We start from the raw sequence: 70,163 nt of genomic DNA on the forward strand, positions 1-70,163 counted from the left end.
TGTCTTTAAAGCTCAGTTGAAACTTCACTGGAATGGCTACCTGTCTACGCACGGCATCTCTGTGTACCGCTACCTCTAAACGCTGCATTGCGCAGGTGTTGCAAGCAAATTTAACTGTACGTTTATTGCAAATTAAATTGCCATTAAAAACACTCTGACTCATGTGATCCTCTCACCTGTTATATTACATCTAAAAGCGAATTAATTTGCACAGTTAAAGGCAGTAACAGTATGTCATTTATTGTGCATCCAAATAATCGAAAACAATAATTAGTGTCGGGGACGGGGGCACGAGGGGAATGAAGGGATGTGTACGCCACCTCCTCTTAATCTCATGCTGGGGTTTAGCTTTCTGGTTTTATCTTTTGAAACTCGACCTCTCTACACCACAGATCACACAATGTGATGTCGCCAGGGGCTTTACTACAGGGTGACACAGGGCTCGAGAAAGCGGGACTGTGTTGATTATTTGAAGATTGATTCCCGACTTTTGAGTTCTTAAAACCACACCGACTGGAAACCATCTGCAATCAAAGTGATATTCATTACACTGAGAAGGCTGGTGTGCTTGACTTGGTTTGACCAGAAGCTTCTGCTTTCAAAGTGAAATTAATATTCCCCTCATTGCTAGATCTGAAGAATATAATGAATACGCTTTGGATCAGCATTATTCATTTTTAACCCTGATTGGGAATTGTCGGTTTGCCGTGAATCCAGTGTTATACAAACCAGAGTGCTTTGCACTTGCATATTTAGGTATCAGTTTTGTACAAAACTAAACCTGGTCCTTTAAGACAGAGCCAGGCTGTGGAAAATCACCAAGCCGAGGGCTGTGTTGGGTCAGGTGGCTCTCGGAGAGCAGCGTGCCTGTAATCCAGTGCTGACCATCCCAGAGGTCAGTCTGCATTGCACTGGCGTGGTTCTCATCGCATTCCGTACATAGAAAGAGACAGCCCTGTGTATACAACATAGGTGTGCTGTGATTCAAACATAATCATAATCATCACATTATCACAGTCATGACAGAGTATCATACTGTAGTAGTTACTGACTGTGCCCCCAAACCCTCCTGTGTAAATTAGAATCAAGAGAAATCCTTTTAAAATGAACCTGCAAATTGACAAGCTGGCAGCTGAGAAACAGGTACAGACCTTGTGTGTTTTAAATCTAAAATAGTTTGATGAGCCTTATTGTACTCTTGTAAATATTTAGGCCAGGGTTTGCTGTGTCAGCATACTGACTAACGCTCTAGAGTAGCATACTGGTCTGCCCTAAAGCTTTGATCAGTATGCTGTACACTTTCATGATGCCCACACGTTTCAATAATAAAACAGCACCAGGGAAAAAATCTAGGGACTTTACAAGACTTTTCCCATACACAACACCTGCATCCAAACTGATTGGATTTTCTTGCTCATTTTCTTTTGTTTGCAGTGAGGTCCACCCACTCCCAATCTGATTGAAATGAGAAAACCAGAACGACTGATAGATAGTGCGTCAATTAAACTTGGCTTTTGGCACCTGTCTTCCTGTAACTGTGAATTAAAACACAAACACTCACTTTCACCACTTTCGACCTTCTCTCAAGACTAGGTGCCAGAAGATCTGAATTCACTCCCTGGGCTTGTAGCTAAGGAGATGCTGCCACCAGATGTGTAACCATAGTTCTTTACTCCTTCAAGTACAAAGCCGTTAGTTAAAAAGTGAAAAGCCACCTGACAGGCACCAATAAAGTACATATTTAAAGAATAAATGCATTTTTATCATTCTGCAGATCAGTTCCTGGATTCTTTAGTCTTCATCAGAGCGGTAATAAATGACCCGTCTTGTTGATGTGTCCTGATAGAGCTCCTCCAGTGGATGCGGTGACCATGGTCAATGAAACCCTCCCCATGTGGGATCCTCACTCCGAGGATCACCTCCTCAACATCAACGTGGGAGGCCTGAAGAGGAGCCTCTGTTCCAGCACCCTCAAGAAGTTCCCGGACACCAGGTTGGGCCGGCTGCTGTCCTGCGACTCTGAGGAGTCCATCCTGCAGATCTGCGATGACTACGACGTGAAGGAGCAGGAGTTCTACTTCGACCGGAACCCCGGGCTCTTTCCCTACGTGCTCCACTTCTACCAGACAGGGAAGCTTCACATCATGGAGGACCTGTGCGTCTTCTCCTTCTGCCAGGAGATCGAGTACTGGGGGATCAACGAGTTCTTCCTGGACAGCTGCTGCAGCTATCGCTACCAGGACCGCAAGCTGGAGAATCGGGACAAGAGCTGGGACGAGGAAAGCGACGTGAGCAGCATAGACACCTCTGTTGACGAGATCTCGGACCTGACGAAGGACATCCTGCTGTTCCGGGACATGCACTGCGGAGCTGTCCGCAAGTGCCTGTGGTTGACTTTGGAGAACCCCGGGTATTCCATCCCCAGCAAGCTGTTCAGCTTCATCTCCATCAGCGTGGTGCTCACCTCGATAGCCACCATGTGCATCAACAGCCTCCCCGAGTACCAGGTGTTTGACGAGGACGGGACCGTACTGGATGACCGCACACTTCAGATCCTAGAGTATTTCTGTGTCAGCTGGTTCAGCTTTGAGGTCTTGGCCCGCATGATCCTGGCACCAAACAGGAAGAAGTTCTTTCTGAATCCTCTTAACCAGATTGACCTGGTGTCCGTGCTTCCTATCTACTTCACCTTGCTCTTTGACCTGAGTGTGGGGGGCGACTCTGGGAAACTGGGAAACCTGGGGAAACTGGTCCAGGTGTTACGGCTCATGAGAATATTCAGGGTGTTAAAGCTGGCGAGGCACTCCACTGGACTGAGGTCGCTGGGAGCGACATTAAAGGTAATGCGAGCCAGGCTGTTGACTTTGTTCTTGCTGTTTTTTACTTTAACTGTCTCTGTAAAAACTTTGCTGGAGTTTGTATTAAACCTGTTTTCTTTTCAATGCCCCTAAGGTCTGTTGGCTTAATCACATTACATGCACCCACTCAAAGTGGAATCATTGGCAATGAGGTAGTGGCTGTTACATTGTCTCAGTGCACTTAAAATGAATGAAAATAAATGACAACCCCCCCCACCTGCTTTATACAGAATAGAAGTATTTCTAGACTACACAGACTGTGCTCATGACTGGGGCTACATACTCCTGGCATGAGGCTTTCTGACCGTTACTGGATCTCACTAGTTCTAAAGTTACACTGATTTTTCAGTCAGGAAGATTTTTTTTTTTTTAGTCAAGCAGACAATCATTATCATCTCCCAGCCTACGTCAGTGTAGTAAACCAATCCATAATGGGTAAAAACAACTCTTTATTATTAACAATGTAACAAGAGTGCATGCCAAGCCCAGCTGCAGGTATTAATCTACTGTATTAAACAATGTAACGAGAGTTCAAGCCAAGCCCAGCTGCAGGTATTAATCTACTGTATGAAACAATGTAACGAGAGTTCAAGCCAAGCCCAGCTGCAGGTATTAATCTACTGTATGAAACAATGTAACGAGAGTTCAAGCCAAGCCCAGCTGCAGGTATTAATCTACTGTATTAAACAATGTAACGAGAGTTCAAGCCAAGCCCAGCTGCAGGTATTAATCTACTGTATGAAACAATGTAACGAGAGTTCAAGCCAAGCCCAGCTGCAGGTATTAATCTACTGTATGAAACAATGTAACAAGAGTGCATGCCAAGCCCAGCTGCAGGTATTAATCTACTGTATTAAACAATGTAACGAGAGTTCAAGCCAAGCCCAGCTGCAGGTATTAATCTACTGTATGAAACAATGTAACGAGAGTTCAAGCCAAGCCCAGCTGCAGGTATTAATCTACTGTATTAAACAATGTAACGAGAGTTCAAGCCAAGCCCAGCTGCAGGTATTAATCTACTGTATTAAACAATGTAACGAGAGTTCAAGCCAAGCCCAGCTGCAGGTATTAATCTACTGTATGAAACAATGTAACGAGAGTTCAAGCCAAGCCCAGCTGCAGGTATTAATCTACTGTATGAAACAATGTAACGAGAGTTCAAGCCAAGCCCAGCTGCAGGTATTAATCTACTGTATGAAACAATGTAACGAGAGTTCAAGCCAAGCCCAGCTGCAGGTATTAATCTACTGTATTAAACAATGTAACGAGAGTTCAAGCCAAGCCCAGCTGCAGGTATTAATCTACTGTATTAAACAATGTAACGAGAGCGCAAGCCAAGCCCAGCTGCAGGTATTAATCTACTGTATTAAACAATGTAACGAGAGTTCAAGCCAAGCCCAGCTGCAGGTATTAATCTACTGTATTAAACAATGTAACGAGAGTTCAAGCCAAGCCCAGCTGCAGGTATTAATCTACTGTATTAAACAATGTAACGAGAGTTCAAGCCAAGCCCAGCTGCAGGTATTAATCTACTGTATGAAACAATGTAACGAGAGTTCAAGCCAAGCCCAGCTGCAGGTATTAATCTACTGTATGAAACAATGTAACGAGAGTGCATGCCAAGCCCAGCTGCAGGTATTAATCTACTGTATTAAACAATGTAACGAGAGTTCAAGCCAAGCCCAGCTGCAGGTATTAATCTACTGTATGAAACAATGTAACGAGAGTATATATTGCCTTTGCTTTGGCATCATGTCATCAGTTAAGGTCAGTCGGTGTGTGTGTGTGTGTGTGTGTGTGTTTGTGTGTGTGCATGTGAGTGAGTGTGTGTGAGAGTGTGCTGATGATGCTGGTGTTGTTTTTTTACAGCACAGTTACCGGGAGGTGGGGAGCTTGCTGCTGTACCTGGCAGTGGGCGTGTCGGTGTTCTCTGGCATGGCATACACTGCGGAGTATGAAGAGGAGGTGGGTCTGGATACCATCCCAGCATGCTGGTGGTGGGGCACGGTCAGCATGACCACGGTAGGCTACGGAGACGTGGTGCCGGTCACCATCGCCGGCAAGCTGGCCGCCTCGGGTTGTATCCTGGGGGGCATCCTGGTGGTGGCGCTGCCCATCACCATCATCTTCAACAAGTTCTCCCACTTCTACCGCAAGCAGAAGGCCCTGGAGGCCTCCGTGAGGAACGGGCACAGGAAGCCGCTGAAGCCGGGGGAGGGAGAGGTGGAGGAGATGGAGAGCCAGGAACTGGAGGAGGAGAAGGAGGTGGAGGAGGGGGTCGACTGGGGGAGGAGCAGGAAAGAGGCTGCCTCCCCTCCCCCCTAGCGGCAGCAGCAGCGGCTCCGTTCGCTACCCTCCCAGAGTCCAAAATTGCATTGCCCAGACCTCCCCGTGCATCAGCTCAGAATCCTCTGGTGAAAGCGAAGCGTGACTCTTATAGCTGGGACATGCAGCCCTACAGTATGTTCAGTAAATGCTTTCTCTGCTGCTTCCTTTCATTGTCGCTGAGAAGGACAGATTTTGCATTTTGTTTGAAATATTTTAAGGGCTTTTACGCACACACTACAGCTACTGGCACATACTTCTGTAATCTGCTGTCCGACCGCGTCGCCACTGTGGCAAAGCTGCTGCTCTGGAGCTTTGATTATCTTTGAATGTTGTTTCTGTTTCCCAGAACAGTGTGAGCTCTGTGTTATTTGAAAGGATTTTAAAGAAAGGGGTGAGTGGAAGGACCCCCCACCTGCTTCTCAGTTAAGAGCTGTGTCGAAGTGTAAATCAGATCTACAGTAACAGTCTTTCACTATTTCTTTCAATAACTGGTTCTGTTTGAACTGCACTACATTAGTTAATAAAGCAGGTGCAGATGTGCCAGAGAAGTGGGACAGAGACAGATAATTATCCTGCTGAAATAACGCCCAGCGGGCAATGAGAACAATGAAACACATTCACACCTGTGAAAACGCAGGGAGGGATTGTCTCTCCACAGCAGCGCTGCAGACGGCAGTCCTGCAATCTGGTATTCCTGTACTCATGTTACTCATCATGTTATATTATAAAACAGGAACAGAAGTTGCCGTGCCTCCTCATCCCCTGGTAGAGAAGCAGAGGATGCAGCTCTTTGCTGTGTTTTTGTTTCTGTGTGGAGGGCAAGGTTCCACCCAATGGCAGTACAGAGCACTCTCCAGGTTTACCTGTTGAACTCTTCAGTGATACGAATGCAGCGTTTCCATCAGTCATGCCAGGGGAGGAAGAAGAACCCAACTAGGAACTTTTCAAAAACAGCCTTTCGAGAAAAGCTTTTAAATAAACAACCCTTCAACTCTGAGGGTTCATTGAACTACATCTCATTGAAACAGAGCTCCGTTTTTAGAAGTGGCACTTACTGCTGCTTCATAGAACGTATTCCTTATATAATGCAGTAGGACTGTTCCTAGACGCAAATATATTTCTAGAGTGCTATTCATGAAGAGTTAGTGTACCAGTAAATGCTTTGCAGTCCAGCGGATTCCCGTTGTGAATACAGCCTGTAATGGTTAGGTGCCAGCGATCACAATAAAAGCTGGAAATCAGAGTTGTTGAAAAAGTGATGCTACTAGCACTTCTAATTAACAAAAATAACGCAAAGCAAATGATTTTTAAACAAATAATAAACAGTATGCAGCCACGCTTTGGACAGCAACCCACTGACAGCCCGAGCCTCTGCACACTGAACACACACACCTGCATCAGCTAAACACAGTGAATCTGTACAGCACTGAACACACACACCTGCATCAGTTAAACACAGTGAATCTGTACAGCACTGAACACACACACCTGCATCAGCTAAACACAGTGAATCTGTACAGCACTGAACACACACACCTGCATCAGCTAAACACAGTGAATCTGTACAGCACTGAACACACACACCTGCATCAGTTAAACAGAGTGAATCTGTACAGCACTGAACGCACACACCTGCATCAGTTAAACAGAGTGAATCTGTACAGCACTGAACGCACACACCTGCATCAGTTAAACAGAGTGAATCTGTACAGCACTGAACGCACACACCTGCATCAGCTAAACACAGTGAATCTGTACAGCACTGAACACACACACCTGCATCAGCTAAACACAGTGAATCTGTACAGCACTGAACACACACACCTGCATCAGCTAAACACAGTGAATCTGTACAGCACTGAACACACACACCTGCATCAGTTAAACACAGTGAATCTGTACAGCACTGAACACACACACGCATCAGTTAAACACAGTGAATCTGTACAGCACTGAACACACACACCTGCATCAGCTAAACACAGTGAATCTGTACAGCACTGAACACACACACCTGCATCAGCTAAACACAGTGAATCTGTACAGCACTGAACACACACACCTGCATCAGTTAAACACAGTAAATCTGTACAGCACTGAACACACACACCTGCATCAGTTAAACACAGTGAATCTGTACAGCACTGAACACACACACCTGCATCAGTTAAACACAGTGAATCTGTACAGCACTGAACACACACACCTGCATCAGCTAAACACAGTGAATCTGTACAGCACTGAACACACACACCTGCATCAGTTAAACACAGTGAATCTGTACAGCACTGAACACACACACACCTGCATCAGCTAAACACAGTGAATCTGTACAGCACTGAACACACACACCTGCATCAGTTAAACACAGTGAATCTGTACAGCACTGAACACACACACCTGCATCAGTTAAACACAGTGAATAATTGACTTGTCCACCAATCAAGGTCCACACTGTACTCCATTCCAGCCACATTTATTAAGTGGGATTTATGAATGCTTTGTAAAATGTTTTAAGTCTTCCAAGTACCCAAGATAAATGCACTTAATGTGTACAGAACATGCACAATAGCAGTGGCGGGTTTGTAATGTATTTCTTGCTTCATTTGTCTGTTGTCTCCTTTTTTCTGCTCTATGAAAATGTAACTCAAATGTTATTATTAATGAAGTCATTGTATGTTGTATCTTGCTCTTAACACACACACCTGCATCAATTAAACATATGTGAATCTGTATATACAACTGTAGGTCACCCTGGGTAAGGGCATCTTCTAAGAAATAAATAAAGTAATAATAATCAAGCAAGGGCGTGGAGGCAGCTGCTGACAGGACACGTCCCACAGGAACCACGTCTGCAGAGTTTACTGGTCTGTAATTGAAATCAGCACAGTGAGGGAGCCGGCTCCTATCCAGGAGGGTTTGGAGGGCCAAATTCACACTTCGTTTCTCTTTGCAGGAGCTGGCATTGGACAGCTCGTTTGAGGATCATTCCGATTAGCTAATGGAAGGGTTTGCTTGCACAGTAACGGGAGCGATGGGAGACCAGGCTGGATTTGAGAAGGATCATAATGAAAAGCCCTTCCCCATGAAGTTTATTTAGTAATGGAAGCCAGCAGGGTGCACATACATGGCGAGTCCTACTTTGGTGAAATGGAGACAAACACGTCAAACGTTTCTTCCGGGCTGCATTTCTAATAATTGATCAGGTGCTCGTTCTGACGAGGTTTCTCAATGCAGTGAATTCTACAATGCACCTGATCAGCTAAATACGAGCACCATACGTGGCACTTGCTTGGACTCTGCTAACTTGAGAAAGTCACTGTGGGAGCTAAACACAGTGAATCTGACAGTGGAGACAGAGGAGAGAGAAGACAGAGGAGAGACTGAGACAGAGACAGAGCATCAGAGAGAAGACAGAGAAGTACAGCAGAACAGACACACCTGCAGAGAGACAGAAGACAGAGAGAGACAGAGAGAGGAGAGAGCAGAGACAGACAGACTTGAGACAGACAGAGGATCAGAGAAGACAGAGAGAGAGGGAGAGAGAGCGAGACAGAGGAGAGACTGTCTCAGACTCAGAAGAAGGGAGAGAGCAGACTTCGTCAACCCAGCGAGAGAGAGGGATAGAGAGAGACAGACTGTCCTGAGAGAGAGACAGACCTTCGAGAGAACAGACACAGTCCTCTCGGAGAGAGACTGACAAACTCCTCCTCTCCTCTCCTGAGAGCACGTCCCCCCGCGCTCTGTCCTTAGTTACAGACAGAGAAAGAGCGGACTCCCAGGAGCGGCGAGACAGACACCGAGAAGATGACTCCTCTCCTTCGCTCTAGAGTGACTCAGGACTGACAGGTTCTCCAGAGTCCAGAGGATAGGGAGATACGAGAACAGACAGTCATGTCGTGAGCTCTTTTGACGAGGATAGTCTTCTCGTCTCCTGCTCTCTCTGTCTGTCGACCAGCGCTCTCTGTCAACTTCTCTCCAGAGGAGAGAGAAGACAGAGGAGAGAGGGACAGACAGGAGAGCGAGACAGACAGAGGAGAGGGAGAGAGAGACAGACAGACTGGAGCGAGAGACAGAGGAGAGAGAGAGACAGACTGGAGAGAGAGAGAGACAGAGGAGAGAGGAGAGAGAGACAGGAGGAGAGAGACAGACAGAGTAGAGAGGGAGAGACCTCAGAGGAGAGAGTCGAGCTCGGGACAGAGGAGAGCGAGACAGACAGAGGAAGGGAGAAGCTTTGGAAGCGTTCCTCGCTGAGTAAACTGGAGAAGAGAGACAGAGTAAGAGAGAAGACACTGCAGAGTAGAAGACAGAGGAGACAGAGGAGAGGGAGCAGAGCAGAGAGGACACAGAAGAGAGAGACAGAGAGAGGGAGAGAGAGACAGACAGGAGAGCGAGACAGACAGAGTAGAGAGGGAGAGACAGACAGGAGAGCAAGACAGACAGAGGAGAGAGACAGACAGAGAGTGAGACAGACTGGAGAGAGAGACAGAGGAGAGAGAAGACAGAGGGAGAGAGGGAGAGAGAGACAGACAGAGAGTGAGACAGACAGAGGAGAGGGAGAGAGAGACAGACAGACGGGAGCGAGAGACAGACAGGAGAGAGAAGACAGAGGAGAGAGGGAGAGAGAGACAGACAGGAGAGTGAGACAGACAGAGTAGAGAGGGAGAGACAGACAGGAGAGCAAGACAGACAGAGAGAGAGGGAGAGACAGACAGGAGAGCAGAGACAGACAGAGGAGAGAGAGAGAGAGACAGACAGACTAGAGCGAGAGACAGAGGAGATCTGTTTGACAGACTGCTCTGTGACAGACGACCCACCGGACAGCAGGATGAGACAGACTGGAGAGGAGAGGAGAGAGAGACAGACAGACAGACAGACAGACACACCGGTGGTATTAAAGGGTTATACAAAGACTCAAGTACGACACCAAGTGTTTTTTTTGTTATTATTATTATTTTATTATTCAGTGCTGTAAGAAAATACATTCTTAAAAAAAACACACAATCCACACGCAAGAACGCTAATTTGAGAAGAAAATACACATCATTTTAAACACAGTCCTGTAAGTATATACATTTCAATGACAAATACAGCGGTTACAATTAAAACAACCTGTATAAAAAAATGACCGTATCTTGAGCAGAACAATCGTACTGAATTGTTTTCTGAAAACCTTCAATGCGTTTGTGCTGCTGGCGTTTCCCCGAGAAGGTTCGATACAGGAATGAAGAGGAAACGCTGTGGAAGAGATACTTACTCCGATACACCCCCTACACTGCAATAATCTGTATTAAAAGGGGTCACATTGTCCACTTGATTAACAGTGACAAACACAAACACTGCTCCTGCCTTTCGCAGCCAATACCAGACAGAGCCCTGGCTAGAGGCAGTGAAAGGGAACACACAGGGCAGGAAATATTTATTACCGCCAGCGCCACACAATCAAAAGCCAGGTCATGTGCACACGGGCTCTACTGCTGCAACAAAGCGAGACTCTTGAGAACAGTTCAGGGAGACTTAAACAGGCAGGCTCTCCAGGGAGAGGTTTGCTATCGGATGCGTTTCCATTAAAAATTCATGCACCCGACTGCTTCAGCTAATAAAGGAATAATGAAACGATCCGCCAGTAATTTAAGAAGGCAACAAGGACACATCAAACATTATGTACCGCTTTGAGATTTTCCTTAACCTTGAAAACAAAAAAAAAAGATAGAGCATTGACTTTCTAACCAGCCTGGCGTGACTCCATTGCTTCTTTCAGGTATACTTGTAATTATTATTAACAAGGTTTATCCATAAATAACATTAACAATCTCGTGAATAACACAAACGTATGTATTTCAGTAGCGCTTCTAACTGGACCTGGTGTTGAAGCTTTTACGAAATACACTCAAGTATAAACGTTGAATTCAATGTTATGTCAAAGATCTGGGGGAAATAGTAAATTAGACTGTATAAAGGTTCAGACAGAACTGCTGTTATTAACTTGTCCCTCTGAAAAGGCTGCAGACTCTATTGCTATTTCACACATATACACAATCTAATGACACTGTATTTTACACAAATACAGCAGTAATGAAGAAGTAGAATATTTACAGCTAGCACCAGTAACACTGCAAGGGGGTTACAAAAGAAACAGAAAAGTAAGTCAACAAACGTAACAATCAGAGTGAATTAAGAACACTTCACTTTTTGAGAAGGTTAGGGGTTCCTAGCAAGATGAAACGGCAGACTGGCAGTGCTAGGAATCCAGACCTCAAGGAGCTCAACAATTCTGCAAGTCTGAAACAAAGTTTCAGTTTCAGTAAATCACAGAGCAGTGAACAGAGTCGTATGCAGAGCCACACCAGGTACCATGCAAAAAAAAGACACTTTAGAAAAGAAATGTTTCTATTTTAGAACTTGATAGAAAATGAAAAACCCTGAAGTGGTACCCTGAGCTGAATCACAGCCAGGAGCAGCTGCTCTGAAGAGAAGCCCCCTCCTTGAAGTGTCAGCGCGCCCTCCTAACGAAGGACAGCCGCTCCAGGCTGCCTTTATTCCCTTTTTCACATTCTGAGAAACATAGCCCACAGATAAGTGGGGGGCTGCTTCAAGTTTGGGGCTTCATGCTATTTCTCGGATGTAACGGCTGCACACAGTCCACAGTGAAGACCCCTTTGGAGGAAAACAAGAGATAAATCCCGAAAGATATTTTACAGAAGTCAGGGCAATTGAAAAGTAAGCTTTTGCACCACAAAACACCTAATCAGGGTTGTGCAAGGCAGTTTGACACATGTTGCATAGTTCAGAGTTCAGGCTGGAGCCGACAGTGGAGAAAGAGAGACTCAACGTGTAATCTGTAAATACAAACCCATAATACCGAATACAGCTCACGAAAACAAGCCTGTTTACGGTGAAAAACCACCACACACAAATACAGCAACCCTCCTAACGAACAGCACGATACAAAGAGCAGCTCAAGGTCTGACTCCATCACCTCTCTGGGGCTCTTGTATGCAAAGGTTCTGATACCTTTAATAATAAATCAGTAAATAAGAAGTGCTCCTTTGTTTCCAGATCTACTGTTCTGTGTGATCCCAACAACCCCTTTGGACAGTTTTAACAATCAACCAAGCACAGCAGTCCAGACCTACATTAGTCTTTGTTGCTTTTTCAATTACTGCCCTGTCCACTTAAAAAACCTTCCGAGGCAAAAGCACTTCAGAAACACAGGAACCCACAAATGAGATCCATCTCTCTGCAGCAGCCTCCCAGCGGATCACTATTATCTTATAAAGAATATATTTATAAACTGCCGGTTTAAACCTGCGTCAACTGCCGAAGAGAAAGACAGCTTAACCCCTTTGAAGCTGGACAGGACCACAGAAAAGTAAATGAAACGGCTTCAGTGCTAATCAAGCCACAGACTGATGAACAATCTACCAGTGTGTGCTTTTCTTACATTGCGTCTGGCTATCCCCAAACTTGCATCTATTGCAACACTTTAAAAATAACACCAATAACTGGAGATGCGAAGTTGGCAGAGATGCGAAGTTGGCAGGCTCAGTTTGAACACACACACACACACACACACACACACACACACACACACACACACACACACACACACACACACAGACAGACAGAGACACACACACACACACACACACACACAGACCCCAGAACACTAAATCTACCCCCAGCTCTGTTGTGAGCGACCCACTGTGGGTGTTAAAACAAACAGTTTAAAAGCTCCACTAATGCAAGTGCTTCCCCTGTGGTGCGAGTCCACGGATTACCATGCTATACTAGCAGCTGCATCGATGAAACACACATGAACAAAGAAACATGTATGAGGATTATTCCTGGGAGTAAGAAACAGCAGTTTCAAAATGTTTACAGAAAAAAACTAACACAAAAAGACACACATGTAGAATGCCCCAAAAAACTAAACGAAAAGGCAACCAGTAAGTTCACAGTCACTTTTTTGCATATTGTTTACAACCCGCTATCAAGAACGATCCATATTGCTCCCCCCCTCCCCCTCTCCCCCTTTAAAAGCAAAACACAAAGGTTAAGAACTGGTCCTATTCTTTGTGCTGCACTAGTTTTGAAGACTGGTCCAAATTCTTTACCACGCAGAACGACGTCTCTTACTAGAGAATCCTTGACTTAGGATACAAGAGAATCTTTCCACACTTGTTGAACAACTTGCTCCCCCCCGGTTTTATATTATATATGTGTGTGTGTGTGTGTGTGTGTGTGTGTGTGTGTGTGTGTATGTATGAAGGCTGTCCTCCTGAGCGAGTGCTCAGAAGTTCTTCTGCCTGCGTTTCTTGGCGTCGATGGCGTCGAGGATGGGCTGCCTCTTCGCCTGGTACTTCTGCCGGATCTCCTCGATTTCCTGCTCCATCATCGGGTCGAGGGAGGTCAGCCTGGTCTCCAGTTCCTCCACCGTCCAGCTTCTCATCTGCAAGCACAACACACTCACTGCCAGGGATCCCACTACGGGTTTGACCTGCTGACGTGTGGCTCAAACACGACAGACAATAAGACTCCTATTGCATAAGACAAGCTTGACTGGACCCAGTGTATGGGTAACAAGCTTAGGTGTGTCTTGGTAAACTCATAGTAAAACCAGGAATGGATCAAACTGCTGTTTAGCGGGAGTCTTATTCCCATCCCTGAAGACACCGGCCTCATTTGCCTGTACAGAATGTTTTTTTTAGATTTACAATTCAACACTCAAATCGGTTTGGTTTCCATATTTATTGTTATGTTCTTAAATTGATATTCAATGCAACTTCATGAACTAATTATGTAAAATAACAAAACACACACACTCACACTATATGAATAATGCACGACTTATCATTGTGAATTTACATACAAGTAAAGCTGTTTTCGTACACCAGCGATTCCCTGTTGGCGGTTTTTCTTTTATTAATCCAGGGGCTGCTGCTGCTTCTATGGTGAGCGAGACAAACAATCCCATTGCCACAGTGAAGGTTTCCAGGCACGCAGTGACAGATGCCTTATAATAATCACAAGCAGCAAAATAACAGGCTTTTCAACAGGGGAGCGGCTCCACCAACACTGCAGTCCTTACACACAAAAAGCAGTTCATTACAATCACTGAGCCTGCAACGACAAGCACTGTACCCAGGTACAGCCAGGTACCCCAGCCCTGTAAAACTGGACTGATACCCAGGTACCCCAGCCCTGTAAAACTGGACTGATACCCAGGTACCCCAGCCCTGTAAAACTGGACTGATACCCAGGCACTCCAGCCCTGTAAAACTGGACTGATACCCAGGCACTCCAGCCCTGTAAAACTGGACTGATACCCAGGCACTCTAGCCCTGTAAAACTGGACTGATACCCAGGCACTCTAGCCCTGTAAAACTGGACTGATACCCAGGTACCCCAGCCCTGTAAAACTGGACTGATACCCAGGTACCCCAGCCCTGTAAAACTGGACTGATACCCAGGCACTCCAGCCCTGTAAAACTGGACTGATACCCAGGCACTCCAGCCCTGTAAAACTGGACTGATACCCAGGCACTCCAGCCCTGTAAAACTGGACTGATACCCAGGCACTCCAGCCCTGTAAAACTGGACTGATACCCAGGTACTCACCTGACTTCTAATTTATATCCAGAATTTCCACTGTAGAATGTAGGGCTATATAAAGCTGGCATTGAAATCAGCGCAGCACAATGCACTGCAATATGTTAAAGCACCCTGTCTCCTCATTCGAAACCAAGAACATCAAAAACTCTGTGTGTGTGTCCTCCTCATCACTGAAACCAAGTGCTTCTCTCTCAACTCACTCAAAGTAAAAATGTATCTTCCTTCAGCGTTTGAGAAGTATACTCTTATCTGATTGCACACTATTGCCCTTCATTAAGGTCTATGCTTTCTGAACGCGGGATTATTCATCGCTGAAGACCCCCCCATCATGCAACCCTGATAAGAGTCACTCGAACGGCAGACTTGTGAAACAGTGAAGATGTACTCCGATGACTCAAGCTCACCAGAGTCTCCTGCAAGGTCGCGACGCACCCTCTCTCCCGCCCGTGAGGAAACACAAGCCAGGGGTTTGGATTTCAAATTCAAGGAGACGCTCCCCTCAAACCAGCTCACCTTGAAAAACAAGCTAAAAAGTCAGAATACAGCAGCTGTCAAATCTCTGGACAGATACAGGCTGAGGTAACGCAGAATATATCAACTGCCAATAAAGTATGACAGTCCATTCCAGCCCCTGCTCCTCTGAATCTCGATGAGAGACCACGACAAGCACATCAAATACAAATCCTTACTCATTCCTAACAGGCCTGCCATTATTCAATAACGTGAAACATGCACGGATCAAAATTAGCACTTTATAAATGATATTCGGACACAAAGATCCACTCAATGAATGCATCCATGCTAGGAGTCATGTGTTACCTGGAGGTACAGCGCAACGTTAACCCAGCTCCACCTGGGTCTGAGGGAATATCAATCCCTGAATGAGACGAATGAAAATGTTTAGATATTCAGGCTTTGATAGCACGTTCTGGTACTTGGACTATTTTACTGAAAGCTCAAAGAGAAGCTGTATACATCCACACTTCAAAAGCACAGTCTAAGAAACACAGACACACCGAGATGGGAGCGGAGAGACCATGTATCAGAACAACGCTGCTCCCGTTCAACAGCTTTGATAAACGCCACAATAACGAAACAAAAGATTAACACTTCTTTTTTTAATATAAAAGAACAGCGTGGATCCTGGTATCTGGTATTTCTTCAATCAGTTTTAAGGGCAGTGGTATTATGACATGTGGCAGTGTGCAGGTCAGGGTTTGTCAGCGTGATGCAAGTTAGACACGATCGTCCCTGGCAGTCAGCTTGGAAGTCATGTTTTATTTGTGCTTGTGTTACTGTCAGCTGTCTGGCCTGTCCCGAACACTACCTTTCAAAACCCTCTCTGGACAACGTTATTGCAGTTTGATTGCACAGCTTCTTTTTATTTTGTTATTATTTTATTTTTCACAATGCATTCCTCTCGGAGGCACCATTAACAAGGTATGTTTTTTTTTTAGTACTACTTTATCCCTATCTTCCTGTTCACTGCAGAGTGGACGTTTACATTACCTGCTAAATGAAGGGCGTTTCTGGGTTTCAAAGCAGGCAGAAGCACAGAGCGGACTGAAGCATCTGTACAGACAGAACCCATGCTCAAACCGAACACTCTGTCCAGGAGGCTGGACCCTCACGGGAAAGCACAAATACAAAGGCAATGGTGTGCAGGGTTACTGTTACTTGGGGGGCACACTGCCAGACGCAAACAAACCTCAGCTGATTCAAACTACATGTGAAACCTCTACTGCCAGACGCAAACAAACCTCAGCTGATTCAAACTACATGTGAAACCTCTACGGCCAGACGCAAACAAACCTCAGCTGATTCAAACTACATGTGAAACCTCTACTGCCAAAAATCAAAAATCAAAACGTCAACAGAAATACATCTGAATCCCAACTTGCAAATGACCTGCGCTTTCTGTACGTTACAGCATTATTAATCTGAATTCCAGCTTGTGAACAACCTGCCCTTCAACACAGACTGTTCTCACAGGCTAGGAAACAGAACAGCACTGAACACAGCAGACCTTTATAGATGCCTCACAACCTCACTTAATGTCGCATTTGGCAGCTTATTCCTCCTAGAACAATGCGATCAATAGCCGTGGGCATTACTGAACTACTTTGAAACCCAGTAGGGAGTGCTGCTTGCATTGATCGAATGCCTTAAGCACCAGCAGCGTACATTTTGCTAAGCGCAATGAAAGGCGTGAATGTGACGCAGCCCTACAATGTGCAGAAGGTGGTCCACCAGTGCTTTTCAACCGGATCCCAGGATCCAAGTCCAGCCTGCCAGTACTCCACAAGACTCAGAGTAATACATTGGGTCCTGCATGTTCTCACTGTATGCAACACGCGACTTACAAGCAAGCTACTAACAATCACACAGCCATCTGTTATCAAATGATTTTATTAGATATTTATTTTGCGTTCGAGTCCCCTGCATTTTCCAAGAAACAATGAGGTTTATTTCAAGAAATGTAGAGCATTGCTAAAGTTCGTGAACACGCCCTCCAACAAATGTGTGACAGGAAGTCTCTTGGTGCTCTGTTCCATTCCCAGCGCCACACTTTCACAGAAAAGACTGATGCATGCTAAACTCGAACCCAGCATGTCTGGAAAACACACTAGAGGAGCTTTTTATCTTCACTCTACAGACATTTGAAGAATAATCATTTTTAACTGGGACTGTGCTGCATTATTTGCATTCTAAGTCAACTGTAAATGAAATGTATAATTTAAACTTGAACAGTCTGGTATATGTGTATACGCACCTCTGATGTGAAAAAGTATTCATTTTGAATGTAATATTTTAAAATGGAAATGTACAGTTTTCATTCCCCTTGTGTGTACTTGTCTCGTTGAGACTGCTCTCAATATAAAATATGCATGTGGCTTTACAATGTATAAATATTCATGAGTGTGCTATACCTGTCTTGTCCCAGGAACTCAGTGGACAATGTTCAGGTTTCACTCAATATAATAAAGTCACTTACATTTTCAAAGTCTCCCTCTGGGGGTACTTTCCAGCCCCCTGAAGAGCTGTTGCTGCGATCGCTGTTGTTGCTGTGGCTGTTGGCTTGGATCTCTTTCTCCTTCTGCTCAAAGTACTCCAGGAAGGAGGGCTTGGCAGGCTGCATGGTCTCGTCTCTCCCTGCATTAAAGGAAATGAAAAATAATTCAGATTGACTTCTGTTGTTTAAAACCTAATACAAAAACCACAATGCAAATGCCCCTTTAACAAAGACAAGCCTGTTTTTATAATACCTGTACTCCAGCTACTGTTAATTCTGTATCCCCAGTGTTTACAAAACCAAATGGCAAATTGACTTGGTTTTGGAAAGGTTAGTATTTGGGGGCTTTCATTTGTTGATAACAGCAGAGCTGCACAGTTTCTGCAAACGTTTCTTGTTGAACGGTATTGAGGCTTGTTTTATTAAAAAGCTGCCACTTCTGGAAGTCTCTTGTCTGGTGCGTCGGCAGCAAGCGAGAGTTTCACGCACTAAAAGATCTCTGAATTCTCATGTACTCTTAATAGAAAGCACAACAATCTCACAAAAAAAAAGAAAAACAACGCTACAGACAGAGAGACGAGAAAAAAAACACTAAGAAATGTTCAAGTTGAAGACCTGCGGCAGGAATCAATACCCCATGTGGATGACCCTACAGAAATGTCACAGTCAACAGAATGCAACAGGAAAGAAAAAAAGAAAAACAGTAAATCAGAAACAAGTGTGAAAACAATAAATGTTCCAAACGGCAGAGAAAGACAGAGCTGCAGGCTTCTCAATGAAGCCTCAACATCTCCTTAGCATTTCAGTCCTGCAGCCATTGATGCCATTCACTGTAGCATGGCCCTGTGTATTCAGCAACCAGCAGGCCGAGCCCCTGCCACTCACTCACACTGGCCCTGTGTCACTGCAGCCCTTTCCCTGTCACAATATAATCTGGAGCAGGAACTGATCAAGAGGCTCCCCAGGGGAGAGGAGAGCATCGTTTACACACAGATCGAAAACCTGGACAAACTGAACAACACATTACAGAACTCACAGATCTGCTTAGAATTGGATAATCAGAGCCAGTGGATCAGCGGGCTAATTCAATAGCCTCTTGTGCCATTCCAGCTCTGCGGAGCTGGGTTTGAATCTGCTTCAACCAAGCCTACAGAAGACATTGCTGCACACCACAGAGAGCCCAGCAGCTTTCCACCAACCCAACTGATCCTGCCTCAGTTTTTTGCAGGTGCTTGTTGTACATCATAATGCTGTCAGAAAAACTGATCTTCAGTGTGGTCACCGGGCTGGAACCCTTTTCCATTACCTCCTGAAGATAAAGGCTTCCACTTTGAAATATTAGGAGCAATTTCCTTCAAAACAGCCTGCAGAAACCTTCAATTCCAGAGCACTTCAAGACAGTTTTACTGTCTCGACTATTTGCACCTTGCAGGGAAAGAGGCTGTCTAAATGAAATGCATGCGTTTTCGATTATCAGAAAACATTAAATCATTATAGACAAAAGCATACACATGCATATTTCTTAACTGTGATATTTTTATACACAGACATTAGAAAGGGCTGTTTTATCAAAGCATCAGTGAAACTAATCATTAAATATGCCAATTTGAAAAGCTTCATTAACATCTGTAATTAATGTTTAGCATCTGCACAGCATTCAATAAAGATTACCAACGCACAGCGATTACGTTATATTACTTTCACAGCTCTTACTGTCCCGCACAGAGTCACACAGCAACACTAATCTGCCTCTGGATGGAGCTGTTGACAGGATCTGCTACGGCAGTCTGGGTGCCTGGCCAGTCCCCTGGTTAAGACTTCACTAACACTAACCCTGGCAACACAGCACAGATTTGTTCTAAACTCACAGGAGAAGACATGGTATGAATTACAAGAGACACAGCCGCCTCAAGGTGAGCCGTGCAAGGAAACACCAAACATGAAATCTGCTTCATTGTACTTAACAGGATCAGGAAACACTTTCAAAAACGTGTGTCTCTTCATATATAGCAAGTCATCTATCTTTGAGAGCAATTGTCAAGAGAGCACACAGCACCACCTGCTGGCCAGTGCCTTCACTTAGGAGAGCCTGGATTTTTAGGGATTTGTTTAGAAAACAATATAATCGCTTAAAGGTCAGCAGCTGTCTTTTAAGAGTAAAAAATAAACACAAATGCAGGCATGTAAAACACTGCTTCAAACGAACACACGTGACATTCAAATGGAGAAAGCCTAGTGAAATAACTTTAGTGTAATTGGTTATGCTTTGCACACAAGAGTATAAAGCTGTGCAATCCAAGAAGACTTCCCCGAGGACAACTGTCTGTAGGGAGGTTTACACACACACGCGCGCACGCACGCACGCACGCACGCACGCACACACGCACGCACACACACACACACACAAAGCTCCTTCTGCATATTAACTCACCCGGACTCATGATAAGAGTTTGCAGAAGTTTTGTAACATTATCTTGTGTTTCTCATACTGCGCCTGCATGTTACAAAACAGACAGCTGCAGCGATGTGCTTTAAATGAAGTACATTCCTGAAAACACTGGTCTTCTTCACAGAACATTGCTACAAGGATTTCTTACAATCACTGCCACACCAAAAAAATACAAAACAAACAGTAAATGTACAGTAACCTGCAACTCATGGCTTCTTTCTTAACTCTAGAAGTCGCTGCCTGGTTCTGCTTTCTTAAAATCTGTGTCAGGGTACTTTGCGCTCTTTTTTGGTATTGCCAACAGCCAATAAGCAGCTCGGATTGAAGATTGCTTCGGTTATTTTAAACAAGCGGTCTGTAAGCATTGGGTTTATGAAGCTTGCTTTGTTTAATTCAAATGCATTTAAAATCTACAGCAACACGCTGCCAACACCTGAAAGCGTGTGCTCCATCATATAAACACATTGCACAAAAAAAAAAGAAAAAAGCTTTCTCGACTGGTGTATTGAAACGTCACTGCTGCATGCAGCTGACTGACACACGCACACAGCCCGCCTCTCTCAAAGAGGAACGCTCCTAAAGGCTGATTGCTAGAACGCTTTCTTTCTGTTTCCATCGCTGAAGCTGCCTTTGCTGCTAATGCCATTACTCTCATAGCCTACTTGTAATATTGATTTATTTAGCAGGGATGTTAATTGATCAGGGCGGTTATGTGATGATCGGATATGTGATCTTCCACTGTATTATAAATGATTTAACACACCTGCCTGGAACAATAAAAGGATCCGATTTTTAGAGGTATTCTACCAATAGCCTGTAGGATCGGTATGCTGTGATGAAATGCGATGTGCACAGGTCCTGCTAGTGTTAAATTATCTTACTCCCTCTGCTGGAGTCACGGCTCCCAGAGAAACAGCTGCGTTTAATTAGGTGTGGCTCTGAGGCCACCTTGTGGATATCTTCCATATCTTCAAGGTCTACAATAGAGGCAGTGCACCAATGATGGGATGAAGGAATTAAGGAACACACACATGTTCAGGGTTTACCCTGGGCAATGTTTAAACTCTTCAGGTTTAAGATCGGAGCCCTATTTTAACGGCACATGGATTCAATATATAAAAATGAAAGAGAAAGAAAGAAGAGAAATAAAGGAACGAGCGTGCACTGCTACGTACTCTTCATGGTGCCTGCCTCCCCCTCCTCCTCCCCCTCCTGCTCCTCAGCGTTGATCACCATGGTGCCCATGCGGGACTCCATGGTGCCGTCGTGCTGGATCATGGTGTTGGATCCCTCGTTCGGTGTGCCGGCCGCTCGCATCGTGTCCGAGTTCCCCGAGCTCCCCGAGCTCGCTCTCACCATGGTGCCTGAGTCCACCTCCTCTTCATCCTGTGAGGGGAGAGGTACCTCACTTACAGCCTGGGAATGTACACTGCACTGCTCTCATATACAGTGCACTCAGTCCCAGCCCTTGCTGCGTAACCACTGCAACCAGAGATGCAGCTGTAGCTGGCCTGTGTTAGAGTCGGCACACAACTAGCTTTTGAAAACTGCAGTGCTCTGAACTATTGCAAAACAATGTAAAATAAAGGACGACGTGAGCATAGCTGGTGTCTCCCAACACGGCCCGTCCTATTCTCCTGGACACAAGAAGAATTCCAGTACTCACAGAGTTCTCTTCATCGTCTTGGTCCTGCTCCCGGAGCTGAGCATCCTGTTTTATTTTGATCTCTATGGAATCATTGATCAGATCTCGGAGAATCGTGATGGGTTTGGCACTCTTTATAAAGGGGTGCTAGGAGGAAACACAAAGCAATCAGTGTGACTGGAACCATAAAGCTGCAGAAGCTTCTTGAAGTACTGTCTTACGCTTGGATTTGAATGCATTATATAACCTGTTAATGAATTGCTTGCAAAGGTAAACGCTGGTCAGTCGGTTCATTGAGAATACGCAATTCAAAAATACAACAGAAATGTAAAGCGCCCAGGGATGCTCAGGGTGAAGAGTGCTATATAAACGCAGACTGCATTGTAAGTGTGACCTGCAGCAGCTCTATTGTATTGTATTGTTTTGTATTGTATTCTCAGTGTGGCCTGCAGCAGCTTTATTGTATTGTGTTCTCAGTTTGACCTGCAGCAGCTCTATTGCATTGTATTGTATTGCACTGTGTTCTCAGTCTGACCTGCAGCAGCTGTGTGGCTGTGGCTCTGTTTTCAGGATTCTTCACAAGGCACTGCTTCACAAAATCATTCATGCTATCAGACCACGCTTCCGGATTCCTAAATGTAGGAGGAGGGTTTGTAGGAATCATGAAAATCGCCTGTTAAAACAAAGCATTGAACATGACCAACTGCAAACACACACACACAATGATAGCATGATACTGCCTACCCACACCCCCTTTTCATGACACAAACCAGTCCTGCTAACAGCCTGGCCGGGTGTGGGGGTCCCACACAATAAAATCCCACGTCTCTGAAGCAACCTCTTTGAGCAAGTCTGTACGCTGCATGTGGTTCAAGCACTGGCTCAGAGAGGGGCTAGCCAGTGAAAAATAGGAGTCACCGCTTCCCCTGCAGAGACAGAAATCACAAGTACTAAGATCCAGCACTGGTCCGGTCGGGCTACTTTGCACAAACCTGGCTCAGCATCTGTGACAGAACCACAAAACCTTTTAATGCGTTTAAAGAAACATATTTCTGATTAACGCCACCCTGAAAACTCGTGAAGGGACCTCCTCCTTTCTAATGAATAAACTTACTCTCATCGGATGAATATCTGCGTATGGAGGTTTCCCTTCTGCCATCTCTATGGTCGTTATTCCCAGAGACCAGATGTCCGCGACACAATTATATCCGATCTCCTGAATGACTTCTGGGGCCATCCAAAACGGAGTGCCAATCACAGTGTTGCGTTTAGCCATCGTATCCTAGGAAACAAACACAGCGTGTCACTGACTTGGAGCACGCAGCACAGCGCAAGTGCTCCACACCCTTTACAAGAAGGTTTTCACTCATGAAAAAGAGAAGGTTTTGTGCCAGCCAACGAAATCGACAGAAAACTGAATGCCTTCTTCGAGGCGTTGTTGGACGGGCAAGTTTTAGTAACATGTTAGAATAGACCTGCATGTCATGAGATCACTTTGATCTACCTACCGTTAGCTGACCTGCCACTCCGAAATCTGCCAGTTTAGCATGTCCCTCTGTGTTCAGCAGGATATTCCCAGCTTTGATATCTCTGTGGATTTTTCTCATAAAGTGCAGATATTCGAGTCCTTTGAGAGTCGACTGTAATATTGTGGCGATCTCCTCTTCGGTCAACTTGAGATAAAGAATGTCATGTTAATGTTCAAAGTACGAACACCAGGAAAAGTAACGGAAACCTAGAAGGACAGTGTCATCGACTGCGAATCACTTAATACCAGACTGCACCAGCTGTTAACAAACCCAGAACCACAAGCAGGACAAAGGAACTCACCGTTTTATTCCTTAGCCGGATTATGTCCGACACAGACCCTGCTCCACAGTACTCCATAACAATCCACAAATCTGTGTTCTTAAAATAGCTTCCATAGTACCGCACCACATGAGGACTGCAACGTGGACAAGAAGAGTCACAGCTTGATTACATTAAAAACAGCAGCGTCAACAACAACATGCTGAACAGCATCACAACAACAATCATCATCATAATTTTTTTAATATTATATTCTTTGCATGAGCTTGACATCTGCAAAGGGGCTGTGCAATGCAAATATCAGCATTGTGTCTAATGGTCAGATAATATTGGGCAAAGTTTGACTTGCATTTCCTTCCAAATTGCTACTGTACAAAATGTGTACAATCATGTATAATCAAGTCTTTGTACTGTAATAACAGGTTCAAGCCACTAGCCTGGCTAACGATACTCCTCTTATAAGCTTTCACTAACCCATGGGGCTGGATACTAAACGTGCACATTACTGTCTGCTAGGATTGCAGCATCACTATTCAGCTTCTTCAGCTGCTGTAATGAGAGCAGAGCCTCCGCTTCCCCGCTGCGCTGCTGCATTATAGAGATTTCAGAGCCTCTGCTTCCCCGTTACGCTGCTGCATTATAGAGATTTCAGAGCCTCTGCTTCCCCGTTGCACTGCTGCATTGTAGAGAGATTTCAGAGCCTCCGCTTCCCCGTTGCACTGCTGCATTATAGAGATTTCAGAGCCTCCGCTTCCCCGTTGCACTGCTGCATTATAGAGATTTCAGAGCCTCCGCTTCCCCGTTGCACTGCTGCATTGTAGAGAGATTTCAGAGCCTCCGCTTCCCCGTTGCCTGCTGCATTATAGAGATTTCAGAGCCTCCGCTTCCCCGCTGCACTGCTGCATTATAGAGATTTCAGAGCCTCCGCTTCCCCGTTGCGCTGCTGCATTATAGAGATTTCAGAGCCTCCGCTTCCCCGCTGCACTGCTGCATTATAGAGATTTCAGAGCCTCCGCTTCCCCGTTGCGCTGCTGCATTATAGAGATTTCAGAGCCTTTGCTTCCCTGTTACGCTGCTGCATTATAGAGATTTCAGAGCCTCCGCTTCCCCGTTGCGCTGCTGCATTATAGAGATTTCAGAGCCTTTGCTTCCCTGTTACGCTGCTGCATTATAGAGATTTCAGAGCCTCCGCTTCCCCGTTGCGCTGCTGCATTATAGAGATTTCAGAGCCTCTGCTTCCCTGTTACGCTGCTGCATTATAGAGATTTCAGAGCCTCTGCTTCCCTGTTACGCTGCTGCATTATAGAGATTTCAGAGCCTCTGCTTACCTGTTACATTGCTGCATTATAGAGATTTCCTTAATGATTTCCTGCAGGTCTGACTCCACGGGAACCTGCTTGATTGCTACAATCTCACCCGTTTCTTTATAATTTGCTTTAAACACGCAGCCATAGGACCTAGACATAGAGGAAATGCACATTAGATAAGACAGTCCATCGATATACAGATTAGGGGTGATTCACTGATATAAGAGAACAAAAACACCAATACAAACACTGTGGAGAGAGGGAGAGGGGGGAGAGATAGGGAGAGGGAGAGGGAAGGGGAGAGAGAGAAAGCGATCAATGACAGAGCCTGTTTACATAGCAGTCTGATCCATTCTGGGTTCAACCAGGAGTTTAATAATGATCTTGTTACCTATACACTGTGGCTAGTAGTAAAATGTGGAATGGGTGAAAATGCTAAGCAATAGGAGTCTTATTTCAACCCCTGTCTTGTAATAAGAAAACCCATGGGGTTGATTTGATCAACCTGCAGTATAAGCCTCTGAAGTATTTTTTTAACAATTTTTATCAAGGAATCATCCCCCGGACTGAAAAAACATATTCTTAGAAGATTTCCCAAGATAGCCATGGATAACTGGCCAATGCAATCAAGAGCATTGCCTCTGTGCTGTAAAATGTGTTAGAAAAATGACAGCTGTAGTTTATCTCTGCAGGGCATCAATCAAATCAAACCTTGAGCGCATATAAAGGGTTTTCTGTAAAAGAGATTGATGACATTACAGATATTTACCCACGAGAGCCTCGCAAACACAGAACCTAAAAGAAGGATCACTTCCCTTAATATTTCTCATATCACTTCTTCTTTTCTCCACTGGATATTTAGTCTGTTCTTGATTACATTGTTGTGGAGTTTAAACTGTTTAGTGATGAACTGGACGAGGCTTCAACAGTAAAAGTGCTGATTCTCTGAGCAGGACAGTTTCACTTTGCAGCACACTAAGATGGTGTTGTGTAACAGAAAAGCCCCCGTCTTTACTGAACCCAGGAGCAAGAGACTGTGAAAGCATTTGTTACACGGCCCCTCCCCTTTCAGGGGAGTGAACTGAAGCAGCACTGAAATGGGCTCTACAGCTTCACATTGCAATGAATAGACTTCAACTCACAGTGCACAGGTGTCACTTCAACCCTGGTCTCTTGATTTCCTATATATATATATATATATATATATATATATATATATATATATATATATATATATATATATATATATATATATATATATAAATATATATATATAAAATATAACACACCAGGCACTAATACTGCCCTTTTCAGCACAGTGTTAGAAAGCAATAGAGAACAGTGAATCCTGGATTAAAACTGAGCATGTGCACAGTAGTTGTCTTTCAGTCTGACTAGAAATCCTGCACTGTAAACAGATCTTACCCTTCTCCCAGCTTTTCCAAAACATCGAAGACTTCTTCTGGCTGTTTAGTTAAGCTGTCCTCACTCAGCTTCTTCAGTTGCCTGTGAAAACGAGGACTGTCACAGTTAGTGGTTTGTGCAGCACCCCCATGTTTAAAAAGTTTTGAGATTCCCGCCACTCATGACAGTGTCCCTGGCAGATCCAGATCATTGTGTTGGGAGCTCTTTGTTATTCCTGCTCTGCGGAGACCTGCAAGCCCTTGATAACACGGGCCACTCCTGGCACTGACCCAAGGCATGTGAGCACACAACACTGGGAAAGGCAGATACGACAGCGATCACCACAGAGCTTCTCTATCTGCCTTCACACCCTCCAGATGTCACTGCAACTGCCACAGATTAGATACAGCAAGGATTTAGTCAGGGACCACTGGTAAAAATAACATGCAGCCATAAACTACAATGCCAGCCAATGCAGGATAACGCATGAAAAAAGGGCCAGATTCACAGAGTATTTCAATATACGCAAATTCTGCACTAGAGTGCAGCTAACCCTAAAAGGGAGCCTCAAGGTAAGAGGAAGTGGTAACAGACATTCAGGTAAAGGGGGGGTCTACTTTGATTACAGTCAAGTCATTTCATCAAATACTTCAGAAGAAGGGTTTTTTGTTTAGTATGTGTTATTCTTCATTCATTTCAATGCATGTCTGAGGAAACAAAGCTCAAAATTTCTTGGTGCAAACAAGTAGAATTAAAATCTACTTGCTGTCAGCTATATATGCATGTACACACACTGTTAAAGAATGCAATCAAGCGAGGACACGCCGACAAAGCAAACCAGACAGTAACACAGAGCTGCCCTCAGGACAGGCTGAGGAAATGCTAAGGCACAGTCATTGATCTGCTGCTGCCTGCACGCATAACTAACCTCCCTCCTCCTGGGTTCATTCTGCAGAGATTACTGCTCGGCGGTGTGCAGAACCACCACTGCCAAGCTCACGGGAAGAAAGCAAAACACTCATTATTCGGAAAAGGGGCAACACAGTCTCCAGCTCACGGATCGTGAACAAATGCAAGCCGAACTATTCATACACATACATATATACATATATCTATATATATATATATATATATATCTATATATATATATATATATACATACATACATACATAGACACACACACACAGCCTGCAACAGAAGATGCCAGTACTGGAACAGCACGCGTTATCCCCATCTACCAATAAAATATAATAAATATCACTACGTGACTTAATTTCCGTATTTGGTTTGAAATAAATTTAAAGTTGGTTCGTATAATATATAAAACATCAGCTGGATTTGTGTAACTTTGTATAGGCGGATAATTTAAAACACAGTCCCATCACATAATAAAGGGGGAATTATAAAGTATGCGCACAGTTTCACAGAAAAGATTCAGTTTGGATAAGCCCGAAGCAGGAGTTTCCCTGTTTGTGTGTCTGTAGCCCTCCATTTATAAACCCAGTACTAATCTTCCCCTGCTCGCTGCGGTTTGTTTAACGCTGCCTCTCTGCCCGGGTATATGCGTTAACCCTGAACACTGTAATGGTTGTACCTGCGCGGGTTGTTCCTCATTTGCACCGCCTCCATGGCTCTCTGGCTTCCTCGAGTGGCGCCTCAATCGAGTCGACCTGAAACTTAAGTTTGGCTGAGCGGACTGTGCTTACTGCCTCGGGTTAATTTCACTGCTCCCCTCCGCTGCAGAATTATTTTACCCCGATAACTGCACACGCAACCCCCACGCCGCCTAGCTTCCTTAGGCCAGTTTGATCTCCATGTCTCTTGATAATGTCAGTATTTCTTTGATGCACTTTTCGCTCGCAACTCGTATTTCTTCTTTCTCCGTTTCTTCCGCCTCCTGACAACTGAAAACAGGAAGTTAAATGACGGGCAAGCCGATTACAAGCTCAGTAACCCTACAGCTGCTGCCGGCTCTCTCCGGGACAGGTCGCTCCTACAACCGAGCCGGGAACAAAGGAGCCAGACTGGAAGCACAGTGCCAGTGTGCGCATCTGAAGAAGCACAGACCAGCCCAAGCGTTCATCTTGCTGTGGGCTGAAACTGATCAAATTCCTGAAGCGGAAAGAACATGCACCGCATTTTCTACGTATCATCCTTCATTTATTATTTGAAATGTAAATTTTATATATAACAAAATCAAAAGGTGAAACTTAAAAGAGTAGGAAAGCCAGAAAGCCCTCGACAATTAAAAACTATTTGCTGAGCCTAGCCTTAGCCCACACACTGTATACCCCATTTAGACTCTCTGCTGAGAGGAGCAGTGAACACAGGAAAGCACTGCTAATGAATGCTTTTAGAAAGCACAGCTCACCTCACTCTACCTGTAGCCACATATATTTCATCACCATTAACATCTCCGAACTTCCAGGGGGTGGGTGTAGCGTGTACAACCCCCTTTCCAACACTGTAATGCACAACCCATTCCCACCATAGTACGGGTATGCAACACTATTACTGCAATGGGACTGTGTCCAAAATACCAATTTCACTTTGATCAAGACTATATTCCCCTACGCCACCCAGAATATATAACCCTTCTACATGCAAGTGAATATGTGCATATTTATACTTGTGTTATATAACCCTAATTTAAACACAACATTCATTTGCCAACCTTGAAAAATCCATCGCTTTCATGTGGCACCATTTAACAAAGTTCATCTAGGAAGGCAGAATGTCCAACTCTGTGATGACTTTGCCATGTGTCAACATCTCATTGTTACACATGTAGGCAGTTCTGAAGTGTTATTCTATCTGCTTTGTCAATGCTTGCTATGTTAAAGGCTTGATGAAAGGAGTAAGATTAGCTTGCATTGGTTTTACTGCATGAAACAAACACTTGACAAAACTACTATGAAGCTAATTTCTGTACCTTTCCAAGTAAATCACATGAAATGAAACCCACACACAACACTCAGTGAGGAAACAGTTTATTACATTTGATCAGCGCACACCTGAGATACCCCGACACGGTCAAGTAATGTCTGCTTCACATGGACTTTCTATTGTACTTTAAGGTGCTGGAAATTTAAACCAGGAATCAACAACAAAGGGGCTCCACCTGAAATACAAAAAAGAAATGAAACTGAATGTTAAACCCATGCGTACACACCAGACCAGGAGGCAAGCTTTGACAGCCCAGCTTATCCACTGTGTGATACATTGGGTGTTAAAACATCACCCTCGCATTTTCATCTCTGTCTTGACAAACACAAGCCTGGATCTTTCAAGCAACAGAAACCCTGATTAGACGCCATTCATTTACGGTGGCTGGAGCACATCGGGATGGTACTCGTAATGACCGATAACACCGTGTAACAATTTTTTTTTTTTTTTTGTTCCTGGGTAGTAAGTGTTATTTCCTAATTGCTTATGCCTCAAAAGTATAGAAAATGGCTATTATTCCCCACAAACTTTGCTTTTGTGACCAGGACAGTGATATTTCAAAATATCACTATTTCCAATGGGAAAACGAGCAAATGTGTGTCTTTTCGTTCACATAAAGTCAGAAAAAAACAACATATGAATCCAAATTAACATGTATTTATACTAAAGTAATACAAAAATGATACAGAATAATCGTAAATCTCGAAAAACTACTCACTTCTAAATCTTTTGTAGTCATTTTTGTATTACTTTAGTATAAATACATGTTAATTTGGATTCATATGTTGCTTTTTAATAATATTAATAATAATAATAATAATCACTTACTTTGACACGGTTCTTTACTGGCCTTTGGGCCGCACACTCTGAAACACACCAGCCTCCCTCATTGCTTCAAACTCTTTCATGGCATCGTAGTTCTTGTAGAACTCTGCGTACGCCCGTTTCCTGGGTTCTGTTACTGCAAACTGAAAAACAGAAATAACAGTTCACCAGGACACCACGGTAGAACACGCGAGTTTAATCAAATCTACACTGGGAAGAAAAGAATATGACCAGTTTGTTCAAGGTTTATAATCCCTGAACTACCTGAGTTTATGACAGAAGTGATCAGATCAGATTTAGGTGCTAGGGGTGAAGCTACATATGTTTAATAATGCTCCTATTTAGAGGCTGTGATGTGTGTGGTCATTTACCCAATACCTAACCCAAATACAAATATTTCACAGGGACCCATCACCCCCCCCCCCAGTCCCAATATGTGCATCCTTGAGTAAACAAGGATACATGTGTTATGCCAGTATGAAAACGGGGCTACCACACCTTAAATCCTGCTGCTGCAGCCAAAGACAGCGTGAAAGCAATAGCCAGGTGGAATCGTAGACGTTTACCGAGCAGACCGCGCATTGCGGGTTTAGCCAGTGCTCCTGCAGACATTGCGGCTTATCTAGGAAACAAAACCGCACACACTTTATTCATACGCACACACGGCCCTTCCCAATGCAGCTGCTGCATCACACACAACCTCCCTGTGTGCTATGTGTTCAACATGCACGTCTCTTCCATTGGAAATCAGTTTGAGAGTGTTAGTGCATTGTGGACCAGGTATGTGACCTTGATCCAGCCTGCTGTCCAAACTCACAATGTACGTGTTTCTGTGAAAAGTCAAGTGAATGCATTGTAGACACACAACAACTCCAGTTATTAATATTGACCATCTGTAAATACTGCCTTCCTGTTTAGCACACGGCAACAGAGACCCCGTTCAGAGCTATCTAATCGTTTAATCAGGCTTCACAAGCAGGCGTTTTGAAAGACAGTACGGTGAAGTAACAGACAGTATTATAATAGTGCTTACATTAAGAAGTCAGCCCTTCGCTCTTAACCACAACGACAAAAGATGCCCTTTCCCTGACCCTGACCCTGACCCTGACCCCGACACACCACAGGAAAGGCTATTTCAGTGATCGCGGTCTAACAGTCCATGTTGAATCGCAGGTAACATTTCTATTAGCAGTCAGTAAGAATCGAGCGAGTGTGATTTTCAATTATTGTTCACGAATTCTCTCCTTTGAGCTGGCCTTCACAATGACACGCAGATTACACTGGCCGTCCCTCTAGAAACACGCTCCAGAGGAACCGATATTTACAATGCTTTTAATTCTGTACCAAAGACAGCACTACTTCTAACAAATACGCAATTAGTTACACATTTGACAGTAAAAGGACGCGTTTCGACTCACCGTTTCAAACACACGACCTTCCCTGCAGCTCACTCTGAGAGACTGGGACTACCGTCAGCGCAGAGGACCAAACCACTGAAGAAAACGAGTAAAACGCGCACTGCAAAATCCTTTCAATTCTGTATGGCGGCCAGAAAGGGACAATGCAGTACTCTGCAATATTCATAACGGAAAACACGGGCTAATTGTGCCTTCACCAACAGCCGTGCTAAATTTCATTATATTCATTTTTTTTTTTTTAAATTCTGTTTCTATATTATTTTTCAACATATTATATGAGCCATAAATAGTACTGCAATACATTATGTAATGCTAAGAATCTCACACAGTGCCCGACGCTCTGAACCTGTGCAGGGATGGGAGTAATGAATCTCATCCAGCAAAGCAAGCACCATATGTTACTTTTCCACATGGACACTTCCTAGCATAATACCATTAGAAAATAAAGTTATCAGTATTGGAAATAAGAAAAAGAGATGCAACACAGTCTTGCAGACACAAAGGAATTGTAATTTACTGTAACTCAACCGAATGGCCACTCGTTTTAACGTTTACTCCCCCATTTTTGGTATCAGCAATTCTGTTTCTGTGTTAAATGGGCTTGCTATATCTATGCACCTTTAATTCCAGAAATTTCCCCCAAAAAATGCGCTCACACAGAGACTCTTAAAATAAGCAGCGTGCAGTTCAGAGAAGAGCCACTGGAAGGGGGGGGGTGTTTAAAATAGAAACAGAAGCGAGCGAGTTCCGCAAACTGAGAAGCGAAAGGGAATTATAAAACCTTTAAAAAGAAAGAAGACAGCCCCATGCCTCATGAGCTTGAGGGTATGCCAGTGAAACAAGAAACAATCAACTGTGAAAAACACAGAACACGAAAATACCTTGCAATAAACTTTCACAGCCAAAAATGTTGCACCCTAGTATTGAGAACACACTAATACAGCGGCGATAGAAAACCGGTGAACAGTCGGTGATATTTGATAGTGGAGAGTACAGTATCATTTCCATAAAGACGATGCACGGGTAAGCTTTGGTCTATTCGCATTGCTTTTTAATTTGATTGTGCGCGTGTGTTTTTCATTTATTCAAATAAAGATTAAAATTGCACTTTTTTTAAATTAAGCACCGTACAACAACTGAGAATATGTCAGCGAAGCATCGCTCCCAGCCGGCTGCAGTGCCCGAGCTAAAACAATCCGGGAACGAGTGCTTTAAAAACGGCCAGTACGGAGAGGCTGCCTCGTTTTACTCACAGGCCGTCACCCTTCTGCAGAAATCAGGTTAGTCTGTCTGTTTTCTACAGACTGTAGTCTAAATTCTTGTTGTGTTGTAATTTAACATGTCACCAGTCTCCATAACTGCGTGGCACACGGCTTGGTATTTGCTGAATGAGTCCCCGAGGTGTATCTTTCTAGATATAATAATAATAATAATAATAATAATAATAATAATAATAATAATAATAGTAAATAGCAGCACGCTTCATATAAAAACAAAGAATGTGCCAAGTCATTCAAAATGAATAATAGATGTAGTCCCTCGTATGGCTTTTTAATTCCTCTATCTACTGTTAAAATATCCCAGTTGCTCCTGCTTGTCAATTAGTATTATTTTATAACTGCTGCTTCTTTGTGAGTGGCGGTGTTCGTGTTTTTTATGTAGTAAACGCAGTTATAGGCTGCAGTGTAAAGAAGCATATTTAACTGAAGTGAGTGCTGTTACTTTTCATAATGCCTCTAATTGAATGAATATAAACACAGCACCTTGTCAACATGTTTGACCCGCCTGGTGCTTCTTCTTGGATTCACTTCACTCACAGGATGAGTAACATCTGCTGTGCAGGTTAGCTACAGCACACATTACTGCAGGGTGCCCTTACCCCAGAGCTGCTCCTGTCTTCAGTGTGTGGACTGTGTGCAATGCAGCTGGCTGGCTGTGCATGCTCTCTCCCTCCTCACACTCCACAGGGGTACCTCAAGGATCAACCTGCGGCCCCTTTTCTATACCTGCCCTCGTGTCTGTGAGGTTAGTTGTTTTTGTTAAATTGTTTCCAGGCAAGAACAGCCCGGAGGAGCTGTGTCCTACTTTCAAACCGAGCAGTGTGCTTCCTGAAGGAGGGTAAATGTACTGACTGTGTGAAGGATTGCACTGCGTGAGTATACATGCATACACACACACACATACATGCATATATACATACACACATACACGCATGCAGAATCCAGGGGTCCGTGCTGCTCAGAGTAGAGGGGTTTCCACTAGTCCTGCTCAATGAGTCTGACCACATGCAGCACAGAACAGGGTTCCTGGGTATGGGTCTGTGTGCAAAACAGGGCTTTCAAACTCCCACAGCTCCACCTACTGTTACCATGTGTGAAGGTGAGTCCCCTCCCCATATGTTAAAGATGCTACAGATCAAAGCAGTCTATACTGTTGCTTCTCAATACCTGTTCACTCCCTGTGCTGCTGGTTATTGCAGCCTGATCATTGGACAGTCATTGAAAGGTGGCACAGCTGCACAGTGATTTAAGGATGGTCTGGTTTCTATGTATTTAATTCTTTGTTAGTGGTGGAATATCTTTGCAAACATAGACACGCAAGCTGGAAAACCAGCACAAGTCTGGCAAGGCTACACCTGTGTTACTGTTAGTCAGAAACTCTCCTAATATGTTCAACCCTTCACCTCTTTTTTTTTTTTTTATCTTTCTGCCGCAGCTCTTTGGAATTGGTTCCCTTCAGAGTAAAGCCATTACTGAGACGTGCAGCTGCTTACGAAGCACTGGAGAGATACAGGCTAGCTTATGCTGACTACAAGACTGTCTTGCAGTTAGACTGTACAATAAAAGCTGCTCACGATGGCACAAACAGGCAAGTGCAGTACAGATGGGAGCAGGCTCTTTGAAAGGGCTTGTGTCGATCATGCACCCACACTTTGAGACGGTGTCCAGTGCATTCTGTTTTTTACACTCGCATTCGAAATAGGCTGGAGCTTAATTAGCCACCCCACCCCACCCCCCGACGTGAACTGCATGTGAAAGTACACCGAGCAGGAATCGGTGAGACTGCATTCCAATTGAAGTCCCAGGGTCGAGAGTATCGATTCCTGCCAAGCCAGTGAGGTTGGTAATCCTGTTAATTCAGTCATGCAATCTAAAAATACGTGGCAAAAAACACGTGCATCAGATGTCGCATTTTCTAAGCAGATGCATGGAAAGAAGTAAGTGGACACAGTAAGAAAACATGCACTAACAATTACTGGAGCTACCTCTTGGTTTGGAATACACGGTTTACTTACAACAACTGTATGCTTATTTATAAAGCACAATTGTTTTCCTAGCTTCCACCTTTTGTAAGTAGTATGATTTTAATGGTACATTTAACGGTATGTTTGAATGCTCTTCAGAATGACACAGGCTTTAACGGAACAAGACGGTCCAAGCTGGCGAGAGAAACTTCCCCCGATCCCTACGATATCGCTATCGGATCACGAGAGATTGGCTGAAGCTGATGCAAAAGCACAAGGTGATCGATTCTCTACAGCTCCGCAAAATGGCACCAAAGCGATAGCAGACAGAGGTAAGAGAAGGCAACGAATGATTCATTTAAAGAATAGTGGGTACCAGCGCTGCCTTTGTTTCAATGCTTCACACCTCGCTGCCCCAGCCTGGGGGAGGCTTTCTGGAAACCGACTGGGAAAAAAAAACAAAACAGCAAGAGAGAATCACAGATGAAATACGCAATATAATACTTCAGTGTTCATGGTACAAAGTAGCCCTTTCAATCCATTCAACACTGAAGACATTGAGAAAACGCTTTTAGTATTTCAAAATGTTAACCTTGGAGGAAAGATAACGTCATTCACAACTGCAGTTACTTAGTGGTTGAAAGAGTCAAAGGGTATTTACCTGACTGTAATGTTACTGTTCTCAGTTCCCAGTGCTGAAGCCATGAAGCGTGCTCATGCACTGAAGGAGGAAGGAAATGCGCTTGTGAAGAAAGGGGAGCACAAAGTGGCTGTGGAAAAATACACTGAAAGCATCGAACTGAACCCCAAAGAGGTCACGACCTACACAAAGAGGTAAGGCTCTTTACAAAGCAAAGCTAGCAAACCATGCTTCAGCTGAACCCCAAAGAGGTCACGACCTAACAAACAGGTAAGGCTCTTTACAAAGCAAAGCTAGCAAACCATGCTTCAGCTGAACCCCAAAGAGGTCACGACCTACACAGAGGTAAGGCTCTTTACAAAGCAAAGCTAGCAAACCATGCTTCAGCTGAACCCCAAAGAGGTCACGACCTAACAAACAGGTAAGGCTCTTTACAAAGCAATGCTAGCAAACCATGCTTCAGCTGAACCCCAAAGAGGTCACGACCTAACAAACAGGTAAGGCTCTTTACAAAGCAATGCTAGCAAACCATGCTTCAGGTTGTGTGTCTCCTGCACAGTCTCACTGCACTTGCTGGACATTTTTCAAACACAAACTCCATCAAGTTTTTGTTTTATGGTCAAAATGAAAAAAAAAAAAAAAACAAACTCCAATTTCCTTTTCTCTTTTATTGTAGAGCTCTTTGTCACTTGTCATTAAAAAAGTACCAAGAAGCAACAAAAGACAGCGGAGAAGCCCTGAAGCTGGATCCTGGTAATGTCAAGGCATTGTACCGGAGAGCTCAGGCACACAAGGAACTCAAAGTAAGGAGCTTCATTGTGTTTTTCAGCTTTCCAGGTTTGATTAGTCTTGCAAAAATGAAACCTATTGCTCTAGATACCCTCTGGATAGGATCTCCACAGTGGTCAAATACTTGATCGCACAAGCATGTGCAGTCGCACCTGTTCAGCACATTGAAGCCCTCATTGCAAGATACCAAACTGAAGGGAACACATTGCCAGCTGGTTTCACTGCTCTAATCCTGTCCTACCTAAAGTATCATTAACGGACAATATCAGTGTTCGAGATTGTGACGGGCTGCCGGGATTGATTTTGTCTTTTTCTCCGATTGTGCTTTATACGGTTTGAAGAGCCCTGTTGAGATGCAAGCTTGAGTGTTTTTTCTTTTAGTTGCTTTCTGCAGGATTACAAAGCTTGCGTCGCAGATCTGAATGCTTTGCTGAAGACCGAGCCCAAGAACGTCACTACCCTGAAGTTAGTCCACGATGTGCGAAGGATCCAGTAGTAGTGTTGCTGTGCAAGTGCCTGGGTACATGCAACATACACAGCGCTGGGTTCTTGTTTAGCGGCAGTGTAATTAAATTTAGAGCATTTGGTTGCAGGGCTGTCATCCCGTACTTCAATGCATAGTGCAATCTTGTATGAATCAACAATGTGGTTGAGCTGTATATTACTTTGAAGAGCCTTTGCAATTGTTCCCCATTTCTGTCTTTCCAGTTACTGCTACTGTGTGCTTGCATGTTTGGTAAGGTTACATTTAAGTGCACACAAAAAAAACAACTTTGTTTTGTATCCATGGCAACAGCACTTTCAAATTCTTTCCTACTGCATTTATACAAAGTGTGGATACAGTGTTTCAGGTTTGTGTTCAAAGGGCCTGGCTAAATCTGTGGTCTAATGGTTTGTATCTCTTCTATGAGGATTATAAAAACACAGAGGTGAACAATACCGCGACATTCTCCAAATTTAGTAGCGTCGATGAGTAGGATAGCCAACCATTCTGTTGGACAAAAAAAAAAAAAAAAAAAAAAAAACTCTAGCTAACAATCATCCCAGCATTTGCTTAAAGTATGTTGGACAGAACGAGTTTGGTATCAGTCTGACTCTTAATGTCCCAAACACACATGCCAAGATATATTGGGATGTTCTGTTGCTATGGGGACACTCTTCCTCAAAATATTTGTAACTAGATCTATCTACATGTTTAAAATTCACAGATTCTTACCAAGTACTCTAATTTTAGCATCCAAAAAGCTGTAGTGCACTATTCCTATACTCAGGTAGAACTATGGATGTGTGTTTACTTTTCAAAGTTGTGCTCTCTGTATACAATAAACTACTGTTGAAACTGAAGGGTGGAGCCCAGTGTCTCTGAAGTGCACACACCTGGGTGCTGTCCTGAATCCTCACCCCCCAGCAGAACTTGACACGTGCTAATGTCTACTAGGGCCTAGGATGGTGGAGTTAGATCTCCAATCTCCAGCATTTGAAGCAGATTATTGCTTTCCTTAACTCTGCATACACTGGCAGCCTCAGTCAGCTTTCACAGAATAGAGCGTGCCAGGCAAGTGTTTTACCAGTGATTTTGTGAAACTGGAAATAGGGACACAGCCCATTTAAAAAGTACATGACACCACCCAAGTTTTTTTATTTTTTTATTTTTTTTTAATGCACACAACAAAACAAAAACCAGAACAAAGTGTTCTGCCAACTCACATTTTTCTGCAGGAACAAAACCAGTTTGCACAAACTTAACACACCTGCTCTTGTAAACAGCATTTTCGTTTTGAGAATCATTTGCCTTTCAAACGATCCAGGTTGTTAACTAAACACACTGCTTGCAAGACTAGTTCAATTTTGTAGGTTTTTATTTTTACTATTTTTTTTTTGGTGCTTTTTTCTTCAGTGAAGCATCTTTTTCCAAAGGTAGCAAATTCCTGCAGTAAAATAAAACAAATCACACATCTGAAATACTTTTATTCTATGTAGTGCATATACTCTTATTTGGTTCTTTGTTGTGCTGGGAGAATACATGCATCTTCTACTACTTTCTCAAACTACTTTACCAACCAGCATGAAAGTTATCCAGCTGCGACCATGAAACAAGGCATATAAAAGCACAGTGCTTTGGCGCACACTTGCTCAGCTGTTTGCACCCATGCACTGCAATATAGCAAACTCATTTAAACACTGGCTCAGCCTCATGATGCATTCTAGCAAGCAAAACTAATCCTTTCTTCCCACCACTTTTCAATGCATTATGCAATTGTCTTTGTTCTACAACTTGAGCGCATTATCTTTACCTGGACTGCACACTATTTCTTCGGGGAAATGTCTTTAGCCTGGTGTGCCTGGAGTACAGCCACTGCCTCCTCCACCTCAATAGAAAACATACAAAGCTATAGCCAATCACACACACCAGCTTTTAAAATTAGAGCTGCAACACAGACAACCGCTTGTACAGGAAGAAAAAACAGAACAGCAACAGAGTATGGACAAACCAACCACTGTTCTTATCAGAAACAAGAAAAATGAACATCTTCACATTGCAGTTAACTAAGATAGCACAGTATGTATGTCATTGCATTCTCAATGTTGAGACTCGTGTTAAAAGGTCATGTGGCCTCTGTTTGTCAATCAGTAAAAAAACAGGAGGTTAAAAACCATGAGGTTAAAAACAAAAGCAAGTGTGCAGAGACTAGCCATTTCAATCTCTTCCAGGATCAGTGTGTGCAGAGACTAGCCATTTCAATCTCTTCCAGGATCAGTGTGTGCTTTACCTTGGTGTGAAGAGACTCCGGAGACTCTAGCATGTGCAGCAGCTCCGAGTTATCTATCTCCAGCAGCATCCCTGTGATTTTGCCAGCCAGGGCCGGGTGCATTGCATGGATCAGAGGGTAGAGCCGCTCCCCTGAAACGAGGCAAACTGAATCACAACACTGCCACCCAGTCCCTGAATCACAACACTGCCACCACCTCCCCAGTCCCTGGGCCTCTTCTAAAAACTGCATAGCAGTTTACAAAAAAGAAACCGTCAATTGGGTAAGTCTGTCTTGGAGCCAGACTACGTGAAGCCGCCATTTAAAACTATTACAAGTCTTAGGATAACTTGTATTCCACTGAACAGCCTCTACAATAGAAGAGTTAGTGAGCACTCCTTTTCAGCAATCATGGACTATCAAAATGCCAACTTGCCAACTAAGTGATGCAAGCAGAGGACCTTGCCGACACCTCTGCTTGGTATCATTGTCAGCTGCTCTGAAGCAGGATCAGGCAATAAAGGAAACAAGTAATCTGCATCTGACCAGTAAGAGATGGATGCACCGTTTCTGACTGAATCAGCTTCACGTAAATTGAAGTTCAAAGTCACAAGGTTAAATCCCATAGGCATACCCAGCATCTGCTTCTGCTCCTGCAGGGGTGCAGAGGCCAGCATGGACGCAGTGAGGGGCTCCTGTCCTCGCATGTGAACAGCTGACTCCATTACCTGCAACAAAGGGAATGCGACAGAGCTTCACTCGAGAGTAGAACTCCAGTTCAACACAGAGTGTACAAGTTGCCAGCGTTTGGTGTTTCTGTGCCATCTGAAACCTCTCCCATCTTTCCTGGTAAGATGTGCTTTCCTTTTCATCTGGGGCAAGTTTGTGTCTCACATTCGAGACAGGACCAAATGGGTCAATTTCCAATTAACCAGCAAGTTTTATATATAATATATATATATATATATATATATATATATATATATATATATATAAAAAATAGAGAGCGAGAGAGAAACACACACCCCAAGACAAATATTACTTGATACAAAATGACTTGACACTATGGCAAACTGAAGTTACCTGCTGCACAGCAAGCGGCTGAGTCATTGTAAAGACTGGCTGAACATTCCTGACTCCAGTGGAATACTTGTACTGGTTCATACCTCGGACCACTGGGGCAGGCATTGCAGTGCGACCGCCGGCTGTCTGGGTACCTATATTAGCTTACAGACATGGAGACAGTGACACACATGCAACAAACGCATGAGCACAAACACGCCCGCACCTCTACCCATCTGGTGTGCATCAAGCCGAAATGGTGACCTCACAAAGAACCTGAGCAAGCACTGGATGAAAAAGGTTAGTAAAGCAGGTACCCCTTTCCCCTTTGCACGGGACCCAAGGATGCTGCATGCGCGTGTGTGTGCGTGTGAGCTGCCTTACCCATTCTCTGCATGTTGCTCATTACACCAGGCTCCTGGGTGGATGCCTGCCGCATTGTGCTGATTGGGGTGGAAGGGCGCCTGGGAACTGCAGACCTTAAGAACGGAGGAGCTGTTTGATAAGCTGCTGTTTAGATGGAGAAGACAAGTCAGTCCAAGAAGCGTCACTACACCTGCCGAGCGAACTTAATCAGCCCAGGCCAAGTGGCATAGCCAGTTTAGCAATTCATTGCACAGCACACACACAAGCCTCCCAGCAGTGTTGCAGTGCAGATTCAAACAGGGATTGTTTCATTGCATTTTTAATCTCTTGCACAAGGAAGTTGAAAAGGGAATATTGATTTTTGTTTTTTCTGATTTGGCAAAAAAAAAAAACGACATCTACTTGTGAACGTTAACTCTGGACCAAGGAGTGCCAAGCTGAATTGTTGCCATCGATAAGGACGTGAGAAACTTAAAGCAACTTAGTTTAGTTAATTTACTATTAAAAAAGAGACTCTCTCACCTTGAGGTCTGGGAGGCTGCGAGGTCCAGCGAGGAGCAGGTCTGAGAGGAGTTACTGTATTCGGAGCGTAGAAAGTCCTGTTCTGAGGCTGTGGAAACATGAAAAGGGTTCTTCAATCACACAAATCAATTTAAGGCAAAAGTAGAATTAGAAACATTTCTGCAAAAGCTTTATTAAATTTTACACATAAAGCTTCACACATAGTCTTAATGCTGCTTTGTGTACTGTAGGATGTACTTGCAAACCAGGTCGTAATCTACAGTACAGTGGGTTCTCTTCGGAAATGAGAATCACCGTAAGATGTTAATGTAAACTTACTGAAAACACAACAGGACCAGCCGCTGTCTGAGCTCTCTTTAGCTATGAACCCAGATTGGAGTACATTACGTCTCTTATGAACTACGAGTGCAATCCATTTAAAAGCTGGCTGCAGAGCACTCTGTGGCACAGCAGCACCCTCTCCACACTCCATTTCCAGTTACCTGAGGAACAGCAGACATGAAGTATCCTGAAGACTGGTAGGACCCCACGACCGGCCCGGGCATTGCTCGGACGCTGGCCAGTCTCTGCATGTACTGGTTGGTCAGGATGGCTTTCCGTTCCTCCTTTCGCTGGGCCAGGGCCACGTAGAGCGGCTTCGCGCTGATGATGCGTCCGTTCATTTCCGTGACGGCCTTTGTCGCCTCCTCAGGAGAGGAAAAGCAGACGAATCCAAACCCTTTACTGTGCCCTACGTCTGTCATCACCTGGAAATGATGAAAGCAATATGAGAGACACACACATATCCCTCTGCTTTGAATAGGAGTATGTGTAATGCAACGTGCAATGTCTTCACCCCACCCCCCCCTACCATAATGAACAAATTGAAAAATTCTCCTTGTTACCGACGTTGCTTCCGATAAATTTGAAAGCCTTTGGACGAAGGTATTCATTTCACATGTATAAAATGTACATCAATATGCATCTGTGCTTGAGTATTTAACACTTAAAACAATCAATACAGAATACCTTTACCTTTGCACTCGTGATAGTACCGTAGGGAGCAAACTCTTTCCTCAGTCTTTCGTCATCGATTCCATCATCAAGATTCTTCACGTAGAGGTTAACACCCTGGGAAAGGGAGCGAGGGTGAATCCCATGCATTCAGAAAGCTGTCAGGGGGTTTGAAACGTGGATCTCTGTGGTGCACTCGCTCCTCCATACCTGGTATCGATGAATCCTCTCCTGCTTGATCTGATCAAACTTACGCTTCAGCTCACCCTGTCGCTCCAGCCTCTTCTGAGCTCGGCCCACATAAATAATCCGCCCATTCAGTTCCTTTCCATTCATCCCCTCCACAGCCTTAAACAGAGTAGCAGGGGTATGAACCACAGACTGTGTGCAGGCAAGCATGACAGACAATGCACTACAACTGGACCTATGAGTAACGGTCTCTCATGCCTGGTTACAGACCCCGACTAACACAAACCACAACTACCCATTTCACAGCTGCTTACCTTCTGTGCTTCCTCATGATTCTCATAATTAACAAACCCAAAGCCCCTGGAACGACCCATCTCATCCACCATCACCCTCACACTCAAGGTCCTTCCTAGAAACAGAACACAGTAAGGATACACGCGACGGGAGGCAGTGGTTACGCATTTGAAACAAAAGCCCTCTCTCACCGTATTCAGAAAACACTTCCCTCAGCTTCTCATCGTTCACATCCTCCCCAAAGTTCTTGATATACACGTTGGTGAATTCCATGGCTTTCGCACCAAACTCTGCTTCCCGCTCCCTTCGGGATTTAAAGTGGCCCACGAAACTGCAGGAAAATTTTTTTTTTTTTTTTTAAAAAAGCACATCAACGTTGCTGAATAGATTACAACTAGGGATACTGGAAACAATGGGTCAACACATCTATCTTAACACGTACTACTATCGTATTTTGCAAAACATAACCAAATTCCAGTTTTCCATTCCGTTTTATGTGCATCACGGTCCAGATAAGTACCTGCCATTTTTACACATTACAAAAAAAAAAAAAACCACACTACATTAATTGAATGCATAAAAATACGGCTAGCAATTTTGCTGCAGCTTGTCTGCCTCCCCTAAAACGTCCACTAACTACTGCAGAACACACACAGGGTTATACAGGAGTTTAAAGCAACACTACAGTTCAGATGGAAGGATCTTTAATGCCTAGCCCATTACCATCAATACTGTACAGTACTGATCGAGATTATGCGTGACTTCAAGGTAATGTTTTACTCTGTGTTAGAGGGTAAGTTACTCCCAGACCCAAAGCCTTATCTGCAGTGCTGATGCACATATTTTAAAAAAGTGGTAATCCAACCTTACTTTCAATAAAACTTCACTATAGAGAAATTAAATTACAGAAATGAGTATAAACTTCAAAACAGACGTATCTATTTTACTGCATATAATTCATTACCTGCTTACAACCTCATTTTCCACTGACCTAAGTATGGTCATCTCACAATTTTTCCCCATTGAACAGGAAACTTGGTCTACTAGGGCAGACATCAATTCTCTACCTGTCTCTAGGCTGTGCAAAGACAAGATGGTAAGACTTGGAAAAACGATCTACATAAAAACAACTCTGCAGTACAGCAGTGACATCACGGTAAGCCACATTCTTCCCTATTCTTTAAAAGGTGATTTGGAAGGCGGAAAGGCAAGATAGACTAATGCATGCGTGAGCAATCACCAGGTGCTGTTCTCAAAATACCCACGAGACACAGTGCAGCACTCCTATAATCGGCCCTTCAAATGTTTCATAACTTTAATAAGCAAGGAGGGAATCCCTAGATCCTTTCATACAGCTCTACACCTCTCCTTCTTCATTATTCCTCTGCCTGAAGATTCTATTACTGTTACACGCCACTTTGGTCTATAATAACCACATTTTTTCAAAGTCAGTTTCTTGACTCAGATTTATTGCTATTTGTATTATTGTTATTGATATTATGACAAAGTTGATTTAGTTTTACTGCTCCCAAGCATAGGGGCCAGTGATCATTCGAATAGGGAAGACCATAGATTTGAAATCCTTGATTAAGACTGCAGATTTTATAGAAGTCTCCCAACTTGATTAACAACACTGCTTCATCCAATACCTACACTTTACGATCATTGAGCAGCATTCCATTCATAGTTTCAATGGCTCTGTTCGCTGCTTCGTGCGTTTCAAAATGAACAAAACCATACCCTTTGGATCCATTTTCATCACACACTACCTACAAAAACACGAGACACAGGGGAAAGGTCAAATTAAAACAGGCATAGCATATACTGGGGGCGTGTGCGAGTGGCAGTTCTATAAAATTACTGACACAAAGTTCCATTGTTTTTGTAGGATACCCACAATCTTTACCTGGAGAATCATAGAATACAGCTGCATAAAGAATATGAAGCCAGCATCTCAGTGTTTGGTATTTACCATCTGGGAACCAAAAAAAGTCACATGGACAACAAAATGGCAGCCGTAATATATATTATATACACACACTAATATATATATATATATATATATATATATATATATATATATATATATATATATATATATATATATATATATATATATATATATATATATATATATTATACACACACACACACACACACACAGCCAGCCCTTTACCAGCCCAGAGGATCCCAAAACACATCATCCATCTAAAGGGTTCTAATAAAAACCTTGTGAAGAGAACTCAAATCCAGCTCTCCTAACCCTCCTCCTCTACATCACTTCAGCAGCGCTGTTCTGCACTGCACATGCTCTGCAATGTACACCCCAGCGCACGCACACACACGCACCCTTTTCTCTGGAGCTCCCTTACCTTGCAAGACAAGATGTTCCCAAAGGCAGAGAATGTATCATACAAAGCCTTGTTGTCTATGGACTCATCCATATTCTTAATGAAGATATTCCCAACTCCAGACTTCCGCAGACCTGGATCACGCTGCGACCACATTATTCGGATCGGCCTGCCTTTAATGACTTCATAATTCATTGTGTCCAAAGCGCATTCAGCTGGGGGAAGAATACAGACACACAGGATCATTATTATTAAATACAAGGTCTGGGCAATACTGAATATGCATCCTCTTAATGCCCAGAGGTCTGACGCTGAATCTGGCCACAGATTAAAGGTGTCTAAACTAAGCCCCTAGCACCACAGCTCAATTTGGATCTATTGGCAGTTCACGTGTCCAATGCTTGGAATGCCTTTTCTGTATGCAACACAAAGCGATCCCTAAACATTCAGACTTGTTCTGTGTAATCTTCTGAACACCCCCCCCCCCCCCCCCCCCTCCCCCCTCCTCCCACCATATGGTGTTTATATTAATCCCTCCACCCCCAGACACCATGTTAAATATACAGCACCAAGGACATGGAAAAAAGGCAATAAAAACCCCTTCGTATAAAACTAAAGCTTTCAACTCGCCATCCGCTGGCTGCTGGAAGTTGATGTAGGCGTATCCCAGCGATCTTCGGGTAATGATGTCACGACAAACTCTGATCGACATGATTGGTCCAGCTGGAGAGAACTTCTGGTACAGCATGGCTTCTGTGACATCAGCGTGCAGGTCTCCAACGTAGAGAGAGGCGAGGGGGTACCCGGGGCCACTGCTGTTCATGGTTGACGTCCTGTGAAAATGTCAAGCGCCTGGGGCAGTGCTGAATCCACACACACCTGAACTGGAGACTAGTGTTGTAAATGTTTAAGCAGTGAACTAAAACACTGCTAGACAGTACCTTTACCTAAAACTATTTTAGACTATCTGGACTAATTTGATAAACCACTAATTAAATAGTGCGTGTAAAATCCATGTAACATGCATTACAAACATCTTTATATTATCCTTTTGCAATAACACTATCACGTCCACGCGTTCCACTGCAAAATGGTAAGAGTTCAAACAGTTTTAACCAATGAATGCAGAACAGCTGCCTCGGTGCAGGTTTGGTACAGAGACATTATAAAAGCGACTTGCACTCTTCCCTTCTGCTGTGGGGGAAGACAAGCTTAGATAACCGTTTTCAACACTGCCACCTGTGGCGACGGTGCTGAATCACTGGCTTGAGGGAGCTCTGTTCTGCGGGTCAGAAGCAGATGGTGCCCACAGCAATCTGTTAAAATTGAATACGCTGGTGGACCGAAGGCTACATTTGAGTCGGTAGGAGGTGGCGACACTGCTGTGTTGCTTCACCCCCTGCCAAATGTGCCGCTTTTCCACAAAGTGGCACCTCGAATTAACGCTATATTCTCATGTTAAACTCCAAGTGATCCGTAACGCACAGGACTGTCCTTGTTTTATGCAGGGCCTTTTACAACGACATTGCCACCTCATTTAACAGCCAAGCAAACAAGCACATGAACATGACTAACCGTAACGTAACCCCAATACAGCCCCTACACTAGCTGCATTGGTATTTATACATTGCGGTTACAGCCCCTGAACCGAGGACCCTGCTAATGCAAGCGCAGCGGGAAGAAACTGCTGCAAGGACTCAGTCAGCTTCGCGGGATGAAACCGAACAGGCGCCACGTTAAACGCTTCAGCTCGGTTTTTATGTGGGAATCCACACCGGCACACGACAAGCACATTTCAAATAATGCATACATTATTATTTATTGTATACAGAAATGCAAGTTAATTGATGCACTACTTTAAAACAAACAAGCAACGTAATAAGAGAGTGCCTTGTAAGGGATCACACGAAAGGCCCTTTCAAACAAACGATGGCGCCAATCTAGCGAAAATAAGCGTTTATCACCCGTGTAATTACGATAATGTACGCAACACCAGCCCTGTTCTTGTAAATAATAAACTAAAACAAACTAAAAAATTACAGAAATTAAAATTAAATTAACCTGACCAAAAGTTCAAATCAGTCCAGCGATTGTTAATAACCGATAAACGGCTTTGATATATGATGCGGTTTGTATTTACAACAACATTAACACAGCTACCATAAGATTTTTAAAGTTTTTATTGAAGTCGACGCTATAAAATAATTTCAAACTATTCCTTTAAACAAACAATACACGATTTCAATACAAAAAAAAAAAAAAAAAAACAGTCTTCCGAGTTAACTTACCTGCTAATGGCTGAGGTTCACGGAGGGGGAAATAAAACCTTAAACTTCGTGTATGCTTCACTTGAAGAGCTGTTGTTTATTTTTTAATTTTTTTTATATATATATGTATTTTTTTTAAATATTTTTTATTTTACTTAAGCCATTTCCTTTCCACTCCAATCCCGAACAACTATGGTCTACCTCCGTTAATTTATAACCTTCCGCTCATGCCTTCGGTCACTCCCACTCTCCAAATAAACAGTCCCATTAGCCACCGAGTTATCGAGGGATACCTTTTCATTTTAAACGAATGAGGACCGATATACCGGTAATACGTGACTATTTTAATACGTTTAATTAACTCTTGGTGTTTTAGAAGAATTTGCCGATGTGGCTTGACGAAAAAATAACAATTTAACGTGAGGATGTGCGTAAACGTAGATTTAAGATGCAAACAATCGGTGCAATAATCAACTCTATTGTATGTTTTTTTTTTTTTTTTTTTTTTTAATTTACTTGACAATTTCCATAACTCTTAACGAGTTTTACCGCTGAAATGTGATTAAACTTTCCACTGATTGTATTTAATAAACACCAACCCTTCATTTCAATGCGGTTCAATGTACTCCCTTCAGTTACATTTAATACAATCTGCTCCATCTACTGACAAACGTGTTCTAAGTCTGAACTCAGTGTTTCATAGTAAATCAATATTTTTCGTTTAGATGTCATTTGATAATAGGTGTTGCTCGTCAAGGAACTTGATGAAAGTTCAGAGGTCCAGTTCGTTTTTTATGCAACCACCCCAGATAAACCCTTGCCATGCCAGTGAATGGACATGTAGAGCTCAGGTGAAAATGGCCATCACAATACATTATATGCAGCACCATACCAAAATATGACCTATACCGAACCCTACTGTTACGTGAAGTGCTTCCAACTTCCCTGGCATCCCTTGGCATCAGTCAATTCCAGTGCTCTCCTGAGATCGTGCAAGATGACCAAGGAACCCGTATGTTTGTTCCATGCTTTTTGTGTGGGTTTCACATGGCAGTAAGTACTCGTATAACAGCAATGCAAAGCTAGTGAACACCATGCTGTGGTATCCTAATGTTGCACAAGACCATCACTAGCCATCCCTTTGGAGCAGTCATTCTGCAAACCTTTACCTAGACTGCGACTATCAATAAGACTAGTGCAGCTATAACAGTTGAGTTAATTGTATGAAATGTGAAGTCTCTTGTACAGAACATGAAGAATCAAATGTGCTTGTGGAATTTTTTTTTGTTTTTTACAACTGAAAAAGATACATTGCAGGGAAGAGATACTTGACACACACACATATATATGAGAATTGTGACAGTAAATATACAGTAGATGGCGTTCACCACTATTAATATATTTAAACCTTCCTGAGTAAAAGCCAGAGCACCATTTTATTCCAATTAAGACACACATACACATCAGTGAATTAAATATATTCTGAAGATGTTTGCTTTCTAAAAGATGTCAGTAACAGGGACCAGTAACAGTTTTTTTGTTTGTTTTTTTAACAAGAGAAAGCAGGAAAATTCTGAACTGATAAAATTTTATTTCACTTTGAATTGTCTTTTACACTTTCCTGATTGTTACATGTGAAGTGAAACTCGAACTGTTTTAAAAGACAGACACAAATCTAATATTACGTCAATAACCAGGTATTGAAATTTTTTTTTGTAGTTGTTTAATTTTTTTTTTAGCTATACTATTTTCACAACCACGTGCTCGCTAGGCGATAAAACCGTCACAGAAGCAAACTTTAGGCAGAATACTGGTCAGTAAAAACAAAGCAGAAAGAGCTACCAGATATACAGACAGGCTCCGTCCCACACTCACTACTGCGTTTATCAAGCGGAGAATATGAACTGCCATTTGTTCAGCTAGAAGAGAGATTTTATTCAGTGCATGAAACATTGTCTTCAGCAGACGAGACTGAGGGACACATGAACTCTACACTAAGTGGAATGTTATGGAGGTGGCAGGGTATTGTGACACTAAATACTCCAACTTTTCAAGTTCAACAGGATGTTACAGATCAATTTTAGCCATTTACTTGGAGCAGACAGGTATGGTATTACTAAAAAAATGCTCATTGCCTTGTTTTTCAAGACTTTCTATTCCAAACTCAACGCATGTTCAAGTCAGTGGTCAAAGAGGTTGCCCATTTCTTGCCTATTCAGGATTCTAATAAATACAGTCTGTTTGAGACCACACCAATCTTGCAACCAACTTGAGTTCAATTACAACAAAAAAAAAAAAATACAAATAAAAAAATAAAATGCTTTCCTAGCAATCCGGTTAACTTTCAGCTTTTTAAGAATCCAAACTCATTTTAGTCAGATCAGGCTGTCAGGATAAGACCTTTTACACTGAGTTTCAAATGAAGCATGGCTGGAATTAGTTAAACGAAAACAGTTTTGCTGTATTTAAACACAAGCAGCTTCACAATGTTACTACATAAGACTTACTCAAATCATTGAATTTGCTTTTCATAATTGCTATCACTGAAAACCACAATTAACAATCTCATCCAAAAAGATCAAGTGTAAAAATAAAAATGAAGAAAACAACTAGAGGAACGTGTTTACCTCACTGGTGACAGCAGCTTTAATTGAATTTTGTTATACCCTGACACTTCACTCAGCACATGCTCCCCAGTGTGTTTACAAAGTTACTCTGTGATGTTCATGCTTTGATGGGATCTATTTTTAGACTGTCACATCCAAAATGACAAAACCTGGGGTCCCCTGTTTTGTAAAACATGTCAAATAAAACTGTTAACATGAGCACTCAGCAATTTGCACATTTCTCAGTGTCACAATACAGCCTTTTAAACCTTTCTGTATGACAGCAGAATTGTACTCTGTACTGCTACCCAAGTACAGAATGAAACATGCATTTTTTAGAGCAGAAGGGATTTACAGCAAAAAAATAAAAATAAAAACACAAAACTAAGCATCACAGTGTTTGGTGAAAATAAACTGGCTGTTTAATAACCTTACAATAAAACCTGCAAATGTCATGACATTTTACACTATAAAAACTGATGTAACAAAAAAAAATAAAAATAATAATAACAATTGATGAACACTATAAAGCCCAACTTGCTAGGTTCTTCCAAAAGAAAATGAATGAAAAATAAAAAACAGAAATGCCTCAATGTAAAGACCTGGTGTAATTTAGAAACAAAACGATGGTGTGAGCCTGCTAACAACTTGAGTATCGCCCTGTAACAAAGGAGGGATCTGCAAAGGGTAGTTGATAGGTCAGGTACAATTCATGCTGCTTGTCATACAGAAGGGGAAAATCCTGGTGGAGCAGGGTATGGGCTGTATGTGTTTAAGATAAAGAGGGAGTGGATAGACAGTGAAGCGTGGCACCCATTAGTTCTCCCCTTCGCCAGCATCCCCTTCATCTCCCTGGTTTTCTGATGTCCACAGCTAGAGAACGGAAAAAAGAAATGATCAAACGTTACAAAACTACCAAACCCATTCAGTAAAATGTCTTCATGTGCTCCAGGACTGCATTTTATTTGGTAAGTTAAATGCACATTAAATGTCGGGACTGAATGTCAAGTTTCACTTTGTTCACTGTGCCAAATGTTTGAAAGTTGCAGGTCAATATTTGACTTGGAGACTGATCAACTATACCCGCCTCAACAATACAAACAGAATTTTATCAAGTACTTCATGTTTGTTTCACAGATCCTGACTACCATCCAGTTAAAGTGTAACACATGTTCTAGAAATACAAGTGGGTTAGGTCAGTTTAACTGTGCGGTGCCAAATACAAGGTTTGGACTAGAGTGGATAAATAAAACAGCTGTTTTGAGTGTGTAGACTGAGGGGCAAAACTACATTTAGGAATGTCCCTTTGAATCACAGTGAGAAATTCAGGATCTGTTCACAACTCAATATCTATTCGCTTGGGTTATGAACAGGCTACATGTCATTTCCAAAATGAACATTATACTAATGAAGAACAGATAGACATCTAAAGGTTTATATCAACTTGAAACTGGGCTGGAAATGCACTGTATTTAACAGCTGATCTCATGTTTAAATTAATTAAACCGTGACAATCTGAATAATAAAGACAGCTTTAAAGCCGTCTAAGTAAATATAGGAGAACATTTCCCTAAGCAGACAGATATTTACATTACACAATTCTTATCAGCCACATAAACAGACATGCTGCTTAGAATTACTTTACAGCTTTACAGTGAAATCAGCAAAACAAGCCGTTACCCTGCTGGGACCTTTGGTCAACTTCCTAGAGGTATAAACAATACTTACAGTGAGGTTGTCCCTTAGCAGTTGCATGATCAGAGTGCTGTCTTTGTACGAATCCTCATTCAAGGTGTCAAGTTCAGCAATTGCTTCATCAAATGCCTAGAAAAGAACCACTAATGTAAACTTGCCAAACACATACACATTGTAAAAACACTACCGATGGATCTCAGTTATCATTCACCCTCAACACAACTAGAAAACATTTACAGAAATGACAGCCTTACCATTCTACTGCTCTACATGGCACGCAGTTAGAAGACTTGCAATAGCACGGCACAGACAGTAGGTGGTGCCATTCAAACCTATCAATTACTTCAATGGCATTACACATTGATTTTTGTTTTGTCTGGCAAGTGTTCATAACTGTCTGTAATGTGCTGTCTAATGGTACTCACAGTCTTTGCCAAGCTGCAGGCCTGCTCAGGAGAGTTGAGGATTTCATAGTAGAACACGGAGAAGTTGAGAGCCAGCCCGAGCCTGATCGGGTGTGTAGGCTGCATCTCCTTCTTGCTGATCTCAAAGGCCTCCTGGTAAGCCTGCTGAGAATTCTCAACTGTGGCTTCAGTAATAAGAAAAAGGTAGGGAGACAAGTTTATAGCAAACCTTGTAACGACCCTGAACGTCAAGCAGTTACTATTTAAAAACAATGATAACCTTGCAACAGTACAGGTTTTAATAGCTACAACATTTAACATGTAAAAATAGGCTTTGTGGATTATCAGGATCTACTATAGTGTGGTATGGGATAAACCACTTCAAAAACATGCTTTAACTCCTCTGAAATGACAAGATATTTCTAGTTCACTTCAAATAAATAGCATGCCATTTAACAAGGTTAAAACTGACACGGGATTACACCAACCCAGCACACAGTGCTCCTTCATTAGTCCTACAGATCGTGAAATAGCGAGGGAGCACAGTTATCATGCATTATATACTTACTCTTCTTCGAATCCCCGGATGCCACCTCAGAGAGATATCTGTAATAATCTCCTTTCATTTTCAGGTAGAAGACCTTGCTTTCTGCCTGGGTAGCATTGGCAATGAGGTACTTGTCAAGAAGACCCTACATGGGGAGAAAAGCAATGAATGAATGAATGTATACAAACAACAACAAAATCACCCAAAATAAGAAAAAAAAAACAGGATTTCTGATTCACGTGATGGTTATTAAAACCTTAAATGCGTCTCCCACTACTTTTCCTTTCTTTTTCTTTTTTACTGCAGTTCTCTTTGTTACAACATGATTGTGTGCAATGTTCCTGCGGTTCTCTCCAAGCTCACCAGCACATCATTGCAGATATCCTGCAGCTCGGCCTCAATCTTCTCACGGTACTCGCAGGCCATCTGCTGTTTCTTGTCGTTGCCCTCGGTTTTTTGTTCAATGCTGGAGATGACTCTCCAGGAGGAGCGGCGGGCTCCCACCACGTTCTTGTAGGCGACAGACAGCAGGTTCCTCTCCTCGTTGGAGAGCTCGTGCCCCTGTTCAGTCACTGCCTTCATGGCAGCAGCCATGTCATCATAGCGCTCAGCCTGCTCGGCGAGCTTAGCTTTCTGTACCAGATCGCTCTTATCCATCTCAGAGCTGAAAGAAACACAGAAACCAATCTCTTACATACCATTTACTTGGCTGTGGGTGATGCTGATATCAACCCTGGTCATCAATGGTTAAAGATCTAGAACACGTGTTAATCTTTACTAATTAAGCCAATAATTGGTTCAATTAAGTAACAGAGAGCTCAGCTGAAACAAAACCAAGACGACCCTGTAGCTCTCCAGGACCAGGGCTGGACACTTCTGATTCAGAAGGTCCTTCCACGATGTGCTATTCCGCTGTATCCTTTTTCTTGCAATTTTTTAAAAATTGTTTTTCAAAATACACATATCACAAAACAGAATAAAGCCCACCCCCCATGAAAGGACCCCAAAGGGTTACTGCATTTTCATGCGGTACATTTACACTTATATTTCTTTGTTTTACCCTCCATGCATGTATTTAAAGGCATAGAACATTATTATTCTATTTATAGCATGCATCAATCTTTACTACCCTGAACTTAAATTATTAAACTATGTCAATATCATCCATCCATACAAATAAGTTTTCAGATTTAAAAAGAAAGCTGCAATGTAACTTTAAAATGGGCCCGCTCTGGGTATGCGCCCAATCTGACCTTTTATTGAAGCTTGGTAACTGCTGAAAATAATCAGCTGTGGTGCTTCAAATACGTATCCTCTTTTATTCATTTCTAGCTGTACAGTTTGTAGTCTTACTGGTATTTGGTCCATGTCACTCATGACTCTTAAATTTGAAATATCAAAATATATCCCAAAAATGCAGTCTTAAATATTTTTGAATGGCTGATTTTTATGTTAATTGAAGTCAAGAGAGCCATGTGTAATAGACATGCAGATCTTAAACACTGTATTGGAGAGAGCTACAGTGACATTGTCACCATAGTAATAGCTGCCAAGAGATTGTGTTCATAGGTATGTAATGCGGTAGCAACGGTCAACTGGGCGAAGATGACCACTCATTTTAGGTGTGACCGGTCGAAAACTACCGGTGATGTGGGGCTTACCAACCAGCTCCGACCACTGCACGGTTTAAAATGCCCCGGACAGGATATGAACAGACACATTAACGGTAAACTTCTAATAAACGTGCTAAACTTCTATTAACTACCAATTAATCTGAATTAAGAAATATTAATAATAATGAATTAAACAAGAGATATATCTATATCTATCTATCTATCTATCTATCTATCTATCTATCTATATATATATATATATATATATATAAATTACACAGTTCTGTGATACCTGCATTTGTCGATCGATCTGACACACTAAAAACAAAACCAGCCTATCCGAATTTCGTAACGATTTTAAAGCTAGGCCATGGCAGAAATTAGCGTGGAAATACTTCTCCGTGGACACATGATTGAGAGACCGTACACTATCCTGTGATGCAAAATGCTACAACGCCAGGCCAGGATTTCCACGCCACAATGTACAATTAATATAAATATTCGTATTTTCTATTCGATTGCACCACTGGTTCTTTCTTTTTTTAAAATTAAATAAAACATATGAAAATACGTCGGTAAATTTGAAAAAGGTTGCAGGAATAAATAAGATTATCCCTACGAAGAAATAACAGACGGCGACTAAAAGATCGTGGTTAATTTCGGAAACAAGACGAGTCTGGTATATGATTTCCTTAGTCCTGTGTGGTCATGCTAATTCGTAATGCCGCACTCAAATATTTTTACGCCCAGTTTTTTTTATATTGCCCTAGTTAAATTATATGCCTTCAAGGGCTCCCGGCAATCGTCACCTAGCTTAGATTATTCCTAACTGTACCGACCTCTACACAACGGTAGCATTTATTATTAATATTTTTTTATTGTTGCTCGTTTTACTGTACAATATAGGCCCTGTCTTTCAACGCTGTCACCGACATTAGCACACGAAGCTGCTAATCTCCGCAAGATCTCCCCAGATACCGACGGAAGAAGCACCTGGACCTCAGATCCACACCCGAATCCCGTCTCTTTGTAATATCGCCCGGCTCTCCCGGCTTAATCAGCTTCAGGAATCGCTCCTGGCCGAGCTGTTGCATGCACGGCCTAAGTGCTTGCTCTGAGCCCAAACCACAATAGACTCCCCTCCCCTCCCTCAGACACGGTGTGACCGCCCTTTGCGCTCACGCTGGAGCCCGGTACCCCGGTACCCCAGCCCCGGCGAGGTGTCGTGATGCCGGGCACACGCACTGGCACTCACGTTATTCGTGGGCTGTTATTTCGGGTTTTATCTGTGGACGCTGCGACTCTCTCTCTCCGTCCTCCGTCTTGCTCTTCGGGATATTCAGGGCAGTACCACTTCCGCTTGCACCGGCACTTCCGCTTCCTCTAAACCCCGCCCCTCCCCCGCCAGTAACCGTAGTAACCGTAATACGGGGTTTTACTGCCAGTTTGCAGGGGCTAATTCGTCACCAAGAACCATGGTAACTCACTCAAAGCATGACGTAAATTATCACTATGGTTACTGTTACTAGGAGGAGCATCAGCAGGGTAGCCATTAGCCAAACCATTCGGTACACTCTGTTATAAATTCCTTTAATGGTATTTTTTTCAGCCTGGATTACATTTCCATGCGTTGTGTAACCACTTTATTTTTATTGATGTATTTTTTTGGAAATGATAAAACAATAATATTGGCTTCCAAATGACAACAACAACAACAACAACAACAACAACAATAATAATAAATAATAATAATAATAATAATAATAATAATAATAATAATGCTGTACAACATTGTACAACATTTTCATTCAATCAAGTTATTACAACCACAGAAGGGCTTATATTAAGTTTGGCACATTTTATCAGTTCTGGCAGGTTCATTTTCAATAGCCATCTAAAAACGTGTCTAGATGCACTAAATAAAACGACCAAGTTTGGGTTTACAATGTTGAACTGTAGTTGTGGAGTAGATGGTGCCAATTCTCCATACCACACCCCCTGCAGGAGACAGTTGAGTGAGATGAATGCAGCTGAGACCTAAAACCTCCTGTGTTCATTTTGTCAGATTCGTTTAGCTGTCCCTTGATCCACCAGCAGTGGTATTTTGGTTTCCCTGGGGTGCATCAGTGTTGCCCTGAGGCTGTAGTGCAATAGGATCTCCAATATGGTATTATTTGGACAGCGTTAAAAAATGAAGCTTGTTTCCTGGTGTTCAATTCAAGTGCATGCCTTCCCTCCTGAAGCATGATATAGAGATGCATACTCCAGTAGTAATTTAAGATCACAGAACTCGACTGGCTGTTGCGAAATGTGTCCAGCAGGGGGAGGGAAAGCTTCATTAACAATCTTAAATACCTGAAACCACCTCTGTTTTAATACATTCCCACAAGGCAAACACTGAGGTTGACAATATCACATATGTACTTTTCACATGTACTGTTCGGTTAGAGTATTCTATACTGAGCATCAAAAGAAACGTATCACTTATATCTGAGCATCAAAAAAAACGTATCACTTATATTTGGATAAAATTCACTAGATGTGATCGAAAAATGACAAACTCTGTTTTAGAGCAGGCGCCGTGACTTTGTATTGTGGTGATTAACAATTGACATCACAAAGATGCTGCAGAATGATCTGTCGATGTCGGGCAGGTGTTGTGACTCTTGATCTCCCAGTTGGTGGCCTGTCATTGACATTGTCTGATTATATCATCTCGCTAAGTTTGAAATTGCTGGCTGTGAGCACCCAAGACGACGAGCCACAGTACGCTGCCCGAGTCCAGCCTCCAACATGCCGATCGCACGATGCCGCTGCTCCCTTGACAGATGTGGCGTATATATATATTTTTTTCTGTGATGTTCTTTATTGCTTTTATTCAAGCTTGCAATTCAACAGCTGAAATCGCTCCATATCCAGCGTCCAATCAACTGTCTCACTAATCAGGTGATTAAGTGCATATGCTTCAGTCATAGTCACTCAAGCGTGTCATGGTCAAGGATGAATGATGAATAATACCTTATTTTTTTCAAATTTAAATGTGTTATAATAGAGATGTTTGCCGTCCACTCCCTGATTCACAGCCTGAACCGCCATCAACTCACAATACAGCCCTGGAGATTTCTTCATGTAACCATTTCCATAGGGGTCTTCACAAGTGGACAATGTGTTCAAGGAACTAGACTCTTCTCGTATAGCTAGAAAAGGCTTTGGTATTTCCAATGGGGACGGTCTCTGCTCAGTGGTCACCATTAAACGTAATGAAGAAACTAGTGCGTGTTGAGTGGTGCTAAAACGTCTGATTGCTCTGCATTCAGCAAATTGGGTCCCCTTGAAAAACGAGGATCTGTGAACCAGGCCATCTGTAATGAAGACGGACTCATCAAACTCACCCTCTGGTGCCAGCTGCTCTGTCAGCATGCTGCTACAGCAAACCACTGACAGTTTAGAAAACGATCCCAGTTGTTCAAACTGCAAGGTGTTAAAATCTCCACTGAAAAACATGGGACTAGCTATGTGAGTGGATCTGTGAGAGGAGGTAGCGATTGACAGGCAGTGGTCCAGGTGGGATCATGATGAAGAAGAACATCTTGATTTTCATTAATAAACAGCACATGGCGGAATGAGGGCCGGCTGGGGGCCGCGCACCCCCCTCTCATTCGGATTGGTACAGCGAGGCACGGAGCCCAGCAGCACCTGACTCTTCAGCTTGTTTCTTCTGCTCAGGCCACCTTATCTGAGTGACAGAGACTTCCTCTCCCAGGGTTTTCTTCAGGAATCTGTCATCTGAACCGGTTCACAAGAGTACCCCCCTTCCAGCTCTCTCTATTTCTCTCTCTATCTAGATAGATGTATATGACATATGTATCAACCTCCAGTATATATATATATATATATATATATATATATATATATATATATATATATATATATATATATATATATATATTGAACTTTTGTTTTAAACTTCATACCTTTAGATCACTTAACAGAGTTGTATTGTTTGCTCGTTTGTTTGCTAGCTTTGTCTTCACCAGCAGACCAGTGGAGTGCCGATTCCCTCAGTGTGACTGACCAGCCCTGTTAATAATCTGTCACACCACAGCGTTCACAGCGCTGTACCAGAGGTGTCTTATTGCTCATTAACTGCTGTGACGCTCATTCCTCTCTTGTGCTCGGGGCTGTCTGCAGGATTTATTTACTGGGGATTTGCCTGTGAAAGACAGAGAGACAAATTGTGTTTTCCTTTGCTGTCAGGGGGTTTGACTTTGCACTGTGGAAACAAAGTCACAGCAAATTACCCTAACTGCTCCCTTCAGTCCAAGGCAGGCTTGAGGCATGGAGACTGAACTGCTCCCTCCAGTCCAGGGCAGGCTTGAGCCATGGAGACTGAACTGCTCCCTCCCTCACCCCCTAAGAGAAAAGGTCGTATCTCCAGTCCAAAGCACTGTGTGCTATCTCTCCTCTATTTCACCTCTGTAGATTCATATATTTTCCTGAAAAGGCTGTCCCTCCAGTCCGGGGCAGGGTTGAGGCATAGAAGAGAGGAAAGTGAAAGAAAGAAATCAATACCATGAATCATGACAGGTTTGCAGCGATCAGTCAGAGGTAAAGAGACAAACCATTGAAGCAGCCCTGGTCTGAGGAGGATCCCAGTTAATCTGAGGAGGATCCCAGTTCATCTGGGGAGGATCCGTTAATCTGAGAAGGATCCCAATTCATCTGATAAGGATCCCAGTTAACCTTCAAGCATGTTACAGCACTCTGATCAAGCCTAGTGTGTGTGCACATTTAAATCCTGCACATTGAAACATGTTACAGCACTCTGCTCAAGTCTAGTGTGTGTGTGTGTGCACATTTTCAACACTCCACACAACCTGGCACTGCTTCACACTAACAGTCCTGCAGACTAGTAATCATTGCAAACCACACAAAATGAAGTGACTCATAAGAATGCATTGAAAAGCAAGAAAATAAATACGATGTTGAAATTGAAACATTGTGTAGCTGGTAGAGCTGTGTAGGAACTGTGAATGCAGTGTTTATATCTTTTGGATAACATTACCACCCAGGAATGCACTTTAATGCCTGTAACTATATCATTTTAACATTGAAACAGAACTGGATTTCAGGATGCAGCGCGTTCCTCATACACTGATGCATTTTCATTCTGTACAGTTCAAGTTCTTACATTAGCTGCATGCTGTATGCTATGAGGACAGCTGTGCTCAAGAGGTACACTGTGCTATGTTCCTGAGAAACACAGATTTAGTAAACAGACCTTGCTTGTGAATGTGCAATTAAAGCACTGTTAGAATCGGAGGTCTGGATAAACAGCCAGAAAGGTCTGCTAAGGTAAGTTTTCTTTAATTAGGAATAGCGACGCACTAATCCACTGGCATCTCACCAAGATAACACATCCTTCTGGGAACACAGAGCGATTATTAAAAAAAATGTAATACTCTGCAGCTGATTTTATTATTCTTAAACAAATGAGTGGAGACTCGTGGAGACTCATAACCCTGGAGCATCACAATGCAGCGCCATGCTGCCAGATCACATTGCCTTGCAGGAAACTCACTCTTAAACAAATGAGTCGAACCCTAACCCTGGAGCATCATAATGTAGCGCCATGCTTCCAGATCACATTGCCTTGCAGGAAACTCACTCTTAAACAAATGAGTCGAACCCTAACCCTGGAGCATCATAATGTAGCGCCATGCTTCCAGATCACATTGCCTTGCAGGAAACTCATTCTTAAACAAATGAGTCGAACCCTAACCCTGGAGCATCACAATGCAGCGCCATGCTGCCAGATCACATTGCCTTGCTGGAAACTCATTCCTAACCCTGGAGCATCACAATGCAGCGCCATGCTTCCAGATCACATTGCCTTGCAGGAAACTCATTCCTAACCCTGGAGCATCACAATGCAGCGCCATGCTGCCAGATCACATTGCCTTGCAGGAAACTCATTCCTAACCCTGGAGCATCACAATGCAGCGCCATGCTGCCAGATCACATTGCCTTGCTGGAAACTCATTCCTAACCCTGGAGCATCACAATGCAGCGCCATGCTTCCAGATCACATTGCCTTGCAGGAAACTCATTCCTAACCCTGGAGCATCACAATGCAGCGCCATGCTGCCAGATCACATTGCCTTGCTGGAAACTCATTCCTAACCCTGGAGCATCACAATGCAGCGCCATGCTGCCAGATCACATTGTCTTGCAGGAAACTCATTCCTAACCCTGGAGCATCACAATGCAGCGCCATGCTGCCAGATCACATTTACTTGCATGAAACTCATTCCTAACCCTGGAGCATCACAATGCAGCGCCATGCTGCCAGATCACATTGCCTTGGAGGAAACTCATTCTTAACCCTGGAGCATCACAATGCAACGCCATGCTACCAGATCACATTGCCTTGCTGGAAACTCTTTATTAAACAAATTAGTGGAGACTGTCCTAACTCTGGAGCATCACAATGCTGAATATTTATGATGATACAAAAACATAATGATGAATCTTTCACTTGAATATTTCAATACCACCATATGCACTTCAGGTCCCATTGAGCTAAGGTGCCAGTTCATAGTGGTATGCTGTGCATAAATAGGGTTAAGTGCTGCTCTAATTTCGATCTTTCACCAAGTTTTGTCCAGATATAATTCCTGTTAAGGTCACCGGTAACAAGTCGAATGTCCTCTTACTAGTTCTGATAATCCCAAACCTGTCCAGAGGTCAGCATCTCAGTCCTTTACTGGTCACTTTAACAGGGGTTAAATGAACCTACTGTCCACCATAGGGTAAGTGACCACATTAGCAGCAAGTACACACCTTGTTAGTAACACTCTACCGACACAGTTACTATACTGTAATAGCACGTGTGATTACATTGTAATTACATTCTAAAAATACGCACCCACTTGTGTTATTACAGCATAATTACAGTGGAGTGAGAGACACTTCATTTTATTATTAGCGGATAATTCCTTTGCAGAAGTATGGTGGCTTAGCATGCCAGCAGTAACCAAATTGCATAAGCAAAGTGTTCCTGCTTGTGGGGGATGGTAATGGATTAGATAAAATGACCTTTCAGTATAAAATAGCAGTGTTGGATAACAGCCATTCCCCTTGCCACTGAGGATTAAGCCACACTTTTCAGGAAGACCTTTTGCGACTCTGTTGCAGATTAAAAAGATATATTATATAAAAGCACTTGAGTGCCAAAAAACAGGAACAATGAGAAGGTCTTTGAGCATGGCGTGATCATGTTCATGCATGCAGTAAAATCATGCCTCGGTCTCAGTTACAGATTATAGGTCACAGAGGTTCTGTGTCTGGTGTGTACCGCGTGTGTTCCATTATTGTGTAATTAATCCCACGAATGCTAATGTCAGTTTAATTGGCCTTTTAATAAACTGGATGTCAGATAGCAGCAAAAACTGTGATTGGCGGGTGTGATGGGGTTGCCTTAGATTTGAATCAGGAAGTACTGGGACTTGCCAGGTTCATTGTGAGCTGAGCACAGGTATGACAAAGCACTGAGAAACCACGTTTAACAATGGAGAAGTACAGTAAGAGCCACGTTTAATAATGGAGCAGTACAGTAAGAATCACGTTTAACAATGGAGCAGTATAGTAAGAGCCACGTTTAACAATGGAGCAGTACAGGAAGAGCCACGTTTAACAATGGAGCAGTACACTAAGAGACACGTTTAGCAATGGAGCAGTACAGGAAGAGCCACTTTTAACAATGGAGCAGTACAGTAAGAGCCATGTTTAACAATGGAGCAGCACACTAAGAGCCACGTTTAACAATGGAGCAGTACAGGAAGAGCCACGTTTAACAATGGAGAAGTACAGTAAGAGCCACGTTTAATAATGGAGCAGTACAGTAAGAGCCACGTTTAACAATGGAGCAGTACAGTAAGAGCCACGTTTAACAATGGAGAAGTACAGTAAGAGCCACGTTTAACAATGGAGCAGTACAGTAAGAGCCACGTTTAACAATGGAGCAGTACAGTAAGAGCCACGTTTAACAATGGAACAGTACAGTAAGAGCCACGTTTAACAATGGAGCAGTACAGTAAGAGCCACGTTTAACAATGGAGAAGTACAGTAAGAGCCACATTTAACAATGGAACAGTACAGTAAGAGCCACGTTTAACAATGGAGAAGTACAGTAAGAGCCACATATAACAATGCATCACTACAGTATGTGCTATACACTGCAAAACTACTGTGCAAATGTACAGTAAATGTTAGAAGTGCTGCTGTAGGTAGCATTCAATACAGAAAGATGTTTGTCTTTTTAAAAACTCTGTTGGAATTAGTCACTGTGAATTCTGGTTTGTGAGCAGCCAAACTCCAGATAACCTACATTTATATAACAGCAAGTAAAAGAAAAATCGGTTGCCTCCAGTAAGTACAGGTCACAGACAGAGCCTCATTTCATTTCATCTCAGCGCAGATTAAGGTCTAAGGTTGTCCTGTTTGCTGAACACTTTCTCATTTATTATGCTTGCTGGTGATGCGACGTACATGAAACAAATTCAATCTCAGCCCTGAAGAAAGGTTAAAAGCTTTGCAATAATTACTGTCACTAATCAATTCTTTTTTCTTTTCTGAAAAGGTATTATTCAAGCATGCCTGCCTGCTATATAATTGTGTTAAATATGCAGGTTATTTAATCACGCAGTCGAGAATATGAAGAATGTGGATGTGAATTTTCAAACAAAAAAACAAGAAGAGGACGTTCAGTCCTTCCTCCCTGCCTCTGTTCGGTTGGGCTTTTTTATTTGTGTCTTTTTTTTAAATGCTTCAACACAGCAAGGTCACGCATCATGTGTTTGTGGCTGTTACAGCATTGGAAGAGAGGGCACAAGCTCAGAGATCCAGGAGGGTCCCTCTTCATCTGCAGGATATGGCAGCTACCCAGGAGGGCCTGGGGGAGAGGAATAAAGTAACAGAGGCCACTGCTTAAAAATATGACACAATTCAATTAAAAAATCTAACATTAGAACTTAATTGGAACCAAATGTACTGTTTGGGGAGCCTGCTACCTTGGTATGTCTGGTTATTATGACACCAATGTACTGAACACGCACACACAGTCACCCTCACAAAACGAATAAACTCGCCATTATAATTGGATTGAAACTCGGTTCCTATAATTGATACAGACTCATGTCATCATTATAAACACTGTCTCATAAAATATATCACTCCTAGCTGCCAGTTTGTTTAGAGCTGTACAGTGCATTGAAAAACGAGGGCCCTTTATATTTGAATTGCACTGTATTGTACAGCTGGGGCATACCTTTCATTCATTGTGTTGTGGAAGGTGGCTCTGGGGTCACACACTCAAAAATATCCTTTTCAATCACCAGTGAGGCTCTTCAATAATGCCACAGTGAGGTAGTATGGAACCCATGCAGTTATCAAAAGAGGCCAGTGCATGCATGAGCAGGGTGGAAGCTAACAATGCAGGGAATGGGAGTGTGAGGGCTCTGTTTTAACCTGCAGACCCAGCAATGATCTTTATACATAGTGAGGGAAGAGCTGCTGCTGTCCAGGCAACAGCCCCACTGTCAGTTTGATAGTGACTCTAGCAGAAACTGGGGTATGCTAATGATTTGGCAAATTAGTGCTGGTATCTGTATAAAATTATGCATGGATCTTTGCTGTTTCAAAATACAGCTACGTATTCCTATGGGAAGCCCTGCTGCTACAACAAACAAAGGACACAGCAGCAGCATGCAAAGCTAGCGGCTCATCATCATTAGAATACAATGTGCACTCAAAGCTCTTTACGATGATGATGCCTGGCACTGTTCTTACATTACCTAGCAAAAAAGAGAAAAACGAGTTCATTTCATAGCCATAGGAATGCATCAGCATTAATGTAATTGCATTGCCCAGCCCTGAACCACTTTTAATTGTGTCTAATGCTAATGCAGACCGCAGAGCAAGCACAATGCTGGCTTATATTCCTTCCAGAAGGATGAATCAAGTGCCAGGAGGAGACTTCAATGATTCAAGAGGCGTGCTGGTGCAGCGCTCGCTGCTGTTCTCCCAGGTGATCATGTGACACCAGTCGTTGTGGTTTGTTGGCGGTTTATGACCTTTAGTGTTTCCATTTCTGTTTTAAGATTTCTTTTTTTCTTTTGGTCGATCAAGAGAAGGCGCTGTAGCCTGAGTATATTTCCAATGACACAAAGGCTTTTCAAAAGGGTACATGCTGGCCAGTGTTCTGTTCTGCTCATTATTTTCACACACAAACGTTAAAGGGCAGGTAGCTTTCAAGTTTAGCAAGTCAATGTTTCTGCAGATAATGAATTAGCTGTGTTCACGCTGATCCTCTGACATCCTCTCTTGGCTCGTCACGAAGGAACAAAAGCAGAAGAGGCCAAACAGAGCCTAGTTAGCAGTGTCAAAGCAGACTAGCGAAGCCAGGGTCTCATTTCTCTTTGCAATTGTCATACATTCACAAAAGGATCCTAAATATCCTGGTCATACTGCACCGAAGTTCAGTCCTGGTAAAAAATAAAAAAAAGATTAATTAACAAAGTTGTAGTCGAAATGAGGGAATTTTTAATTAACCTAATTTTACACAACAGAAAAATAATGAGTTTGATTAATTAGAATGAAATTTCAAGGTTTTCAAGAGGAGTATGTACCCCTCGTTGATAAATTGGGCTTTGTACATTTTCTGTTGGAACTGAGAATCAAAGAAATACTCATTCAGCATTCAAAAACAAAAATGTTTACAAACTTCACACAGTTCATCATTATCCTTACAGCATCATCCTTATTAATTCATTATCTTTCCATTCATTCATTTATCCAGTATAAGTTCAATAAATCTAATTTCAATTAATGTTTCACTTAATAAAATATCCCGATTTTTTTACAATTGATTTTTATTTGTGCTTGTCGCACGGGGACAGCAACCACCTACTGTTGATTTCTGCTTTGAAACAGTGTTATATGGAGGCAGCAAAGCTGAGTTCCTTTAAGTTGTTATTTTTATGGAGAATGTGTAAATTATTATGAAAACTGCACGTTGATGAAATGATAACACGATGGGAGCTTGTGATCCCTGTTAACAAATCCACTGTCAGGTTAGACGGGAGCTTTAAACACGTATTTATCAAAACAAGATGTTTCAATGGCTCATTATATCACAGTGTGCTGAAGAGCTTCCATCTGCTTCTCATTCAATCAGGACTTGATGTGCACTAATACAGGGGCTGAGTTTATCAATCGATACTGAAGCCCTTCTCCTTCAGAGACAGTCTTACTGAAGTCTGGCTGAGTTTATCAATCGATACTGAAGCCCTTCTCACTCAGAGACAGTCATACTGAAGTCTGGCTGAGTTTATCAATCGATACTGAAGCCCTTCTCCTTCAGAGACAGTCTTGCTGAAGTCTGGCTGAGTTTATCAATCGATACTGAAGCCCTTCTCACTCAGAGACAGTCATACTGAAGTCTGGCTGAGTTTATCAATCGATACTGAAGCCCTTCTCACTCAGAGACAGTCTTGCTGAAGTCTGGCTGAGTTTATCAATCGATACTGAAGCCCTTCTCCTTCAGAGACAGTCTTGCTGAAGTCTGGCTGAGTTTATCAATCGATACTGAAGCCCTTCTCCTTCAGAGACAGTCTTGCTGAAGTCTGGCTGAGTTTATCAATCGATACTGAAGCCCTTCTCACTCAGAGACAGTCATACTGAAGTCTGGCTGAGTTTATCAATCGATACTGAAGCCCTTCTCCTTCAGAGACAGTCTTGCTGAAGTCTGGCTGAGTTTATCAATCGATACTGAAGCCCTTCTCACTCAGAGACAGTCTTACTGAAGTCTGGCTGAGTTTATCAATCGATACTGAAGCCCTTCTCACTCAGAGACAGTCTTGCTGAAGTCTGGCTGAGTTTATCAATCGATACTGAAGCCCTTCTCACTCAGAGAGAGTCTTGCTGAAGTCTGGCTGAGTTTATCAATCGACACTGAAGCCCTTCTCACTCAGAGACAGTCTTACTGAAGTCTGGCTGAGTTTATCAATAGATACTGAAGCCCTTCTCACTTAATACTGAAGCCCTTCTCAATTGATACTGAAGCCCTTGTCACTCAGAGACAGTCTTATTGAAGTCTGGCAGACTGCAAGTTTGATCGGCTTCCAAAAATATCTTTGTTCTAAATAAATAAATCGATCTGAAGATTGTTTTTCCAGTCTGGACCCAGCAGAAAGCAGACACTATTCTCCCTTGTTGCTGTTGCCTGCGTGGAGTCAAAGTGGGATTGATTTCTTCTTCGTGACGAGAACCAGTCCTTTCACATGTTGCTGAATCAAAGGGAACAGATGGCATTGAAACCAGGGCTTGAAGACTCTGAAATGCACTAATATCATTGCTGCTGCTGTTGATGAGGGCTTACTTAAAGATCTTGTGACTGGGCAGCAAAATGGCAAATGAAAAAGGCAATCTTTATGTGTTAGTCAATTCACATTGTTCCTTTTTGACAGGAAAAATACACCAAAGCAGTATCTTTTGTTTGTAGGATATGGAAAGCGAAGGTGTCTGCCTTATTTTTCTTTCTGCTTTAATTGTGAAGGTTAATGTGACAGCTGTTCATTTCTGCTGATAGCACAGTGGGCTTTACTCAGGGTATTACCATGCTACCCCAGTGGTGTTTGCCAATGCTGGGAAAGCAGGCAACCCATGTGTTCTGTTCTGCAGCCGGAGCGATTATTGGTTTTGCCGAGGATCCACCTTTGGCTGTGTCCTTTAGTGCTCCTTACCAAAATAGGATAGCACTGTAGCTGTAATAGATAGGTAAGAGAATCCTGGTGGACGCACGTTTCATTTCTTGGACGTGCTGTTTCAGTTTTCTCGTAGAGGTGTAGTACTCCTGGTTTAGTAGGGTGAGCAGCGCCCAAAAAGGCTCCCGACGAATGCATTTCTCTTCATTTGAAACTTGGTTCAGAAAGAACAGAAAAGAACGTGTATCAGCCCTCACGGGACTCACGCAGCCTTTTAACAGATATCACATCCAAAGATGTGACTGTTATGCATGAAGGGCATTTGGAATGAGTATAGGGCTTGCTAACCTAATTCACACATAACGTGAAAGTCATTTGAAATGATTACAGGGATTGTTAAACTAAGCCACACTCAACCTGAACAGAACCTGAAAGTGATTGTCTTACCCCAGTGCTGCGTGTTGGAATGGAATGCGTTAACAAGAGAGCATTGTTCCTGGCCTGTCACTGTCTAGACTGGAACATTACCAAGACCTCCAGACACACATCTATCAGCAAACATGAAAACCTGCCAAAACGCAAGACAAGAAAATAGAAGCGCAGTGTACGGAGGAGTTACACACTTGAGGGAGGCTCTGCACAGTGAAATGCTGGCCATCTGTACAGTGTACTTAACCCCTTCATTACTGTATAACATCATACAGCCTTTACCATAACACTGCAGCTTACTAAACAGAGAGAATGATCGATGGCTGGGGCTGTAGCGGACTGCTGTATGATTCAAATCCTGGATTGAATAGAAAAAAGGGGGAACTCAATTATGAAAGGCTGAACTGTGGAGGGATGCAGATCAATTAATGTCAAAGACACTGGGCTTGTTTGGCAGCTCCAGAGAGCCGTGGATCTTCAGTGTGTTACTGGAAGCTTGGTATTGTTTGCCTTCTAACAGAACGCTATTTATTTCCCTTGACGTACACTCTGGTCTCCAGATTCACCGCACAAGCATGCTGTTAATGACGTCATGTGTTTAAACTTACAGTGACCAGTCTCTGTAAACAGCCTCTCACAGTGCAAGGCTGCTTTGTACTGTGTGACTCCCATTGTGAGAGTCCTAGAACGCCTGCTGCTTTTGATGGCTGGATGCTGAAATCATTAGCAGCTTTCACAATGTAAAACTTTCCTTTATCGCACATAGTAGCGGGTGAATACTGATCCGCTGCATGGAAACTGTGCTTCTACGCTGCACTGAAATCTAAAAGAATTCACACTCCAAATGGCTCATTTTCTGCTCATGAACTATGAATGTCTGAGAATATCATTTCCACAAGCCCATGAATTTCAACAAGGTCAGTGTGCCTTGTTCCTGCAAGGACAGCCACATGTGTTGTTCTTTTATGGTTTGATTATTTATTATAAGGGTCCTGTGGCAGGCTGGCGAGTGGATAGAGGCCCAGAGACAGTCTGTAGTTCAAAAAAATAACTATTTTATTATAAACACAAAAACAAAAGGGCACAAGGGCCAAAATAAAGGGATTTAAACACAAATAAAGCAAGACAAAAAGCAAAAATAACAATTTCCAGGCTGGGCAATGCCTTAACATACAAACATACAAACATACAAACATACAAACATACAAACATCAACCATCAACCATCAACCGTCAACCATCAACCATCAACCATCAACCATCAACCATCAACCATCAACCTGCTTCCTCAGCTCCCTCTCCCAAATGAGAAGCAGAGGCCTCCTTTTATGTCAGCTGGCTGGGCGCTGATTGATCGTTAATTAACCTAATCAACTAATCAAACCCAGCCACCTGAACATAATAAACCCAGGCAGGTAGGGGAAATTAACCCCATCCCTGCCAATTTAAAAAGGGCAGAGCTTTGCTCTGCCACAGGTCCTTATTAAATAAATATAACGGGGGGAGTTATGCTCTGATCATGTCCATTAGTCTGTCCGCCTGCCTGCCCTAGCTGGTTATTATTGTTATGCTGTTTATATGATACAAAAAACAAAAAAAAGTTGCCCAGAATTGTACTATTGTAAATGCTTCTAATACATACTCTTGCTACTGTATGGTATTTGCACTGAAACTGATAAACAATGACATTACACAGAAAACAGTACATACTTGTGATGGAAAACTACAGAACTATAGCATGTTACTGAGACATTTACATACCGGGATACGCAAGACAGAAGAGCAACATTTCAAGGTACAGCACATGCACGACAACCCTTCTGCCTCCAGCAGGGTAATCTGTTTGTGCAGCATGTACGCAAGTTTATCACAAAGATAATTCTGTTTCAAACAATACTCACTATACTGACCCTGGTCCCAAACAGTACCAGAGTGGAGTGTTGATTGCACTTTTATTGTGCAGGATAATTACTGAGTGGAGCACATGGTTTCCACCACAGGGCAATGCAACCCACGTGACACGCCACTCATAACAGATCTTAGGACTGCACAGGAGCCTTGAAGCCCTTTATAAATCCAGGGTGATTAGAAAGTGTATCACATCATTGATATGGGGCGTTGATGTGGTGAATCACCCTGTGTATATATATATATATATATATATATATATATATATATATATATATATAGAGAGAGAGAGAGAGAGAGAGAGAGAGAGAGAGAGAGAGAGAGAGAGAGAGAGAGAGAGAGAGAGAGACCTTGTTGTAAGTGACTCTGCAGCTGATGCATAGTTCACACACCTTAGTCTCGTATCTTGTAAAGCACTTTGTGATGGTGATCCGCTATGAAAGGCGCTATATAAAAATTAAAATGATTATTATTAATACTCCTCCAGCTGGTTTACATTAATTTCCACAGCAGCACTGCAAAAGAAATAATACTGACTTCAGATCTACCCTGTGCAGTGCATCGACAAAACACTTCTTTGTGTGTGCGTGTGTGTGTGTGTGTGTGTGCATGCGTGCGAAGCGTGTGCGTGTGTGTCTGCATGACTGTGTGCTTGTGTGTGTGATTATGAAATAAGAATCTCACAGCTCTCCAGATCTATCTGAAATACACATTTGTTTTAATCACAAGATGGTTACTGCTGATGACGGATCATCAATCAATTTAAACCCATTAGCTGATGCATGGGGCTCAGTTACGTCACAGAGCCAGCTCTACTAATTCATCAGTCTCTGGGAGAACAAATTCATCACTGAAACATGGCAAAAACAATGGACTTGCAATACTTGTAATAGTGTTTTAAATGAAATATCATCTTTCTGTCCTTTCCCCCACAGTGCTCTTTAATTGTTACACCTTTCTTGTGTATTGCTTCAGGGCTTCAGTGCTCAAAACCCATCATCTGCAAACCGACAGGACACCTTCGGGGAGTATCTGTTTATAAAGGTCTCTATATCTTTACGGAGTATGTGTTTATAAAGGTCTCTATGTCTTTACGGAGTATGTGTTTATAAA

The 70,163-nt window shown here is 42.9% G+C and overlaps 6 protein-coding genes across 8 annotated transcripts; 2 read left to right on the forward strand and 4 right to left on the reverse strand.

The window, feature by feature from the left end:
* Positions 1-1,799: 1,799 nt before the first annotated feature.
* Positions 1,800-5,183, forward strand: LOC121297945 (potassium voltage-gated channel subfamily S member 1-like). Its single transcript, XM_041224578.1, has 2 exons — positions 1,800-2,840; positions 4,728-5,183. The coding sequence occupies exons 1-2, from the start codon at positions 1,833-1,835 to the stop codon at positions 5,181-5,183; spliced, it is 1,464 nt and encodes a 487-aa protein (XP_041080512.1). The 5' UTR covers positions 1,800-1,832.
* An 8,210-nt stretch (positions 5,184-13,393) lies between these two features.
* LOC121297674 (serine/threonine-protein kinase 4-like) lies at positions 13,394-28,380 on the reverse strand. The gene is made up of 11 exons (XM_041224110.1): positions 28,024-28,380; positions 26,450-26,530; positions 25,046-25,174; positions 23,739-23,853; positions 23,417-23,581; positions 23,023-23,190; positions 22,444-22,581; positions 21,930-22,055; positions 21,439-21,649; positions 17,797-17,954; positions 13,394-13,638 (listed from the first exon to the last, which is right to left on the reverse strand). The coding sequence occupies exons 1-11, from the start codon at positions 28,056-28,058 to the stop codon at positions 13,480-13,482; spliced, it is 1,485 nt and encodes a 494-aa protein (XP_041080044.1). The 5' UTR covers positions 28,059-28,380; the 3' UTR covers positions 13,394-13,479.
* A 1,023-nt stretch (positions 28,381-29,403) lies between these two features.
* Positions 29,404-31,723, reverse strand: LOC121298187 (cytochrome c oxidase subunit 6C-1-like). The gene is made up of 4 exons (XM_041225124.1): positions 31,619-31,723; positions 30,699-30,822; positions 30,204-30,343; positions 29,404-29,550 (listed from the first exon to the last, which is right to left on the reverse strand). The coding sequence occupies exons 2-3, from the start codon at positions 30,810-30,812 to the stop codon at positions 30,218-30,220; spliced, it is 240 nt and encodes a 79-aa protein (XP_041081058.1). The 5' UTR covers positions 30,813-30,822; positions 31,619-31,723; the 3' UTR covers positions 29,404-29,550; positions 30,204-30,217.
* A 618-nt stretch (positions 31,724-32,341) lies between these two features.
* LOC121297861 (mitochondrial import receptor subunit TOM34-like) lies at positions 32,342-36,787 on the forward strand. Its single transcript, XM_041224415.1, has 9 exons — positions 32,342-32,641; positions 32,742-32,902; positions 33,281-33,288; positions 33,683-33,770; positions 34,334-34,486; positions 35,022-35,194; positions 35,549-35,696; positions 36,179-36,305; positions 36,686-36,787. Exons 2-9 carry the CDS (start codon positions 32,763-32,765, stop codon positions 36,785-36,787), a joined length of 939 nt encoding a protein of 312 aa, XP_041080349.1. The 5' UTR covers positions 32,342-32,641; positions 32,742-32,762.
* A 1,170-nt stretch (positions 36,788-37,957) lies between these two features.
* Positions 37,958-47,379, reverse strand: LOC121297960 (embryonic polyadenylate-binding protein-like). 3 transcript variants are annotated; one of them, XM_041224608.1, is made up of 16 exons: positions 47,107-47,379; positions 45,449-45,651; positions 44,840-45,033; positions 44,121-44,236; positions 42,659-42,798; positions 42,488-42,582; positions 42,195-42,332; positions 42,006-42,101; positions 41,474-41,737; positions 40,992-41,079; positions 40,488-40,613; positions 40,125-40,267; positions 39,676-39,769; positions 39,063-39,193; positions 38,586-38,660; positions 37,958-38,219 (listed from the first exon to the last, which is right to left on the reverse strand). In XM_041224608.1, exons 2-15 carry the CDS (start codon positions 45,639-45,641, stop codon positions 38,598-38,600), a joined length of 1,881 nt encoding a protein of 626 aa, XP_041080542.1. In that variant the 5' UTR covers positions 45,642-45,651; positions 47,107-47,379; the 3' UTR covers positions 37,958-38,219; positions 38,586-38,597. The 3 variants fall into 3 exon arrangements, with proteins under 3 accessions (XP_041080542.1, XP_041080539.1, XP_041080541.1); XM_041224605.1 differs by lacking the exons at positions 45,449-45,651; positions 47,107-47,379 and having other exon boundaries at positions 40,488-40,610; positions 44,840-45,125; XM_041224607.1 differs by lacking the exons at positions 40,488-40,613; positions 45,449-45,651; positions 47,107-47,379 and having other exon boundaries at positions 44,840-45,126.
* A 1,280-nt stretch (positions 47,380-48,659) lies between these two features.
* On the reverse strand, positions 48,660-57,370 carry LOC121297946 (14-3-3 protein beta/alpha-1-like). Its single transcript, XM_041224579.1, has 8 exons — positions 57,343-57,370; positions 55,211-55,388; positions 54,944-55,099; positions 52,701-53,001; positions 52,359-52,482; positions 51,812-51,975; positions 51,420-51,515; positions 48,660-50,564 (listed from the first exon to the last, which is right to left on the reverse strand). Exons 1-8 carry the CDS (start codon positions 57,368-57,370, stop codon positions 50,508-50,510), a joined length of 1,104 nt encoding a protein of 367 aa, XP_041080513.1. The 3' UTR covers positions 48,660-50,507.
* Positions 57,371-70,163: the final 12,793 nt, after the last annotated feature.

The sequence above is a fragment of the Polyodon spathula genome, chromosome 23, assembly GCF_017654505.1.
Source record: "Polyodon spathula isolate WHYD16114869_AA chromosome 23, ASM1765450v1, whole genome shotgun sequence".
Taxonomy (NCBI): Eukaryota; Metazoa; Chordata; class Actinopteri; order Acipenseriformes; family Polyodontidae; genus Polyodon; species Polyodon spathula.

Excerpts from the sequence above, each read along its gene's own strand:
- LOC121297945 (XM_041224578.1), top strand. The coding sequence starts at position 1,833 with ATGTGTCCTGATAGAGCTCCTCCAGTGGATGCGGTGACCATGGTCAAT. Across the intron at positions 2,841-4,727 it reads CGCTGGGAGCGACATTAAAG|CACAGTTACCGGGAGGTGGG; the intron begins GTAATGCGAGCC and ends GTTTTTTTACAG.
- LOC121297674 (XM_041224110.1), bottom strand. The coding sequence starts at position 28,058 with ATGGAGGCGGTGCAAATGAGGAACAACCCGCGCAG. Across the intron at positions 23,854-25,045 it reads ATAATGCAGCAATGTAACAG|TCCTCATGTGGTGCGGTACT; the intron begins GTAAGCAGAGGC and ends TCCACGTTGCAG. Across the intron at positions 22,582-23,022 it reads CAGATATTCATCCGATGAGA|GCGATTTTCATGATTCCTAC; the intron begins GTAAGTTTATTC and ends TTGTTTTAACAG.
- LOC121298187 (XM_041225124.1), bottom strand. The coding sequence starts at position 30,812 with ATGTCTGCAGGAGCACTGGCTAAACCCGCAATGCGCGGTCTGCTCGGT. Across the intron at positions 30,344-30,698 it reads CTGCAGCAGCAGGATTTAAG|TTTGCAGTAACAGAACCCAG; the intron begins GTGTGGTAGCCC and ends TCTGTTTTTCAG.
- LOC121297861 (XM_041224415.1), top strand. The coding sequence starts at position 32,763 with ATGTCAGCGAAGCATCGCTCCCAGCCGGCTGCAGTGCCCGAGCTAAAA. Across the intron at positions 34,487-35,021 it reads GCTCACGATGGCACAAACAG|AATGACACAGGCTTTAACGG; the intron begins GCAAGTGCAGTA and ends AATGCTCTTCAG. Across the intron at positions 35,697-36,178 it reads GTCACGACCTACACAAAGAG|AGCTCTTTGTCACTTGTCAT; the intron begins GTAAGGCTCTTT and ends CTTTTATTGTAG.
- LOC121297960 (XM_041224608.1), bottom strand. The coding sequence starts at position 45,641 with ATGAACAGCAGTGGCCCCGGGTACCCCCTCGCCTCTCTCTACGTTGGA. Across the intron at positions 41,080-41,473 it reads TCATGTCTGCTGTTCCTCAG|CCTCAGAACAGGACTTTCTA; the intron begins GTAACTGGAAAT and ends ATGTTTCCACAG. Across the intron at positions 39,770-40,124 it reads AGCCGCTTGCTGTGCAGCAG|GTAATGGAGTCAGCTGTTCA; the intron begins GTAACTTCAGTT and ends CCTTTGTTGCAG.
- LOC121297946 (XM_041224579.1), bottom strand. The coding sequence starts at position 57,370 with ATGCTGACAGAGCAGCTGGCACCAGAGG. Across the intron at positions 55,100-55,210 it reads CCCGAAATAACAGCCCACGA|GGAGGGGAGGGGAGTCTATT; the intron begins ATAACGTGAGTG and ends ACCGTGTCTGAG. Across the intron at positions 51,516-51,811 it reads CCTGCAGCTTGGCAAAGACT|GCATTTGATGAAGCAATTGC; the intron begins GTGAGTACCATT and ends GTTCTTTTCTAG.